Source organism: Odontesthes bonariensis, chromosome 13 (genome assembly GCF_027942865.1).
Source record: "Odontesthes bonariensis isolate fOdoBon6 chromosome 13, fOdoBon6.hap1, whole genome shotgun sequence".
Taxonomy (NCBI): Eukaryota; Metazoa; Chordata; class Actinopteri; order Atheriniformes; family Atherinopsidae; genus Odontesthes; species Odontesthes bonariensis.
Window position 1 is genome coordinate 26,872,028 of NC_134518.1, and position 63,740 is coordinate 26,935,767.

A 63,740-nucleotide genomic window follows, 5' to 3' on the forward strand; every position below is an offset into this window, starting at 1 on the left:
CAGAGATATCGTCTTAAAATTTCATTTATTTGTGATCTATCGTCAATAGAGTTTAAATTTGTAATGGTCATTATTGATTAACCTGCTGATTGTTCCGTTAGATATTCATTTTTTTCTTCCTTGCTCTAGAAAAATGTGAAAATGAGGAGCTCTGAAATACCAGTGTATGATTTTCTTTTGCTGCTTTTTTTTAACCAACCAGCAAAGAGACAAAGAAAAGCCCCCGATCTTAACATCTCTGAGGCTGGAACAAATGTTTTTGGCAGTTTTGCTTGGGAAAAAAATGGAAAAAGATCCAGTGCTTTTCACATTTGTTGTCAATTTTCTGTTGATTAATGATCGGGCTCCATTTCAGGCTTTTTGACCTGTGACTCCTCAAAATAAAGCTGCCATCATGTGTTGCATATGTCTGTCAGTTCAACCAGAGAGGGATGTTTCCTTCTCAGATTATTTTTGTTTCATAAAATCATTTTCAATGAAAAAATGTGTGCTAATTTACTGAGAGGGGATGGAAAAAGCCTCTAAAACACCTGCACGGATGTCATCATTGTGGATATTTGATAAAAATACAGATGATCTCAAACAGCTGCACTGATGCTGCAGCTACACAGAGTTTGAGTGTACAGTATTCAGAGCAGAAAAATCTGTGCATTAAATTATATCTTTCAGCGTTTTCTACAAACAGTTTGTTGGCTACAGTAGCTTTAGTTACTCAATAGGTACTGATGGCCAGATGTCTTTTATAAAACTACTGTTAGTATAAGCCTGCTGATTGGCTGCTTATTTCAGGCTGCTTTCTCCTCCCCATTCACCATGTGTATGCTACTGTTAAAAGAAAAACCTCTTTGCAACAGGAAACAACCTCTGAGGTGCCGACCTGCACACTGAGAATAGCAAGTTGTGATGAAGACTTAGGATGAAGAATCGTGCAATAAGGCAGGCCCTTTTGTTTTTTTGTTATTGTTTTTTTTACTATTAACTACTTTTAACTATTTATGTCTTTGCCCACTTGTTCAACAAAGAACAAGTTCTTCCAGACAATACTTTTCAGGGGTAACATCATCGGGACACACTTTCAATTTATTTACACCAACCGCTCTAATTGTTTTTGGTTTGCATAAACACAATCAAGCCATTTCTTTCCCATCATACCAAAAAACCATGATGGTTAAGAACCTCAACATTCTCTTGTACTGTAACTGAAGCTTCGATTATGATTTGTTCAATCTTCAAATATCTTTTTAATAAAACCGACCCATAAAGACTGACCCACAGGAAACCAGATAAATCCACCACGTTTCCTGAGGTCTCCAAACCCAAACATGTTATTACCCTTTTTGTTGCGTGTGTGATTATGAATAATTAGAAGGAAAACTTAATTCATAAGCCATTAAGTGTTATGAATAGCAATTTCTGTGACCCTCTCAGTGGCTCTTTAAGGCCACTCTGAATGCAGCGCACAGAGCCGGCTCAGTTCTCCCCCTTTCTGGCAGCTGTAATTGAGCCTAATAGCTGCAGCACAGACACAGGGAACCTCTTTGACACCTAGACCAAATTTTCTAATGAAACGATCAAATAAGCATCATCCAGCCCAGCATATCAAAGCCACCGGCAGCTGGCAGCTTGTCATGCCCTGACATTTGGGTTTTTTAAGCGCTGCCAGGCCTGTTTCCCTGCATGTCCTCTGGCCTTGTAGTAACACTAATAATAGAGAAAGGTCTACAAGACGAAGGGATGCCGTGATGAATGTAGGAGACTTTGCCAGCTACTGAGCTAAGTTGGGTGATTGCATCTTTAATGGAGGTTGACAAGTCATAGAGCTGATGGTGTGTATACATGTGAGTTTGTGCGATACAGACGGGTGAAAAAGTACAACATCTGCATCTTTCCTGCAGCTGGTTTTATATATGTTTGGGATGAATTGTGTTTTAGAGCTGAAATTATTCATCAAGAGTTTACAATTTTGTCACTTTATATTCTTGACCAGATTCTTGTTTGTTTGTGCATTGTATGTATGTATTTTGTCTTGTGTGAATATAAAGTTAAGTATCTTTACATTTAGAACTGCTGTTTGGACAGATCATCTTCTTTTTTTGTGATTATTATTTTCTTTCTTTTTTTTTACTTTAGGACAGTGACTTTGACTACTTTTTCACAAAATCGGACACCAATAAATAGCCTAAGACAAACAATTTGGGTAGCCTGAATATGTAATCCAGTATGTGCTTTTCTTTGCTCCTCTGTTAAGTGTGGATGGATTAAACTACTTAATCATGCTCCGATTGGCATCCAAGAATTTAGCTAAACTAAGCTAAAAGGTGGATTTAGTGCTGTCTTTTTTCCAAACTTTTTCTGAGGGGAAACTAACTGTCTCAGACTTTGCTTTAGAACATTTAGTAGATGTGTCATTTTAGGAGCTATTTTCAGCCGATGCGTTATACACATTTTGGACATGTGCAGTTATGTTAATCTCTGATGTGCTTTTACAGACTTTGGACATTAATGTATGTTTATGGTACAGAGGCATACAGAGTAAACTGTAAACTGTTACTTGAGTACATTCAAGAACAAAAACAATGATAATTACAAGATATCCATTTCGAAATGTAGCCTAAATGTAGTCGTCATTTGTTCTTTCTATTTGCGACATTATTTTGGCTACATCATGTACTGAAGTGAGCATTAAACTGTCTTGACCAGCACATAAAGTAGTACATTAGCATTTCTAAAACAAGAAACTGATTAAGGGGGGAAAAAAATCAACAGATGAATCAGTAAAGAAAATTATAATAAGTTGCTGTCTTGTTTTATTCCCAAACATCTTTCCCATTTAGCTGGATTAGTATTTTTTTAAATAAAAAAGAAAATACAAATCATTATTTAAAAAAAAAAAAAGAGAGAAATGTATTAAAGTGTATTAAAGTATAGATGGTGGAAAAAGCCACATTAATGCTACTGCTTTTTTTGAAGAAGAAGAAAAAAAAGAAGAATGAAAACGATTTGTTGAAGCTTTTCTTCCTAAGTTTGACTCCGCTGCCCCAGCAGGAGAGGTTAGACCTTTTCAGGAATCCCCCATGGAGCTGTGGATGTCGTCAGTCCACCGCCTGCTTATTTTTCATGCTTCTATTGGGACTGAACACGTGCAGACCGGTGCCTACTTTTTTCCCTGCACTTGTTTGGTTACATTTGTCGTTCTGCAAGATAAGAACCAGATTAAACTCGTAGAGCTCCCAGAAGCATCTGGGCGAGAGGACGCTGGCAGAAAGAGCTGCTGCAAAACATCTTACTGGGGCCACGACTGTGTAGTCTGCTCTATCTCTACAAGCTCACCCTTATTATGTTACCTTTCAAGTGCTTTGTCTCAGCAGAGAGGGCGAGCTATTCTGGTTTACTTCTCCTGAGGGCCTCAGTGTCTGAAGGGGCCTTTTTTTTTAACAAGCGTGACTGTATGGAGAATGTTTCCAGTTAGCCTCACACTGTTTATTTATGCAATATTTTCTGACACCTACTTACACCATTATCGTCCCCTTTCTTGCAAAGTCCCTGAGTGTGTCTTCTGAAGGTTCCACTCAGAGCAGAAGAGCTGAAAATAAAATGGAAAATGTACCTCTTAAACCAAAGGGATGTTCCACGATGACTGCTGTTAGATTGGTTCTCAGATGTTTTTCACTAAATGTGGGCAACAGAAGTAATGAAGTCATGTGGTGATACTGGGTAGTTAAATTTTCCTGTCATGTTTTGTACTAAAATTAGTCACAACAGGCAATTATTCTTACCTAATAACTCACTCGTATTGTGTTATTTATGAGAAACCTTCAACATATTACAAAAGAGGATTTTTAATGAAAATATTTCTAATCAAGTGCATTTGACTTAATAAAGACATTCGATAGTTTATTCATAATTCAGGATCCTGTTCATTGAGCAGTCTTGTGACGTGTGTACACAGCCCCTTCCACGGGTTTGTGGACAGTTGAGTATACTTAAGATCAATTCATGGCTGAAAGTTAAAGGTAGAGATTTGCCTCTGTTTTCACGCCACTTATGCAAATTTTGCATACATTTTATACATATTTTATACAGAACTACTGTATGTAGCACTGTGGAAAAATCAGTATACTTTGTAATACTTTTGGAAACCACTGGATATGTGCATCCAGTTACATGGTGTTTGTATATTGTTAATCTTGTAATATCACAAATCATTTTAAAGATGTCAGCAGTCCTTCTCACTCCTATATGTATCAAAGACGTCTCCACCTAATAAGATCATATTTAACCCTTATCTGTTTGTCGGTCTTGGCATATTTTAAATCCTGAGAACAAATTAAACGGCTACTACTAAAACACAGCATAGAGGAATACATTTGACACAGTCACTGCCTAATAACTGCTTCTCAGATCAAACTGATAAGTGATTCATTTTCAGCTTCCTGCTTATCTTTTAAAGGTAATTTATGAAAACAGAACGAACATATAAGCGTGAGAGTGCCATATATTTTAAAAACCTCTTGTTGTTTAGTCTCAGGGACGGTCTGACCAGAGCTCCCACGTCTAAAGACAACAAACAACTCCCTGTGCCCATCTTTCATCCATCTCTTTATCACTCTTATTTGTCTTGACTTCTGTTCTTCCAAAGTTGCCAAGTATAGTTGTTTTATTCTTCTCTGTTTGGATAAGGCCTCCCCTCTAAAACCCCCTGATTTGCCAAAGGCTCTACACAATTAGGAGTTCAAACGTTTCAGTAACAGGTAGGGATTTTTCCAGCCCTTCACTCAGCCGCTGCTGCTGACTTTTACAGCCTGAGGGTATCAGCTTGTTGTCTTGAGGCAGTGAACACTAAAGCCATCTCAAAAGGCAGGGAAATAACTCTAATTCTCTTTTTGACATTGACATGAGTCTTCTCTCTTCTCGTTTTTTTTTTTTTTTTATCCCCCCATGTCTTTCTTTCACTTTTCTCTCTTCACCATCTGGCACAGCTGCTCGGAGAGGGCTCAGCGCTGACCCCGTTGTCAAGGACACAGATGGGAATTAGGAAAAGTGGACTTGTTTAAAACAATTATGGAAATTACTTTAATATCTTAAAACAAAAAGACGGAGCAATATATTTATTTGAGATGTTGACTGTCAGCTTAAATTTCCACTCAGTGTGTGAGCACCGGTGTTTTTGTGTGACGGACAGTCTCCAGTAAAGGATGATGTGGAGACTGTGTCCCCAGGTGTGTTTGGTATGGGACGCAATCTTTCCTTTTTGGTCTTTCTTTTTTAAATTTGGAGTCTAACACAAGCACCTGCCTGAGGAGTGGGTCGTGACCTCGTGCCTCCAACCCTGAAATGAACACCAACTAATAGAGACCCGTCTGTTAAATTGTAATTGAATGTTACATGGTACTCTGACTCAGAATAGTCCTTTTTTTCCATAAGCATGCAGGATTTAGGCAGATGCTCCAATGACAACTTAATTTCATCACAGAGAAGCAGAGGCGAGTGTTTTAGTTTGAGCGTTTCCCTCGAAATACGACTCTTATTAATGATAATTGTTAAAATGAAAAAAAGTGACACATGTCTGATTCTTGTTTATCTTCCATTTTAGATAATTTGAGGCACACTTTTTTTCTGAAGGACAAATTAAAATGGGAAAACCTCAGGCACAACGTCTTTTTTCATGCAAAAAATAACTAGAGCTTTGTTGCATTCACACTCGGCCTGATTTTGTTTTACTCTTAAGGCAGTTGGTGTGTCAGTTTTGACCTAAAAAAATACTCAATACAAAAGACATTTGATTTTAAAGTCCCTTGAAAAAGTGTTTGCCTTATTACTCTCTTTTTTTCAAATGTTTAAACTTTACTGCAATAATAGATGCAGTGTTTGATATGATAAGACTCCTTTAACAACCCCAAATACAAAAAAAGTCGGGATGCTGTGTGAAATGTAATATGGAATGCAAAGATATGTTTATCTCATAAAGAAAATTTTTATTCACAATAGAACAAAGAAAATTTTTTAACACATTTTAATATTTAATTAAAAAAATTCTGTCATCTTGAATTTGATTGTGGCAATCAATTTCAAATTAATTGACAACAGTTTGTGGACCGATTGGTAGAGGAATATTGTCCCATTCTTGTCTGATATAGGATTGTAGCTGCTCAACAGTCCTGGGTTTTCTTTGCTGATTTAGTGTTTCATCCTACAAAAGTTTTCAGGAGGTGAAAGGACTGGACTGTAGGCAGGTCAGTCCAGCCCCGAGACTCTTCTACTATGAAGCCATGCTGTTGGAACACATGCAGTATGTGGTTTAACATTGTCTTGCTGAAATATGCAAGGCCTTCCCTGAAAAAAGACATCATCTAAATGGGAGCATATGTTTGCACAACATTTAGAATTGACAAGCATTCCTATACTTAGAAAAAATCAAGTACAGTATTAGGGGGTGCTCTGACAAATTCTGTAAAACTTGGAATCCCATTCTTTCTTTGATTGATTCCATTCCATCTCTAGATGATTAATGTTTAGGATGGTTGGTGCTAATTAAGATATTGGTGTGTACCCTGTCGGAGTTCTGTAAGAAGCCAGTGTGTCTATGATTCAATGTAGTGGTGGTAATAGTGTATTTGTGCTGTTTGTACTCCTCTGAATGTTCCCTTTTATTATTATTATTTTTTTTTTCCTTTGGGGTGGGGATAGAGTTGTGTTTGCTTAGTAGCATTATTACCCATTGTTATGTGACTAAGTCAAGTAAATGTGACTCTACGTTGGGGGAGTTCTAAAAGGGGAAAAAATAGGTGAAATGTATCCTTTCAGATTGATCTTGGATTGTATATTGACAACCTAATAAAGATATATATGTAAAAAAAAAAAAAGAATTGACAAGCATCATATACTGAGAGTGCACACCCTAACAACATCACTTACTAGTCTTGATTTACATTTTTCATCTCAAGTCAGTTACAGTAAGTTTGATTTAAAGCTTTTAAATGTAAATCTATCAGCCTTACAAAATAGGTCTACAGTAACTTTAACTAGTTACTTTAAGAGTTTGATATTGGATTGGATTGAACGTGTTAACAATGCAGTCAGCCATCTGTTTGTACAATTAGATGAAAAAACAGCCAGGGGGAGCTGTGTTTACAGAGGAGAGCAGGAAAAAACACTGTCAGTGGGGAATTGTGTGTGTGGTCCAGATACTGTTCATGTTGTTAGGACTTAAATCTGAGGATTTAAAGTAAGTCCTTGTAATGTAATTGACATTATTTATAAAGTTACAGAGGTGTCTGGGGAGCGTGGCGGATCAGGGAGAAAATATACAAACATGAGTTTGTGGAGGCTATTTCTGTGACAATTATTTCCATCACAATCATCTGGGTCCTTTTGTATTGGCTGCTTTCCTCATCACTGACCAACTGTAACTGACACTGAAGTAGAAAAGTGAAAAGTTTTTGGAAATAAATGGGTCAGATGCGGCTCAAACTTGGTCATCCCCTCCTACCACCTTACATTCATTTTGGAACATAAAATAGTTGTGCAATATCACGTTTCTGTTAAGTTTCACATAAGCATGTTACAATTAGTTGATAAAAACATGATTGTGTAAAATATTTTCAACCTGTAATTATTTTAATCAGCAGGTCATGTCTTTAGAACACAAAAAGTGCAGTGATTTTGCTGTTCTTTCTGCCTTTTTGTGTAAAACCACTATGTTTTACACTGTCAACCAATGTAGGTATCACACTTTCTTGTGTGAGACTGCATTTCTCCATAAGCATTACATTTCATGAGTAGGATGAGTAAATGGAAACTAAAATGAGTCTTGGGAGTATAAAGAGGGATGGAATGGGGATAATCTAAGTTAACTATTTTGAGTGGTAATGATTCTGACTTACTCTTTCGTAAATCCTTTTTGTGCGCTACGACTGGGAGAAAAAAGAACAAGATACATTCCTAAAAACAGCAACTTTGAGTTTTCCTGATTTCAAAGCCAGAGTCATGCACAAGAGCAGCAAAGGGCAAACCTGGGATTGAACTTGTCTAATGTTTCCAAAACGGACAACTGTGAAAGGCCCCATAATTGATACGCAGGACCCCAGAGGGCACGACTCCTGTCAGGTCTGCTGCAGACAAGAGCTGCCAGAGCCATACACTGCAGGGAATACTGGCTAATTAGAACAGTTTAAACATTTCCTGGTTTGAAGAACTTAAAGACCGGGGGCCACAATCACACGAACAATAGCCTCGCACTTAGTAAACCCCACCCTACAAGAGTGATTCATACAGTTGGTAACATTTAAAAGAAATCTGGACAGTGCAGCTTACCAAACTTGAACCAGATGACCTGGTCATCTAGCTCCCCAACTGGCCACCAACGCCCCAGTTGTAGATTAGGGCTACTTGTTGATCCCTTAAAAAAATAAGGTGCATCTCACCTCTGCAAAATGTAGGGGTAAGTAGTAAGGTAAGGGGTGGAAATTTAGCCTTAAATTTGAAAGAAAATAAAAAATAACCTACACGTCTCATATGAAGCATAATGTGTATGAACAGTACACGCAACATACATTCAGTGTAGCATGAAGATGTGAAAGTCTGGGACTAAATCATACCTACAGGTGAGCACTTTAGTGGGCCACTTTAATTAGCCATTTTTGTATTATTATTTATTTCCCATTTTTCTGTCCATTGCTGACTTTTAGTTGTTTATTATGTTACAAAAAAATACACTTACATATACTTTGGCTTGCTTTTCAGGTAATTATTATGATCTCTTAACCTTTATACATGTAGGCTGTTAATTTTTTTTCTGAAATCACACATGATCCTCTTTTGAGACATTGAGCAGGGATTTAGGGCATGGCTCCCATGTTACGGACAGAAGGTGAAAACCTCCAAAGGTGTCAAAATTACTTTATTATTACTGCAGCTTGCCTGTATGATGTGAGAGGCTCATTGAAAACACACATGAATCATATACAGCATAAAATATCTTGAAATCAAGAAGTCCCAAACATAAAACCAGAGATTAAACTCTCTCTAAATCGCCATAAATCTCTTCTAGGTCTACCAGTTATTTTAAAAAGGAGATAAAGTTATGAGTAGGCAGAAAAAAACAGGAAGAAAAAAGATGAATCAGTACATTATGTAGTTAAAACAAGTCAGTGGTGTATATACAAATAAGAGAGTTGTGTGTTATATTGTAATATGCTGCTTGTTGGTCATGATACTATCTTCTCTGTGTTTTGTAGACGATTTTAGCACCAAATGGAACGTCTCGCACTTTCATGGGATTATCTGCAGGTCCCCTGATGAAAACCTGCCCGCCTGGAGCCTGAATACTTAAAATAACAAACCACCTGAAGCTGTTTGCACCTAATATTTGATGCAGGTGTACATGTCTAAGTGTTTAATAAGTGGAGACTGGACCAGCTGGTTTGTTGAGTTGATTACTTCCATTGTGTAAACGAACCAAATCCAAAGCCATAAATAGACTCATTTTCCATAAATCATCAAACAGAAGTACTATAACCTTTTCATGTCCACACTGACAAAAAAAAGCAAAGGAAAAATATTTCTTTGCATTTTTTAGTTTCCTTTGGGCAATAATAATCTAAATCAGTATTTTTTTCACAAATGGTTGGGGTGACACTTCATGGAAATATGATGGCCGAATGACAGAATATACTTCCTTTTAGCATTACCTGTCTAAACCGAGTCATAGAGATGGTTTAGGTTGGTTTGGGTTGGATAGTAACTGAAAATTTTTTCTCTACCAAATGCTAGAGCAGGACATTAACAGGCTTTTAGAAAAAAAAAGGGTACAAGTTAGGGTGCAGGTTAACACGTTTTAATGTGGATAATCTCCCTGTCGGTCCACACACACTCACAGTTTCACTGTCAGACAGCCTGGCAGAACCAGACTAAAGTGTCCCCTTCTCACTTGCACAGTGTGTGTTTCCATTCTCAGCCCACAGCACAAAGACATCGTGAATGCGCATCAATAAATAATAGACAGCTGAATGCCAGCTCTGCATAACGTTCACTCACTGAAGAGCACCTCCTCACCCTTCAGCCGTCTGTCACAGATCATCATTAACGTCGTCTCCCCTTGTTCATTGGCTTAGAGAAACACACACTCCACTAAAACAAATAAGTCTTTTATTTATCTGCCGCAGCCAGATTCTCAGTCACTAGCATGTGAGTGTAGGATGCTGCACAACTAGTGTCACCATTTGGTCATCTGCAGTCTAATTAGAATGGTCCTGTCTGGGTCTGTTTGTTCAGATGATCGCATGTCACCAACGCTGCAGATTAGTGCAGCGATGCCACATTTAACCTTTACGTGTAATGCCTGAATGCTGCTCGGAGAACATCATGTGCAGGGAAACCAGAGAGAGACACGACAGGAAGTGTTCTGCAAACATTTACTGCACTTTGACTCTTATTTGGTCTATTACTTCTCATTGATTATCATTACTCAAACTCATTAATTATTTGTTTTAAGTTTGGAAAGAACAATAAAATAAAAATTATACAGTTGACATGATAAACCTTCACAACCCAAAACATTCTTTTCTGACATACAACTTTAAATTTACATGCACTAGATATAGAAATAATAACAAATAAACTACAGAAAATCAGAAGAAAAAGTAACAAAAGAATCAAAAGAAGTTACACTTTTTGAATAATAATATTTAATCAGTATGTTTAACTGTTGGTGGATTTAAATGTTCAAGGTGCGTGTTTTCATTTTCATGAACATGCATGCAACAAAATTCAGGTCACTGCTGCTAAATATATCAAAAACCTAAATCTTTTACACACTTGCACACTCAGATTTAACTGTAGTTTTATATTTCTGCAACACATGCTGGTTATCCCTTTAATATGTATTTAATAATTCACAAATATTTTCACTGTCAAACTGTTGATTATTTGTTCTGATTAGTCTTTTTGTGGAACAAGAACATCCATTACACCTTACCAAAGGACAAGGTGGTGTGTTCAGTCTTTATGGATCCAGACAGTCAGAGGACCATTCTGGACCTTTAAAGTGAAATTACTGGTTACTCTGTGTGAGAATAAAAGCAAAGTTTACGGGCATAATCATAAGTTTCACTTTGATTTAATGGAGACTTTGTTGTTTAATTCATTCATTCCCAGTATAAAGTTTGGACTTCCTCTAAAAGGTCACATTAAAACCTGAATTTTCTAACAAGTATAAAGGAAAAGTCAGTCTTTGTATAGCATTTTCTAAGGTCATTGTACTGTCATATATACAGATGGTTAACCTGAAAGTTAGAAATAATAGCTCAAAGTACTCAATAGTAGATTGTCTTGCCTTTCTTTGCAAACAACATCTTCATTTGAAATCATAAAACACAGGGAAAGATCAGCTTTCCATGTTTATTGAAGTTTTCAGCTTAGAAAACTCCAGTACTTAAGATATTAAGGATTTTTTTTTTGTTGTTGTTGTTGTTGATTAGCTCATCATCTCTGCACTCCAGACTATTATTAATAAAACCTTTCATCATATCAGGTTTGTCTCCTGTGATCTCCATCCTGTTTGGTGGATCATGTAGTAAAGCCGGGTGCTTTGTGTTCCCACCTGGCCCCAGGTTAGCAGGTCGCCAGGTAAGCATTTAACAAGCTCTACATTGGCTTGTCTGCTCCACTTAACACCTGACATACCCCCTCCGTGCCGACCTCTGACCTCTGACCCCAAACTGACAATCTTGGAGGCATCTTTGGAAACTTTCCTTTCTCCCGACACTCCCCTTTTCTTCTCAGCCTCTGACTGAGTGCTGCAGAGTGAGACGAGGTGAAAGGTATCCTGAGAGGGGGGCCGCGCAGGTGTTCATGCCTCCACACCTCTCAAGTTCAAACGCCATTGAGTCCTTAGCAACCAGGTAACATTCAAACAATGTGTCACCCACCCCCACCCTGAGGGGACGCTGTCAGAGCGCTGGGCTTTAAGGAGCTGAATCCAAACACCTCTCATTCATGCCCCCTTCCACACGCTGACAATAATAATATACATGCTAACCCAACTGCCAGCACCCATGTATGTATGACATCATCTTATTTTACCCAGTCATACCAGCGTGACAAAAACACAGCCAAGGCACAAACATCTGTGAAGCAGGAAAATAAAAACACGACAGGCATGTGCTTATCTACCAAAACACCCCCTGCATCACATCTAAATCTGTCATCTTTTTCTCTTCAAACACGTCCAGTATTTCCCAGTTCCTGCAGCTTTATGGGTTTGAAAATGGGAGCCGGTCCAAGCATTACTAGTAACATTAGTGTCAGTAATTTAATGCGCAGGTGTGAATGGATTCTCAAACAAGCCGGGGAGGCCCCCGGCGAGGCCTGCGCAGGACAGCCAGGGCCAGCGGCAGGTTTAAATAAATACGCCGCTGAGCAGACATGTCGGCAGCTGGGGCTCGACATGGCTGCTGCTGTTTATGTTGTGGCTTTGTGAGGTCGCTGAGGAGAAAGCAGCAGGACGGCAGTGTGTTTCCTGGGAGAAGAGGATGGAAATAAAGTCATGAGAAAAATAAGTGGCAGCTGAAGATGTGTTGTGAGTGTCATTTGTGTAGATGTTACAGACTCTCCACCCTCAGGTCGTAGTATTGATTGTAACTGTTGTTTTGTTGTTGAAGTTTCTAATTACAATAAAAGCTTTTTTTACACACTAAAAGCCCTTAAAGGAGAGGTATAAGTGGGACAAAAGTGACAAATCGTCTGGTGCTACTTTTACTGTCATCAGGTCAAATTCAGGTCAGACTTTTCATAACCAGAATTTTTATGATCTTATTTGATTTTATGGAACTTGCCTACACTTATAAGATAAGTGGATAATTCAATTTTTCATATATAACACCTCCACACACTGAGCACATTTATATGATTTTAGAAAACACCATGTTATTGTGTTAGTCTGATCAAAGCCAGACTTCAAAAACCATGTGAACATGTTAGTCTGACCAAAATCGTTCAAAACCAAAGCTCGAACATACCCAGATAATGCAGTTGGGATCCAAATCCCTCTGCATATATATGCTGAATTAGACTCAAATGGGCTTGGGCCCAGTTTTATAACCTTAGCAGCATCTGACAAAATCACCATCCAGGTAACTTAAAGACAACGTCTGCACAGAGAATGAAGCTAGACTTATACTGTAGGTATGTTTGTAAAGTAGGAAGCACCGAAATATCTAGTGTCAGACATACTTTAGTCAGTGACTTAGTTCCCGTCTTGTGCATGTTTCCTGGGACAAACACAGGGGTACAGTGACTCAACTTGTAACCTTACTGAGTGGTTCATTTATCTATTTATTCATCTAATACAGCTTTTAATTGTGCAAACAGCCTTGTGTTTCGACAGTACTGGGTCTTCATCTGAGTAAAATAAAATTCCAGTTTTCAATTAGATTTCTGACAATTTTAGTGTTATTTCCATTTTAGCGTTTAAAAAATTATATTGGTTTTGGTCTTATAATAGTTTTGTGCATTGTTTTTATAGTAAGATTCTTGTTATGAATTCACAAGTCCATCTAATTTACCTGAAGAGTTGGACTATTTGGTCAGATATTAAAATCTATCTCCACCTGGATAGTTGTACCATTCACTAATAGAGGTATTTTTACATATTTTGCAGAACATGGCAACCATGAATAACTCGATTAATCTTTTGGGCTTGTTACTTCTCCAAAGGGTGACGGTCTGATTAAGAACTGGATTTTTTTTTTATGAACTGAGGGCTGAAACAAACAATTATTTTATCTATTTGTCAACAAGAAATTCCTGGTGTGGTCTATGATAGTTAAAATTATTTTTTTTATCTGATATGATAAAGAAAAGGACGCCGTGAACTTGACTGTTGAAATAGCTGCCAGTTCATCTTCTGTCAACTTACTAATCGTTGCAGCTCAGGGTGAGCTGTTATAGGAATCACCATTAACTTTAAACAAACTCATTATTTAACCAGCATGCCTGGATGTCAATGTGACAGAAATGAGGAGAAAACAGAGATGAGGAAATAACACTGAAAGATGGATGTGAAAAGCGAAATCACAGGCACGTAGAGCATAAGAACCGCTGCTTTCTGAAGGCAGGAGAGGAGCAGTCGATTAGGAGGCGGTCAGATGGGTCTGTTCAGGGATGGTTTATGGATTAAGAAGTGACCAGAAAAAGGCAAAAAAGTGCAGGCTCAATTTCAGTGTTTCTTTCCAAGCTGCCAAAACTCTCTCAGATGTTGCTGACAGTCGTTAAAACAGCCGGAGCAGTTGATTCCATCAGGCATGCCGCCAAAGGTGGTATGAAGAAAGTGCCCCTCTAAGTCCTGCAGTAAATCCCACGGATTCACGCTGAGCCACAGAGAAGACACCTGCAGGATATATGATACTGTATATTTCATCTTAGTCTTGGAGTTCAGGTACATCAGCATCACTGCTTTAACTCTGAGAGCAGCTTTATCATCACAAAACGTGCCTCATGACGGTGTACATACGTGCAATGAAACCATCTAAGACACTTTGTACAATTTACAATTCTTGGTTATCTCAGTGTATAGTTTTCTGAAAAATCTAAAAAAAAAAAAAATCTTGTGTAATTATGAATTGATCAGTTCATTACGTTGTTTTAAAATGACGGAAAAAAATTGAAATACTGTTTTATTTCCAAAATCTGTCTTCAAACATTAAACTAAATTTAGCAAGCGTTCTAGCAATACATATAAGGTTGTCTTCTTTCCTTTTACTTAATACTAAACACACTACCTGAAACAATTTCTGTATTATTCAATATCAAATACTTAAAATATTTATTTGAATAGCAGGTTTCATTTCAGCAGGTTTTCATGCTGTCACATTCTTGTTAGTGCGTCTAACTAATAAAGAAAATGTTTATGTTTTTGGTTGGCCCGTTTTCCAGTAAACATGCCCGATTTTCTGCTGACACAGTTGGCAACTCCTTCTGTTTCCCCTAAATGTTTTTCAGCAGCTTTTAAATCAGAGTGTGAACTTGTTTCCTTGAGCTGTGAGTTATACGTGCGGGGCAGGGAGTAATACTCATATTGTTAGCAGCCGTGTCAGAGGTCAGGGCTCCTTGAAGTTAAAGGAGGATGAAGTGGGGCAACAAATCTAAAACTATGAAGACAAGAAAGAAAAAACAAATAATCCTTTTTTATTAACAACCTAAAATCAAATTAGCCTGATTCATTATTGTGCCACCCTAAAACACATGAATTGATGTTGCTTTTGGTGCTCTTATTGAAAAGCAGAGAAGAATTTAAACTTACTTTAGCAGATTTAAAAACGTGTGAAAAAGATCTCCAGCCTTCAAACATTAATGTTTTTTGCACAAAACTGCAGGTTTGCTTCAAACAAGCCAAATGAAAATCTAACTAAATTGTGCTTTTTATGGGTCAAGATACTTACTATTGTCCATCACATCTTACAGCTGTGATATTTATTTCTGTGCTTAGGGTGCGTGCTCATATCTATGATCCAGCATTGCTGGTGCTCTTTTCTCTTGTTTTTTTTTCTTAAATATACTGATTTGATGTTGATGACTGTTTGTGCACTTATTTACATACAATATGTTAATATATTGCACAAAACATAAATTAAGTGATTCTAGATGGAGTTTCAAAGAGAGAGAAAGGACTTTCACTGCTCTTTATGTTTTATCTGAACCTTTCATCTAAATTTGGCCTCATGACACTTGATTGTCTGTAGATTGCCATAATCTTAACATGCAGGGATAAAATGTACAAAATAAACTTAAAATCTGCTTCTGAAATTCTTTTTTGGGATATAAAAAGCAAGGTGTAAGCATTTTAATCCAGTGCAGGTGTCATCTAAAACTTAAAGTCCTCTATTCAAACCATCTGTCACTTAGCAGAACCACAACACACAAGCTCCCCTTATATTGATGAGAAGGGTACAGTGATCTTTGTTATCCTGACTTCATTGTGTTTCTCTCCTCAGTGAAACTCTCAGACTGGGAGTGCAGAACCCTATCCTCCACTCTATGAATAGCAGGGCAGCACCAGAGCGATAACAATAGCAGAGGGTTTGGGTGTTCCCTGCATCACACACTCTGAGACTCTCGCCTTTGGTTCATCCCCAGTCGCTCATCAAAAATTAAACCCGCTGTCAGTCAGCAGCAGCAGCTCAGCCGCTGGTGGGGTAACACTTTTCACAGCTGGTGGGTTGCCGCAGTTGGATCGGCTGACTGCAGAGGCCTTAAACTCTGCTGTGGTTGGTGGTGTCACAATACGTGGCTGCAACTGTGAATGCACCATATGAGAATATGTTTCCATCAGGTTTCAAATAGTTTTCCAGATATCGCACCACCCACAATTAAAAAAAAAAAAGTTTTTTAAAAAAGAATAATGGTCCAATTATGGTTTCATGTCAGCAAAGTTATCTAAAATCCAGTCCAGTTTCGTCTAAGCAGAAATACCCCAAGAAATAAATAGTCATGAAAATAGTCATTACAATTCAGTTATTTAATTTCCAGGGATGTACCCTTTTGGATTTTATTCTGGATTTTACACATGTCGGCACTGCACATGGTCAAGTTGCAGAAACGCATCTAAAAAAAGATAGATGACGGGGACGGATGAGTTTTTCAATTTGTTTACGGGTTAAAAATTCTATCACAGTCACAATTTCACTGGTTCAATTCCAGGTGGAGAACTGGCAGTGTCTGAGTTTCCCTTAAATGGCAACTGAACTGAAACCAAGATCAAAAATAAAAAAAGTTTCTTAAACAGCCTCTTGAGGCAGACTCCAAAGTTGAGTCAATAGATTTACACTCGGATGTTAAAGCTCTTTATAGCAGAAATAAACTTGTTCACATCCGAGGACAAAAACTTGTTTTGGCATTTAAATCAGTTTTCCATCTTCGTAGCAATTGTACAGAACAAATTGCCCATATAAATTGTATTGAGGCTTAAAGGGGAACTCCGGGGTATTTGAAGCGCAATCCGATTGCTAGAGGTTGTCAAATACTGACGGTAGGACACAGACAGGTGCAAATCTGCGCTCCCTGTGCGGAGATTGCGCTGTTCGCTCAGCCTGTCATGCGAGGCTAATACGTGGTGGCTAAGGGGCAAGTGCTAACCCTTCCACATAAAACAACAACTTGCACACTGCAGAAACGTCACACCACTTTATAAACCATCCGACAATAAAGTCACAAGCCTTACCATCAAAACCATATGCATGGTTCTCACATTACTGGCATGGGGACGTCAAAAACTGTGTTCAAGTATTTAAAACATTACAACAATACATGCCCAGTTATATTGTTGTAATGTTTTAAATACTTGAACGCAGTTTTTCTAGAGAGGATAATTGCTTTGTATATGGGATTATCGTCCATCGACTCTTTTGGGCTTTCACATGCGCGAGCGTACAACTAACCGGTAAGTGACATGCTGTTTATAAAGTTGTTTTGTAACGTCCCCATGCCAGTAATGTAAGAACCATGCATATGGTTTTGATGGTAAGGCTTGTGACTTTTTTGTCGGATGGTTTATAAAGTGGTGTGACGTTTCTGCAGTGTGCAAGTTGTTGTTTTACGTGGAAGGGTTAGCTCTTGCCCCTTGGCCACCACGTATTAGCCTCGCATGACAGGCTGAGCGAACAGCGCTATCTCCGCACAGGGAGCGCAGATTTGCACCTGTCTGTGTCCTACTATCAGTATTTGACAACCTCTAGCAATGGAAATGCGCTTCAAATGCCCCGGAGTTCCCCTTTAAAATCTGTGGCTGCTGTGAGCGGGAGGTGAATGCTGTGACGTTGAGTCAATGGAATTACACACAGTCAGATCCATTGTTTGATCTGGCCGCTGTTCCATTGGCTTCTTTCCATCATTTAGTGTTTCTATCATAAGTTTGTCTGACGACATAGTGTTTACGTTCCTTTTTTTTTAAAAAGCAGATTCACTACACTTCATATTAGAAATCAAGCTAAATTTGTTTTTTTAACTAAAAAAAATTACAGCATGCAAGAAACACTAATTCTTTTCTCACATAAACTGGTTTCAGCCTTAATCGTAAAAAATAAAAAAAAAACAAGGCACACTTCAAGCTAGAACACAAAGAAAAGGGGCATTCAGTGTAATTTGGTGAAATAAACCAAAACATCTATCAAAATTATTCAGACCACATGAACAGAAAGCTTTAATTAACAATCGTTTTAGACTGTTAACCTTATTTAGATATACATAACATTATTATAAGAAAAAAATTATCTGATCTTAGGTAACTAAGAGTAAGCCTTTGTCTCTGCCACTGTCACGCTGTATTTGAAATAGATATGATTATTATCACTAGCGGTTGAAGTGCTACAGCAGAGGTGAAAATCATCCACGAGAGCACACAGTTTTCAGTGATGATAAATCAAAGCTTGTCTTCCTAAACAAAAGTCGATGAAAGGCTTTTTATTTTTTTACACGACTAAACCTGTCAGATTTTATTTGTCAATGACAACAGTGAACTTGTTTTTCTGGATCTTCCCAGTGGATTAATTTCTTTCAGAGGGCTCTCCTGTGAGTTTAATCTGATGAAGAGGAAGGGGACGATGAGACAGATACAGAAAACTCCTCTCACAGCTCCCCTCCACCCTGCTTCTTTGTGCCAGTTTTGGGATTAGTCACAGGATACCACAGATATTAATGACTCCTGTTAAAATGAATATTACGTGTCATCAAATCCCCTGTTGCACAATTTGATTTCCACACCCCGGAACATAATGGTGGAAAATAAAACTCCTGGACCTGTCAGAGAGGCTGTAAGTGGTGTTAAGTCCTGTCAAACGAACAAAAAGGAAGAAAATGTTTTTTCACAGGGTCCATCACGGCGATACTGTTTCAGCTGACATTCTCCCATGATACACCTGAGACAGGTGACTTTTGCGCTGAGAGGATTATCTGTTATGGAGTTTGAAGAGGTTTCTATTGTCTGAAGCCGGGAATATTAATAACCAAAGAGCTGGCGTCGCTAACGGGGGAAGACGTTGGCAGCAATCTGACACGAAGAGAAAGATTAGCTCATCAAAATATATGAATTAGTAACACGTTTGATGGAGCTCTGCAGCTTCTTCATCAGCGCCACCATTGAAATTGAAACACTGCTATTGGCCCGATTATGAACGAGGCAACTGAGTTTCTAAATTTGACTCAATAATTCAGTAGATAACTGGCTCAGCTTAATTGACAGTGGCGCATAAAAGATTCAAGGTGCCTCTTAAGTGCAACACATCAGGTGCCACTTATGATGATGACAGATGGCTGTTTGTTGGGTTGGGTGTCATATAGGAGGGCTTTGTCATATTCACACTTCCCCTTGTTAGGAGAGAGATCAGGTTTTTCTTCTCAGAGCGCTGCACAGTTTCTCTTTTTCATACGCCAACTGTGACTGTGGTGAATTATTGAGACAGAAAACTGATGAAGTGTCACCCAGGGCTCGTCTGTCTGCCTGCGTCAAATGTTTTGTTGGTCTCTTTGAACTAAATCAGCTTAATGAAGTACTTCATGGAAAATGTCTCGGGTTACCTACGGAACTTTTTCACGACTGCATTTGGGGTTACATCAAATGTCATCGGCTTGAATTTCAGCCATTGGTTGCACTGGAGGAAACCAAACGATTTATTTTTAGATCGATATTGTAGGAAATTATCATATTAAACCACAAAGTTGTAATCATTGCAATATCCTGTGTGGGTTCAGTGGCCACTGACAAATAGCAGCGTTGTTCCTTAACCTTCACCCTACAAATTACCACAACTCTGAATGAGAGCAACCACCAGCTTATTTACCCATTCATTGGTTTCACATTGGGCGGCTTAATTAACATAAATGAAGCTGTGGCCATTTTTAAAATGAGAAAACATCATTTTCAACTTTGCCATTTTTTAAAAATCACTTAATTTAGCACTGAAGATACACACATAAAAGGTTTGCTGATTTTCTCGTGAATAACACAAGAAAACTCCACATTGCACAAGCAGTGCGCGCACACACCTAATGTCTTCCTGTGTTCACTGTTCTATACATTTCTCATACTTGGCTAATAATTTTAAAACACTCAAACACTCACTAGCTGTGTATGAAGACTTAAGGCAGGGAAATACCTGTTAATTTACTCAATGAGCTGCAAAAAACACTAAAATAAACCATGACATAGCATAGTGGTCTCAAGACATACAAGCCTTCACTGGGCCTGCAGCAGTAAAAAGTAAATATCAGCACTTCTGCTTTTGTTAATCTACCTGCAGAGACAGGCCGGAGCAGTTTTCTGGGGCTGTAAATCAAGTGTTTCCTCCCTTTGGCCTCCCACTGGAAAAATAATGAAGGCATTCGTGAGGCCTGGGGCAAATATAAAGGAATAAAGTAAATATCCAAAAGAAACCATTTGGATTGTATAAATGATACTTCTGTGGACACGCACGTGTCTCTGAAGACACAGAGCTGCTGGGAAAAATGAATGAGAAGCAAAAAGGAGGAGGACATTTTTCTTTTAGAAACCCCTAATTTTGCTGCATTTACACTTTGTGTCCACACAGCTCGGACGGTTTTGAACCCCTAAGACTGAGACTTTTGGAAATGCTGCTGAGCTTCTTTTTTAATTAAAAACGCCTCAATGGTTTTCTGTCCATACAGACAGAAAAAGTGGATAAAATTTAAAAGCAAAACAAATCTTCCTACTTGTTTCTCTAAACATCTGTCCTTGGCCTTGATAGAAAGAACAGGAAAGAACACCAATGAGGTTAAAGGAAAGATTAGTTAGGAAGATGCTGTGATGAGAATCCAGTGAATACAACTATCTGAAGATAACTGAGTGGAATTCACCCCCTTTCCTTTCATAAAGGCAGCTCCAGTCTTTCCTTTGCTAAAGAAGATAATAGTGGAAGCATTTTTTTTTACTTTGAGATCCACCTGTGATAGTCACTGTATCAGAGGGTACATCCCCATCTGATTCTGTATTACATACTGTCTAAAACCATAGAACACAAGGCTTTGTCTCAGGAAAGTAAACCACCTATTGCCTTTTTTTATGTTCATAGCTTTTCCAAGTGTGAGTATCCAGTCTCACTTTATTTATTTCCACTAACTTCCTGATTGGATCTTATAAGTCACAGTGTGGCCTTGCTTAATTCTTCCTGCTTCCATCCCATTATCCTTTTCAAGAAGGAAACCAAGAAATCAGCGTTGACTACCTGTGGTTAACCTAACTTGACGTAACATAATGTGACTTCCAGACCTTGCACTTAACTTCTGCATGTCATCATCCTACTGCTTGCCTATATGTGCAAGATTATTTGACGATTTGCTGTGGTAACATCGCTCTAGAACTGTCAAATTTAAAAATAAGCATTTATTTCTGACTTGTTATATCAGTTTCCACTGCCCTCAGTTATAATCAGTTTTGAACAGTTTTGAACAATGCTTACTGAGGAATATTTCCACAGTTTGAAAAACTTGATCAAACCACTACCTTAATCTTATAGCCTTGCTGATCTGTATCAGACATAAGTTGTCAGTTTAAATAAGAGATATTTTAAAATCTATTGCACTGGATGATGGTTTGGCTTACAGCTCTGATGCTCAACTAAGATGATGGTGAACATAGGACCATATGACATAGTAAAATAACTGTGGCTTGGCCGTGGTTTGATGAAGGAAATGAAAATAGCATTGTTTGTACCCAAGTGGGTGTTAATTTACAAGAAAAGAATGCAGCTGAAAAGAACCTGAACCTCACTCAAGTTGTGATCCGCTGTACCCAACTTTTAATATATATATATATAATGCATTCAAGTGTGACATTACTTTTCTGTCCACTTGTCAACTGGTCTTAATATATTTTTGTCCTTTATTAACCAATCAATCAATCCTCAGGAACAGCCTCCAAAATAGTTTCCAGCTTTTTAAGTGAATCGTGACTGAAAAATTGCCAAAATGTTGACAAGTGTGAATAAAACTGACCAACAAGTTGTTTTGAATTGACATGTAGAAATAAGAACTCTTGAAACAGTTGTGTCTCTTCAACTGCCAGGATTGAAAGTGACACAGACACATGTGATTGAGAATGTGTTGGTGTTAGGGCAAAATGCCATCCTAAAACAGAAATGGAAATTCAGTCTGATTTCCAGGCAACATGATTATCCTTTTCTTGGTTCTTACGTGCGTGTTGTAACAGTCTGAGAGTGTGACGGCATGTTTTTTTTTTACATGGGACTCTCAGCTCCTGTCACCGGTGATCGATGTGGCGACTTTAAGATGGACTTGGCCCGTGCAGCGTCACCCCTGCCATCTTCCAGCACCCTTTGCTCACAGCTCTCTGTGCAGGAAACCCAAGACCACAGGCTACAAAGGGTTGTGTAAAGCATCTCACCCTTCCCTCTCAGTATAGTAATTAACCTGCCTCTCACCTCCCTGTCCAGCAGCGTCTTCAGAACAGCCTGGCAATCACCAGACACTTCACACAACAGCCTGCACTCGGGAACTTGACCCCCATGGGTCCTTTTCTTCTTTTGTGACACTTTTCTCTGCGGCACTTCTCTTCCCAAATTATGTCAGCCTGCCATACCTCGCACACATGCAATGTCATCACATTCTGTAATGACTCCGTGTCTTGATAAAGACTGGCAGATCACAGTGAATTAGTAGCTCCTTATAAGTGATTTCATATGTTATAAAACGAGGGGGAAAAAAGAACAAACTTTTTGATGTGCAGCTCAAGCGACAGAAGTCAGTAAATCACAGGCTCCACTCTGTCCGTAGGCAATTCTCAAAGTAAGAAAACATTAAAGACTTATTAACTTTTAGTGGACGTTCAGTGCAGGTCAAGAAATGGAAATAGACTAAACAGCCAATAAAAGCATGAGTCCTTCTTTGGCGCGACTCATGACAAAAGCAGCCCTTAAATCAGATGTGAACAACTCTGCCTTGTTCATACTGCAGCCCTCATAGAACTCCACATTAAGCGTGTTTGTAAGGGTGAGCCTCTGGGGCAGTCCAGCACCTTCATGTCCATCAATAATTTCCTCTTTTTGGCTGATGACTGTCGAGCCCCCAGAGCAGGCTGGTTTTGATTAACAGTGCTGTGTACAATAAGTGAGACCTGCGGCGTTCGTGATGCTGTGATGGATACTCTGAAAAAAATCACACCATCCAGGTTTTCCACACTGGCAACATTGTGTTGGACAGAGCGAGGAATTGTAACGTCATCTCACATTATATCAGCACTTTACTTTTGCCAACATGCAACTTTGCTTTTTAGCAATCAAATGGAAGAACATTGTCTGTAACCAGTAAGAAATGGCCCACGCGCTGTCGCTGCACATTTCTCTCAAACACTGCAAGAAAAATCCCTTGATTTAAACATTTCGGAGCTGCCCTGTGTCGTGCCATTCGCCCATTAAGCTATATATTGTTGTTGGCTGGACCAGCGGGGTGGTGTTGTGAGTGGTGTCATGGTGCTTTAGCCAGACAGCCTGGGCTCAATTCCCCTTGACAGCCAAAGTCCACCCTGCTGAGGTGCCCTTCAGCAAGATATGCAATTCTTTCCAGCTGCAGGGATGAAGCTCTGAAGTGGCCTTCACCTGCATTCAGACTGACATCGGCCCAGCGAGAGAAAAAACACAGCCGTCTCATGCGTTTGAACGGGGCCGTTTGACTGTTGGTAAAAAAGTGCAAACTTTCTCATCTAGAAAAGAGCTAGTTGGCCCTTTAAAGCCAATCCAGGTGTTGAATATTTCTACTTTACCTAACAAAAATCAAGATAAAAATGATAATTGTCCAGAGTTGTATATTCTGCTATCAAAGTGTTGTGATGTCTAGAATCTGGATCAGTTTACACTGTCTTATTGAAATCCTTATTGAAATTTAGGGTTGTTTTCAGGCGGAGTATCCTGCTGAGATCAAGCTGCACAATATCAGTCTGACAGGAAATGAGCTTGAGGTGCCATTTCATGTGTTGCAATGGAAAACAGAAAATTACCACAATGTCTGAGATACCCTCAACGTGTATACATTTAGGCTAAAATTTTAGAATGGGGCCCTGCGATAGACTGGTGATCTGACCAGTGTGTGCGCCGCCTCTCACCCAGTGGCAGTAAGGATAGATTCCAACCCCCCCCCCGCGACTCTGAATCGTGGTAAAGCAGATGGATGGATGGATTTTAGAATGACTCAGAGCGCTCACACAAACACAAATCTGTATAAACAGCGCAATCAAATTAAGGTGATAGTTTGTAACCGTTTGATGGTCACTCTCTAGATCCGGAGCACATTAAGCACACTTGTCACTGCAGTCTCACCCTCTGCACACATGTGGTGCCCCACACACACCTGCACCCTGTCCACCACCTGAGAAGGTAAAAGTGAGGGCCAGCATCACCAAGTGATGAAGAATGTTTCCAGACTCATAAAACTTTTACACGTTAAATGTTTCCCTTCATTTATCAACCGCTGCATAGAATCTCATCACCTTCCAGTTCAATTCAGATAAATATGGGGCTGTGTTTATTGTTCTTCTTTGGGCTCAAAATAGAAAACATTTCGAATCCTTTTGGATAACATCAGAAATCCATTCCCTTCAAGCTCAAAATAAGTCATTTATCTTGATTGCAGAAAAGTTGACTTTGTGGAGGTTCACTGGTGATATGTACCCTCTGTACACATCATGAGGCACAACATTTCCACAGGCACCTGGTGGAAAAATTCATATTCCTTCACCTTTTGTTCTCTGGAAAGAGACAGGTTAGACAGACTGGATCATTTCAACACAGCCTGAACAGATTTTCCCAGTTTGAGCAGTCGTCCCTGTAGAGAAATGAACACCTGAAGCAGTCGCTCATGGATGTCAATAAACATAGACTTGTGCTGTGTTTCATGCCATCATCTTCAAACACCATTGTTTCTCCACTGAGGCCTGAACAAGAGTCTTATTTTTGAGGCTCTGTGCTGAATGAATTTTCCAGTCAAATATGGAGAGAAAGTTCCACTCAGTCGCACATTAAATGGGACATCAATTGTGGTAGAGATCACCATGGAATTATCATATTTCCACATATCCAGAGGGATATGCCCTCTGTAATTAGCAATAATACTCAATTCATTTTGTCTATGACTCTTCTTGCTCCACAAAATCACAAAGCCATACTTTTCCACCTTAAAGAAAAAAACACCACAGTGGAACATTTACACGTGTATACTCACTTTCAAGTACATCAAAGTACAGCAGCAACTCTTAAGTAGCTTTTTAAAAAGCCCGTTAAGTGTTTTCATGGGATGAATGCTATTTTCAGTTGACTGTAATGAATAACACTTAAAAGACTGAATAGCTCTCGTATCAGGTTTTGTTTCCAAAGTATTTTGGGGAACAATGAGGGAGGACTCAGAAAGCAAAAGAGACGGAGAGAAGCAATGTTGAGTAATGATCCTGTAATCCACCTCCCTCTTTCTATTTTCACTGTGCTTATTAACTCTTTTATGTGTATTTATCTGCCAATAGATGCGGTCAGAAGTGACACCCAACTCTGGTCCCACCCAGTAACTGTGTCTTTGTTGAAGGACGGGCACAGGCCGGATTGAGGTGCGAAGAAGAGGGTAAGTGCTCAGGTGCTGGATCATTACTGTCATTTTTTACATGACGACATCATTGTGCTTTCTTCAAACAGAGCAGATCCTTTATCAAACATGATCTGTGTCAGCCTGCAAGTCAGACGAGGTCTTAGTTATCAGCTCTGAAAAGGCCACGTTCATTCATCATGTTCTCCTCTGGCAAGAGACAGCCCTGACGTTTTGTTATGATGTGCACACTTGTAGCATGTTGAACGGTCTTACAGTATCTCAGCTTCATTAGTCTGTGATTAGATGACATGATTGGGATCTTTTATTACTCACACAGAAGAAGCCTAGTTGATTTGCTCCGAAATAGCAAATTTGTTTAAAACTAATTTAAAATGGTTGTCTCGCAGATTGCAAAATATTGTATTTGTTTGTACTTTTTTTCAAAATGTCCTTAAAAATGTCTCAAAAATTTCAAATGGTCAGCGACAGCATTAATTAGCTAGCAGCATTTACAGTTGGTGTCCAACACAAACATCCTCACCCAGGTTGCATGTCTCACTTACCTGCAAGATATCTTTCAAAATTTCAAGTTAAATTTTATTACGTACAAATATGACATGTTTATTAGAAGTTGTAATGAAATTAGAGTGAGTGGACCACACGAGGCTTTTTATGAAGAATAAATGAGAAAAAAATCCAATAAAGGATTTTAGTACAGGTACATCATATAGTACAGGTACAGATGTGCGATCCAATGCATGTCTGTACAAGCGTATTAGGTGTAAGAACGATGTGGCATTTAGGACCGAACAGTTAATCAAATATTATACTTGGCACATCAGTTATCACTTTCACAACAGCTTTACAGTATTGACCCTTCTTGTAGAGTTGAAACAGAGGGAATGCACGTGACAGTACTTGGGTTACGCCACCTCGGAGGAAAAACAAACAATTGACTCGATGACCACAGACGGATTTTCACAGGATCACAGAAAAGACGCCTAAAATGTGAAAGATCTGTTGTGCAATCAACCATACTATAAGATTAAACAGGGAGTCAGGGTTGCAAACTGCCAAAAAGTAAAGTGAGGAGATCCAAATTGATTGCTGCAATTCAGGAAGACAGCTGGAATCCAGGCACAGAAAATATACAACAACCTTTCACTATATACACATATATATCTATAGTTAAAGGTTGTTTCGTTTTAAAAACCAGACGACCGCTACTGAATGTTTGGGTTTTGGAGAGGAAAAAGTATCACATTTACTATCACACATGGACATTTTTTTTCTTTTATTGCTCTTATTGCACAGACTCTGCTTCACATCTAAAATCTGCTAAAGGAGCTGCTCAGTTTTTAATGCTAATAGGACTGAGAAAAGGCACTTATGCACGCCGTCTGAGGAGAGTCGGACTTTTCAGTTTTCTGTCCCATGCCTCCCTTTCAGAATCTCTGTTTTTACTGGCAGGTCTTCTCACCAGACCAGAGGACTATAAATATGACCCCTCTGAATGCCCACATCCTTACCCCTAAAATAAATTGTGCGCCTCTCGGCTGGAACAGACAGACGGCACCCACCGGGACAGTCCCGTCTGTCTATACAAGCAGCAAACGAAACAAGAAGGGTTCTCAGTTCATGATCCACCAACGGACTCTCAGGGACACCAACAGACAGCAGAAGAATCATCTGACGATCCCCGAGAGCTAACCAGTTTCTGCTGTGTGACAGAGAATAGACGGCAGTGTGGGGACTGGAGCTCATCAGAGGGGTTGACTCAGTCCTGCCTATTCCCTCAGAACTGTGGGTCTGGCACTCAGCACAGGTGGAAAACGGAAGAGGGTGAGTGGGTAATCATGAGGGTGTTGGCCCCGTCCTACCCACACAAAAAAAAGAGCTCAACCCACAACTATGGCCCTCTTACCAGCTTGTCGTGTGTGGTTTTTTGAGACTGTCATCGCAGAGTTTCAGCTACGAGAAACACAGACAAGAAGGAAGAGGAAAGAGAAACACAAAAATAACAGGACTTGTGCCCAATGAATTCAAACAAGAAGACCTCGAGAATGGGGGGAAAAAAGTGTTCTGGTTTTATGGAGGATCAAAACTAAGTCCGAGACTATGAGGTGCAGCGTAAACTCAAAGTGTCAAAAGTAAATACTAACAAACAGATTTTGTCTGTTTACATCTGCATCTTTGCTGGGATGTGTACCCAAATGGAGAGTGAGCAAACACCAAAACCAACCAACACACAAAATTATTCACATGGACCAACTGAGGAAACAAGCAGACAAATTCATTCTGACGCAAATCCCTCTTGACTTCTGCCAATCTGTCAAAACCTCACCCTTCTCCGGCATTATCCTCACACTGATATTCTTTCCTTCCGTCTTCAGGGGATGTTGTGAGCGTCTAAGCTGGAAACGGGCTGCAGTTGTTTTCTTTGCAAAAACACCTGTCTAAACAGCAGCAAAGCCAAGGGCAAGTCTCGCCTGTCAGCGCTGGTGACAGCTCTTGACAAAAATTCAGCAGAGACGACTCCTAAGACGTCCACTCAAGCGAAACAATGCACGTGTGCTGGAATGACCCCAGCTGGTCCGCTTCACTCGCCATTAAGACTCAGAACTGTTTGTTGTAGCACTGCAACAGACAGTCACATTCAACAACACCTGGGAGAGGATAAAATGAAATATGCCTGTAAAGATACAGTGTTTGTTTTGTTTGTCCTAGTGGTTTAGAATACATTTAATCCTCTAAATACGTCAGCAGTCTCAGTGACGTTGACTAAGCTTAAAAAAAAAAAAAAAGCTAAACTCAACCCCTCTTATAGGTGTGCGACAGAAACAAAAGGCTGGACTATGTTGGTGATTAATTAATACAGCTTACAACCATTTATAAAGCTGTTTGTATCATCTGTCCCGAGTGGATTTGGCTGCCGTTTCACTGAAGATTTACTGAACAAAGACCAGGTGGCTCATTAGCTACCAGCGACTTTGCTTGGTTTGTGTAGAGGAGGATCTCTGGGGTGGTCAGGTTTCTGTCCTTATGCTTAAATTTCAACGCATGGATCTTTAATCTGCAATGTCCTCCTCAGCAACAGTCTAGTTCGCAACATCTGCTGCTCACATGACCACCTCCAGGGCCTCTCCCTTTTGGTTTGTGTTCGCAGCATGGAGTGAAAAATTGCATTGACACCAACGCCCGAGTGTGGCAGCAAGATAACAAAGGTTGAGTAATGGGAAAGTCTGCACACATTCACCATGGCTCGTATTGAGGTAAACTTATACTTTTCGAACTTCACACATTTGCTAACTGAGGGTATCTGCAGAGTTTAACAAACTTCATTTTAATACTAGGTTCAATACAGTAAATATCACAGTGAAATGAACCTATTAAATGACAGATAGAAAAAACAGTGGGCAAAATATAAATTTGGAATTTTATATTTTTCAGTGGCAGACAATAGATGAACAAATGATCAAATATCCTTAGCAGCAACACACTGAAATGTATTTAAATATTGTCTTAATTTTCTGTGAAGAGAAGAAAACATCAAATATATGCTGCCAATACTCCTAACCAATCAACATCCACTTTAACAGTGCTGAATGATAAATCCCACAATGTAAGTTGCTAACTTTTGTTTTACATAGTCACTACCCTTCCTAACATTGTATTAGGGCACATATTAAAGGATTGAAGACTTAAGGACTACCTTTAAAGGTAAACTGAGTTTTGTAGAGTGTCAGCTCTGCTTTAACAGAAACATCCAAAGCCCAATAATGGCAGTGCTTGTGCGATGTTATAAATACAACGTGAGCAAAGGGCTGCTCAAACTCTCTGTGATGGCACTTGAAGTAGAGTGCGATGTGGCAGCAGAACAAAGAAATAAGTCGAGAGGTGGAACATACAGATGTCCTGTCAGATGATGCATCTTCAGGTGAATATTTCTGAAGCCCCCAACAGAGACAGTAAAACCCTGTCGGGGCCTCAAATCTCCAGCACCGATTCCCTTACACCGAATTACACACAAAACACAGTTGCTGAAGGCCCATTTTGCATGTTTGTGCTGAATATTTATTGTATAAACTGTTATTAAGCATTGTGGGATCAACAGTATTTCTTTAGATCAGTTTAAGTTTAATAATCTAGTCATTATATATCTACTGTGCTGCTCTACATTGCCTTCGTGACCATCATGATAAAGGTCCACACATTTCCTCTGTATTTTCCACCCCATGTATTTGGCTGCCTTTGAAGTGCCTTGAGATGACATTCTTGTTCTTCAAATGTAAAACTTAACTTTCCTTGTGTTGACACAGAAAACTTTTTTTCTTTTATCTCAATATGTTCACTCCACCACTCTTAAGAGAGGAGCAAAAATACAAAAACATTAGGGAACCTCAAAAATAAACAGGTCACTAACAATAAAAAGTACTAAGGTCATATATACACGTGTAGACCTGTGACTGTGGGGGCCTGGTCAGCAATAATCTTAAGGTATGTGGCAAGAATCACTCTGCAGCTGTTTTAGTTTTCCATGTAGCATATTTTATTTAGAAACACAAATCTGTGTTGCTTTGTAACATCAAGTATCACTGTACATTCATAAAGATCAAAATTTACAGGATGCTACCGATGATTTTTAATCATTTAAATGAGTTTTGAAAATGCTTTGCTTCAATTTTACAAATACACAGTTTACACATAAAGCGGCTTTTTAGTTTGGTGGACAACACATTACATCCCATCATGCCAACGTGTACTATCACATAGAAGCTGTTACCAACACAAAATCTAAAGAACAGGTCATTAAGACGGGCAAAATGAAGATCTTAATCATCATAGCCATGCTCTAATACAAAACCTCTGTTCTATAACGGACAGCTGAATAAGGCTATGAAGAGAAATCTAATCAAATGATCAGAGTCATTTTCATCTAGCTTCATCAACACTTTATCAAGACAGTATCTGATGTTTCCTCTAACAGAAGGAACCTGGGAATTTAAAAATGAATAAAGCTAAATAATAATAATTTAAAAAAAATGCGTTGCAGATTCTACAAGGAACACCTGGACAAGAGAGATACTACCTGAAAGGTGTATATCACCTTTTGGATGTAGCCTGAAGATTAAGCATAAAAAAAGTAAATCTTGATTTGAAACTAAAAATTTGAATATTTCTAAGTAAAATAACAGAACATAGTTTACATCACACCATTGCCACTGCAAGCCCCCTAATTGGCAAAAAGAAAGCCGAGATTCATCTCAGTCCACTACGGCATTTTAACACCCATTTCCCCTCTGTAGTACGAGAGGGCTTTTGGTTTCACTTCCATGTCTATGTCCCACAAACTCCTACCATAACGCCACTTTGCAGACTAAATTATTAGACATGGATTACACAAGTTTTAATGCTTATGTCTTTAGAAATATACTGACTCACTGAAAAATAGCTATGAAAGGAGAAAATATGCTTCTATATAAAAATGTGCTCAATACCAGATAGATTACAGTGATTCTCCTTTAAACAACCAGCTTTATACGAATGGATCATTTAAATCGCTTTAAGAGTGTCATAGAAATAATAGCTGCGCGTCAATTTGTAAAAACTCAGGTCCCGTTTCCTTTTTAGTAAATCACCCAAACAGTCGTGCTAAATATCCCATCTACAGACCAAGGCATCGAAGCCAGGCAGTCTATTTTTTTTCATCTCGCCCACTCAACTGAGACACAGGGACCACGTGACGAACACTTTTCATCCAGTCACCCAACAAACCTAAAACACGAATACTGACTGAAAACAATTTTATATCTTTAAGCGTGTGTGGGTTTGCGTTGGAGGGGATCACTGCAACACACACATGGAGCTGCGAGGGGGGTTGACTGTCCTGGCCATGGTGTCCTGACTGTAGTTCACGATGTCCGCCTTCACCACACGCTGCAAAGGTGGAGAGACATACATGGAATTAGAAAAGGAAGCAGTCATCACCTCCAGCCCCACAGAGGTCTAGAGGCTGATGAAGTCCTATGAAGGCGTATGTCCACATAGTGTTTTTTTTGTTTTGTTTTCTGTTGTTTCCAATGAGTTAACAAGCGTATGCAGATGCCTTGATGAAAAGCGCTGCTTTTTCTCACTGTGTATCCTACTACATGACATGTTAGACAGAGATGATCAGCAGTAATATTATAAATAATGTGATGGCGACAATGTTAAACAGTGTGTTTAAATGAAAATGACCCATAGTTTGTCACACAGATGACATCGGATCACACAGAAGCTCTGAGGAGAGGACTTGTGTGACACAGCTGACAAACTGGATCACTGACTACATGAGAGCGTCCTCCTTTTCCGGCTCACGGCAGAAAAATAATGTTAAACAAATAGGAGACTGACAGATAATACGAGGCCAAAAGAGGGAAAGCTGGTTCATCATAAAATTGAGGTAACAGGAGATGTTGTGTTGTGCAGAAATTGTTGTTGTAGGAAAAAAAGAAGCGCTACATCAGAGCTTTTTAAAAACGCCAGTAGAGCGCTCACTTTTCTGCCAGAGAAAAGCTCTATGTGGACAGGGGCCCTAAATAAGCTGAACACACTGCATCACAAGCTAAAACAGGGCGAACACAGGCCTATCCCAAGGTAATAAAATCTGTAAACACCCCTAATACTCACTCATTTTTACAGTATGTTTTGTTTATTTAACATATACAGAAACTGGACTGTTTCCTGAAGGGGCTTGGTGGTTTATCATCAGGACTTGTCTGCTACCGGGATGGGTCTTCCCTCACTCACAGTAATACCGTTTCTCACAAAGCCAATATTATGAGCCAATCTTTAATATTTTCTTGGTACATGTGTCAAACTTTGTGCTGTGATGTCAGACTTTAAATGAGGTCTGAATGTTTGCCTGTCCAATCATCAAGAGAATGTCAAGAAAGTTGAGCAAAATACTGTTGAGTTTATGGTAGCGTTTGGACAGACAAAGGCGGTGTAGTGAGTTTCTATAATTATCCTTTTTCTACAGCTCAGATAAGCACTAATGGGATCAACTTACATTACAGCAATTCCAGTGTTTTGCTATAACTACAAAGCATTCTAAAAGGTTTATGGCAGTTCTACTGAGACATACTTCCAGCTATTGAACCGAGCATATTTTGCTTTGCTGACTTCTCTCGTGTCTAAAAGGGCCTTCATCTTGTGGGTAGTCCACCAGCTCAGCCTTCACAATCCTCTGAGCAGTGGACAAAATGGAGGACAGGAAAGATTGGGAAAAAAAAAAACAGAAACAAGACAATGACAGAAAAGAGAATGATAAAGGTGAGAAGAGTGACATTAACAACGATAAAGACAGTGGATGCAAAAGGAGGAAAGATGGAGTTATAAAAAATGAACAACACAAAGTGTAACACAGTTACTCATCCTTTACCTTGTAATTAACAATAACCTAACAGCTTGAAACATTTTAAACCACGGCTGCTTACATTTGATAATTATTGATATTAATAAGTGTTCTGATTGCTTTTATCCAATACTGAAAATACTTAGATAAACAGATAAAAAAACAGAAACAAACACAAACCTCTCATTGAAAACTGATGGGATCCATTAGATGTATGACATACAGCATCTACTTAATAAATATGTCTTCTTATCCATAAATTCCCAACACTTTACACGATGCCTGTGACATTTCTATCCATGAATAATTGAAGATAATGCCAGGGAAGGGAGGGAAAGAAACATCTCTGTCAGCGATCTGATTTAATGTTGTGTAAATACAGTAAATCTGACTTTTATTTGTTCCTCTTGGTCTGTGAGCTACTTTATTTTTGATTTATTTTTTCTGATCAACGCACAGTTCTCACAGCTGTTTGATGGAGAACTCAGTAACACATTTTGAACTTGGAGCCATGTTGAAGCGCTTATTTTAAGATTATCTATGTGAATGTTAAATTCAATCATTAGCCCACATGTGATTATAGTTGTGCAAAAATAAGTCTAACCTTACTCTGGATAACCATCAGAGAGCAACTTACATGGTTGGACATTCTGGTTGGCTGTCTGATTGAAGAGCTGCCGAAGCCTGGTGTCGGAGTCACTGAGTGATCCGCGGCCTCGCTATCTGATCCAGCAGACAGAGGACCACGGCTACCCGGCAGATATAATAATGTCGGGGGTTGTGACCCTCATGTTCAGCCCTCTAAACGTGACAGCTGATAATGAGACTTTGCTTGCCCCGCAGCTACACTCAGAGCTGTGACCTGCTCAAAGCTTCATCTCAGTGTCTGAGAAACAAACTTTATACTCCTCGAGAATAAGTACATTTCTTTCTTTTTCTTAGATGATAAATGCAAACAATTCTAAGTTGATGCTTTCTGAATATTGAGATTTATTCATTTTCTTCAAGTTTAAGATGGCTTCATGGACAAAAAACATTGGAAAATGTCACTTTGGGCTTATGGATGGGATTGTAATTGGCTGTTTTAACACATTTTTCATGTAGAACTGTCGGATTGATTGGGAAAATAAATTTCAGATTAGTGGATGATAGAAAAAAAACTTTAATGTACCTGTAGTTCAAAGCTCTTCACATTCAGAGACATTGTTTGGTTTATAGAGTGGAATATGTTAAAAAATCAAATCCAGATATTTTTAAATGCCCTAGTATCTGTGTGAATTTTGAGATTTCTAGAAACATTTTTCTTGCAGAACTACTGCGGTAAGTGTAATGATTAGAATACCAAAGAATTTCACACAACCATCTAAAACTGTCAGCAGATTATATAAAAATGTTTTGGTCGCATATCCTCACTGTAAGAGTTCTTTTCTACATGAGTAACTGTAGCTGATTTAAGTTATATGTCTTCTTTATTCTCCTACTCTTTGTGTGTGCCTGTCACAGTTGTAATCTTTTTCCTTGAGGTGTAAACTGGATTGAGCCACTCACCAAGCCTGATTACTCTGGATTAAAGCACTTTGCTTTACTGACAGAGCTATCAAGGGAGTGGTGGAAGGAGAAAGTAGATGGACAGCTCCATTAGTCTGTGGTCATTTTCAGTTAGTCAGCAGCCATGTTGGTGATGGGAGTGGAGCTTGAGAATTTGCCCAGTCCTACTCTTATGTGCTCTCCCTTTACTGGGGGTTCTGACCTCTCTGTAGCCCCCAGGCTCATCAACCACTGCCCAGCCAGTGTGGCTCCAGCCGCCCATATCAGGCCCAGGATTAATGCTTCTGGGGGAGGTGACCTTGTAAATCCTACAGCTGCCACCATCGGGCACCTTGGTCTGACTGGCAAGCTGAGACCTTATTTCATCCAAAAAACGGTGGGAGATAAACGAAATAAATCAGACAGCCAATCCTGACCTCCTCACCCTTACAACTGCCTACCTTTGACCCCCTGACTTCACGCATTAATGTGGTCAGTGTGGGTCTATTTACAGATGGGCGGTGTCAGTGGCAGGTATAACATCACGGGAGGCAGACGTAACAAACTCATGTTTATACAAGAAAAGTCCTTTACGGTGTGGTAACCTCCAATGACCTAACACACTCCCTGTGACCTCACTTAAGTTCAAGCATGATATTTCTTTAAAATGATATTACAAGTAATGTAATGTTAATAAAGTTGCTACTTAAGTGTGGGGTTGAAGAAGAAATTTTGTAAAAATAAATAAAAGGCATTTTAAATGTGGCTCAAACAGCTGCTGCATCGACCTTGTGGTGAAATTTGAGAGAAAATCCTTGATCCCATTACGGCTCACCTGGGACTGCTCTATTTCTGCTTTGTTTAGCTTTATACCAAGAATTTCAGCAGCCACTCGCTGGAAACAAAGGTAGACCTGGAGAAAGATGACAAGAAAAATACGAATCTAAATATCACAAATAAGCAATGCACATTTTTATTGTGACTAATTGAATCGCCTGGTTACTAACCGAATCCCCCGTCTTGGCTGATACAAACTGACTGATGAGGCTGTTCTCTTGGCAGAAGCGCTGGTGTTTGTCAGCCTTCACTGTCCTCATGTGCTCCATGTCGACTGCGAACAAAACACAGCGTGACGTGAGAAAACTCAGAGAAGATGGATAGATAGATTTATATGGTGGGTACACAGCACTCTCCCGGGGTTAACCGTTACATATCAGAGCATAAACAGAAAAGATAACTGTTTACACTTGAGTTAAGATGGAAGGCGTCTGCCTAGCATACAGAGATGGTGCACATAAAGGCATGTGAAAACAAAGCATATTTCAACTGTTATGTTGCTTTCAAACCAAGCTGTAAATTACAATTATTGTTGCTTTTTTTTTTTTTTTTTTTTATTAATTTATGGAGGGGATTTAAGCGAGGGAATGATCAATTCCATAGCCCTGAGCTGTCATGCCCATCTGGTATTAAAGCTGGATGCGACACATTCTTCAGTGTAAGCCTAGTACAGTTGTACCCTGAAGCTACGAACCTCTGTTTGACCTGAAACAGAAAAAGAAGCCCAGCTGTGGAGAAAAGCTTATGAAACAATGCATGAATGACCAAAGACTCGAGGCTACACTCACTGGGAGCATAGATGGAAAAAACAATTTGACTTATGAGTGCCGGGCCTTTAAGGTTGGTGCAAGGACTCAAGATCTGGGACCATCACCTACACGCTGATTTAGTGTGAACACACAATGGCAACACCTTCCTTTTTAGCTATTGTAAAGATGTCTCTGTGCATTCAATTCCTGTGCAGTGATACGGGGAGCTTTGCTCCTCATCTTCCTCACTATGGGGTCATGCTGGGGTCAATAAGGAAGGTCACCTGGGGGTCTTGTTGCTGAAAGCAATAGCTGCGTTCTTTATTTCTGGCTTTGTGCAGGAAGGTGGCTACGCCCGGTATCTGGTGCATATATGTCTGTGTTAGCTTGAGGAGGTCAGGCTACTGTACGGTGTTGCATTTCTCTCGCCCCCCTTGAGTTTTAGTCTTTGTGTGAGGTTTCATTGAAGTTGTCAAGAATTTACCCTGTTCTCATGCCCCTTAGTGTGTGTGTGTGTGCGTGTGTGTGTGTGTGTAGGAGGTGGAATAAAGCCAAAGGCGGAGAAAGACAGACGCATTGCAAAGAAGTAATGTAAACACTGTAATAGTCTTACATTATTAATATTTCAGTTAAATGACTCAAAGTGCTATGTGCCCCCACCCTGCCAAAAAATGCACACACACACACATTTAAAAAGAATAATTTTAGATTAACATGAATATTATTGTCATTCTAAGTGACATATAAACACAAACCTCTCTGGTTAACAGCAGACACTTTTACAACTCAATGTGCAGGGCAGACTGTCATGTCTGTGCCTGTAGATAAACAGAGCTGTCTCATGGGCGTCAGCAGGTTATTAATTCAAGTCATTAACAGCGGAGGTACCCAGCATGCTACTAGAAGCAAACTCTGCTAATCCTTTGGATCCTGCACACTTGGGAAAGGTTATCAATCATCTGTCAAAGTCAGATTAACCAACATTAACATTGCGGCTTGAGAGCTGAGGGCGGCACGTTATTGTAAAGAGAAAAGGTGTGTAAGTGAGTGAGGTTTCTGAAAGCAGCCTGAGGCCGCATGCATCAATTGGGGGAAGTACACCACAAATAAAAATCAGATGCTAGTCCATGGTCTGCTCCTACACAGTGCCTTTTGAGCTTAGGTACGTCACAGTGTGTTTCTCATTCACCCTTAACACACATGCGAGGTGAATAAGTGACATCAGAAGCAACTTGAGGTTTGGTTTTTATCCCAGTGACACTTCAGCATCTGGACGGCTGGAGATCAAACCTCCATGCTTTGGCTGGTTCCTCCAATCTTCTGAATGAAACATATGAGCTGTCAGACCGTGTCTTTCTGAGACTGTAGCGGCGCTCTGCATGTTCAAAGCAGAAATCTACAGCCACTGCATCATATTGACATGTTAACAAGGTTAAAAACTTGATTATTTATGAGGGGTGGGCTTTAAGTTGATGCACTGAGAGACTACATTTTAAAAGCAGCTGAAATTTTAGTTTAAAGTTTAGGGCAGTAGATCAATTCCAATGTTACCTGAACTAAAAGATGAAGAAATTTCACTTGCAAAGCCTCAGAAATTGTATGAAAGAGTTTTGTCATGTTAGCTGATGTGTAGTAGCGGCAGATTTGGTCATTTGTTGCTTGATGCTTGCAGTCCCTTTACACATTTTATCCTGTTGTTGTATAAAAGTGTAGAAACTTTAGGTTTTCATTTCTCTACAGCTCTATTACAGCTAAGGAACTGTAAGATTACTCTAAGATCACGGATGACTGAAAGCCACTGGACACCTACTGAATGCACCTTGCGGTGAGATTACTTTGTCAGCAAGAGAATATTTACTCTTAGGTAAGTAAAGAAGACCATCCTCAGTTTTGTCCAAAACCTCAGTGGTTTGTGAACAACTATGTGGCTCCTTTAAGTCACTGAATAATACTGTAGGTGCGCCTACTTTTTCCACACAAAAGGATTTCTCAGGCTATGGCATCTCTGTGTAAACCTAATACAAGACTAATCCCAAAGTTTTAGTCCTTTGCTCCATTTTTCTCCCTAATGTACCCATTTCTACTTATCAGGTCAAAACAATCTTCCTCCAATGATCTGGTTTCCCTCCATTTCTGTCAAACTGTACATCAGCTTAACAACCCCTAGGAAGTGACTGCAAACACGAAATAAACTGTTTAGGCCTCTGAGCACATAGAGATAGTAGAGGGGATCATCACTCGTCAAGAGCGATGGACCTCCCTCGCTCTGGTCGCCATCAGTGTTTATTTAAAAGGTCTGCCTGTCATTGCGCTAAATTACTAGACAACATTTAAGAGATTAATATCTGGTCAATGAATTAGGTTTTTACCGTAAGTAATTGGTTTGTTATTACAAAACCAAATGAGAAGAAAATATGTATGTTCCTTCTGCAAGAAAGTGCCTGTGCGAATGTCAGCTTAGCTTCTTCATGGAAAGAATCCTTTTCACTGGCAGAGCTGATTATCCTGAAACCAGACAGACCTGGAAACGGTTTTAATGTCACTTAAATGCTTGAGATTAGTAACAAGGTTGAATTCAGGATGAATGGATCCAACTAGAGCATGCTTTTAGAGAAATAACCAAAGAGAGCAGATTACTAAGTAACGTTATCATTATTGGGCTAGGTAACGGGGACTGTGGGTGTGTTTAGATGCACTAGCATCCTGGTTCTGATTAGGTTTTTTATGTATCCTTGTGACATGTCAACACCTAAACCAGGTTTCTACACATTCTCTGAATGTAGAGAAGTTACTTCAGGATTAGAGACACACCGTCATACATGTTTGCATCATTTCCAATTTTTTTTTATTTGGTAAAACCAGGATACGAAAATAATGAAAAGTTCTCAGTAAATTTTAATAGAGGAAAATATTCTTCCCCTTAATTGCTTAAATGCACAATTTGTGAAAACATTTTTACAGAACACGATGCAGAAAAAGATGATGAAGGTGATTTAAAAATTGTAAAATTAAAGTTTGTCCAGCAAAGTGACTCCAACTTGATTGTTTACGACAACTTCAACTTTTGTCACTTCACAGCCAAGAGCTCGGAGAGTATCCTCCACTAAGGCCAATGCTGGACTTCACATTTTAAAGAGCACAACTTACAAAACCTTTTGACTGTTCTGTGCTTTACAGGATTTATTAGTGTGTCTTAAAAGACTACCAATGAAAAAAACCCACAGAAGAGAGGAATGAAGTCAAGTTGCTCGATCGGCTGAATAAAACAGAGTTGTAAAGACACAGTTCTGAGACGAGAGTTGTGCTTCTCTAATTCTGTGTCATTTTCACCAAAGCATGTCAAACACTTAAGTAAAAAAAAATCCCCCTCCTTTTAAAAAAAGGTGACCCCATATCCACGCCAAAAGTAACTGGGTTCCTCTCCAGCAAGTTTTAAGAAATTAAACTTGCAAACGAAAAGACTAAAAAAAGCAGCAACGAATCAGACACATTTCCAGTTACTGTTTTTTTAGCGAATGAACCAAGCTTTTGAACCTCGTCAGAGGGTGGCAGTATGGAGTATGTTATGCATGGCGGTGATAAACAGAGCAATGGTCCTGAAGCATCAAGCATAATCTCATGGAAGAAAACACAAGCAAAGCTTGTTGTCTTGGCTGCATATAAAAGAAGAACGAGGAGAGATCTTCATGAATTTGTTTCAGCTGGGTGTTTTACACCTGTTGTTGTGGCTGCCCACTTCAGATCGCAGAGGGCGGATTCTAGCTCCAGGCGTAAACAGCCTCACTGAAAAAGTAACGAGCCAAATGTGGACAGTGTCATCATTAATAAAGGATTCTTAGAATATAGGAGTTGACGGAAATGTGATGCTACGGCAAAACAAGTTAATGGGTCCATACTGGCTAGCCAAGCTGAAATCCTACACTGCACTGTTTAATCCTCAGAGGGCTTTTTAAAAGTGTGCTGTGATAACAGAGACATGTACTTACTGCTCTGCTCAGTCTGCTGCTGGGGACCAATTGGAACAGTTTATCCAGCGAGCAACAGCCAGAGAATAAGCTTGACAAAACACAGTTAATTGCCGGCAGTCTAGTTTTAAACTAAACAGCAGTTGGTGCGTTGGGGAGTGTGACGCTGTGGGTGGAATGTGTGAACTATGTGTGCGTCTATGTATTTGTGTGTGCTAATAATGGTCGGTCGTGTGTGAGCAGTCAGAGACTTGGGGCTCTATGGGGTCATATCCCATTAAGTGAAAGTTACAGGGTTGAGCTAATCAACCCCAGGGGAGAACCTATCACTTCCAACATTACCTCACACTATGCCTTAAAGACCTTGTTAAGCGGTTTTGCCTCAGTTTCCCCAAAATGACGACCATGACTCTATTAAGACTACAGTGAAGGCAAGGACAATCAAATCCAATCCAGCTCCTAATGAAATGACTTGTCCGAGCCAATTCTCGATGCAACTCTCCAGGCACCACTGAGTTTTAAAAACTTCTCAGCTCTGGCATTTAATGGCACTTACTATTACAAGATCATAATATTAAGCCTCAACTGTTGCTTTAACTTTCAAATGGTAAAAGTAAGATTCTGTTCTTGTAAAGACATTTTCACATGTGAGCATTGGGGAATGTACGGAGAATTTAATCCATACTTTCTCCACAATGCTGTTCACATTCACTTTGCAGCGGGGGATTTTTTGCTAAAGATACGTTCCCAAAACAAGAAATACTACTCAGAGGCACCTAAGTAGAACCAACAGGAGGCAGGACATGATGCAAAAGTACCCCTACCTATCTGTAATTATGACTGTTTTGTGTTGATATCAATGCCACATGTACCTGGATGTTTCCACAGTAACAATAAGTTAGTGCAAATCAGCATGCACATCAACAACTAAAGATACAAAAAAAGATGTAAAGGTACAACATCTGTATCTTTACAGCAATTACAACATGATATAAGTTTTTCCTTGCTTACAACATTTGCAAAACAATCATAATTAAATAGTTTGGCGTCACGGAGCATGCAATACTCCTCATCATGTGTGTGTTGCACAAGCAATACAACTACCTGTGCAGCAGAACAATAATCACAAGAGCATTAGTCAGGAGCACTGCTCACAGAATCCTCCAAATATCTTTACCACAATCTTTACTACAATAAAGCACTCAGTCACAAATGCCATAAAACACATTTTTTCTCACCACCAACTTCCAACATCTGAAAAAAAAGCCACAAAACATAACAGTGAGTAGATGGAGACTTATGGTTTGAAACATCTATTTTCATATTAAACTGCGGGAGTCTGGAAAAGAAGCAAAGTACTTTATCTCCGAGTCTGATAGTGAGAAAGTAAGATTAATTGCAAATGGCATTTTATTTACCCATATATTTTCTGGTACAAGATACAGGGAAATGCTTAGAAGTGTAAAAAGTCCAGTAAAAGTAGAATAAATCATTCTGTGTGATGTCTGATTCAATTAGACGTTGATTTAACTTTCACAGCACAAGTGGCTAATAAAACAAAATGAGTAGTGAATTTTATGTGAACCATTTAAATGATTGAGTCCAACTGGTTGACATGACTAGAAGAGAACTCTTAAAAAGAAATATGAAGGGCATAATTATCTTGAATTTGTACTAAATACAGAATATGCAGCATAATTCAAACAATAAATATTTTTTTCTGAAATAGTTATTTTTTCCTCCTCAGACAGTGAGCCGTTATTCACAACTCAAATAACTGCATTTCATTAGACCTTAACAGTGAAAATATTGTTTATAGATGGCAACGATTTTTTTTTCTAATGGCTGGAACATTTCTTTTACTGCAGAAATACTTGAATCTAAAATTTGTTGTCATACCTCAACATCCCCTTACTGGAAAACAAAATTAGAGCATCTGTGTAGCTGTACAATATCCAGCTTATATATAGGAGTTTGGGCTTTGTATAGCCAAATCTAAACCTGCGGTAGAAACATTTAAAATAATAATCAGCAAATTAAAGCTTGAAGGTAAGTTAATAATATTATCTTGACTCTTCTGAGTGCGTACAGACAGATGAAGTGCTGTTAGTTAGCTGGTTGTTGTCGAGGTGAACAGGGCCCGTGCAGGAGTCCTAGGGGGGTTCCTGACAGAGACAGAGCGCTCTTTGTGCAGCGGCGCCCCTGCCCCGGTGGCCTGAAACGGGCCAGGACCGTCAGGGGACTCGCTTTCCACTAGGTCAGAAGTGTTCTGTCGACAGCTCATTGATCACAGCTCATCTTGTCATTTGATCGTTCCTCATGAAACGATGTGCAGACACAAACACGAGTGCAGACGAACACATTCACACACACACACGCGCGCATTCACACTTTAAAACATAATCAGATACTCCACAGCGGCTAGTAAAACAATGTGGTCTTCCTCCTCGGTCAGGGAATGTAAAAGAGAGAGTGTCCAGCAGTAGCTCTGCAGGCAGGGAGCGAGCTGGAGTGCCGGGCTGTCACTGGCATAGTAAAACATGGGGCCGCGGGCCTTGCAGGCTGGGTTAACGGGCTCTCAGGACTCATGAAAAGTGAACAAAAGGCCCAGTTCTGAGCCGACCGCACAAGACGCTGCCCGGGGTTTCACTGGCCATGTCCTCTACGCTCTCCTGTTGCTGTTAAACTAAGTGGACTTTTATGGGAGAGCAGTAATACTTGCCTCTGTGAGCCGGCTGCGTAACTATAATAATTATACCAAGCACGAGGGAGCCTTCATAATTGTATGTGTCGCGTTGCTATAAGTCTATTCATAATTATAAAGTCTTCCTATCTGAAATGATGCGTTTGACTGGGCTGCATACACGGGCGATAGAAGCCATAGCACTGAACCATAACATGGAAAGAGAGTTCAGCTCTCAACTGCCTGAACAAACATCTTCCAAGTTAAAATCTGAGGAAGAATCACAGTGCAGAGATGTGATGCAATATTTCACACCATAAAAAGTAGATATAGCAAAACAAAAAATAGGGAAAAACTCTGTTGATATTTCACATACATTTATAATATATGCCTGTGGATCTACATCAATCAGTTATTTACCCAATCCTGTGTCAGCAAGGCCCCTTCCAGGAATTCCTCCATATCAATGTTGTGGAGCAGCGAAGAAATAAAGTATAGCCTGAGTGTGATGAGGGTTCCAGGCTGCGCTCGGGTCAGGTGGCTAAGCTGTGCTGTGCAACTCAAATGGCCCATGACTTACCACACAAGAAGGTATTCGAAGACTGATCATCTACTGCATGTGCAACAATATTTGCTTTATGGATGGCTAAAATGAATGAGGACTTTCCATGTTTCAACAGGCAAGAGAATCAAGAGAGATGAGTGCAGAGACCAGAGCTGGGTCAAAAGTTGTTACAATTCAATCTTAGTATTAGCATTTATTTTATTTAGCAAGACGTGCTCTGCATTATGAGGGAAAGGTCACCAGAACAGAAAAATAAAGACTCCAAAGATTTTCTAAATCAAATATGAATGCAGATCCCTGCAGTTGGGATTTTCACTGACTTATCGGCACGGTGCAATACAGCTGTATTTCTTCGCTCATCTCTCTTCATCTTGTAACTTGAATATCCATTTCCTATCTTCTTTTTTTGGGGCTTAAAGACAGACAGAAGGCTACAGTTAGTGCGGTTACTGAGACAATCAGATAGTCTTGTCTGACCCTTTACCTTAAATAAAATGTGAAGAGAAACAGGAAAGATTGGATTTGCTGTAAACTGTAAACATTCCAGGTCTCTACCCAACCATACACCATGCCTTACTGGGTCTATATACTGTATATATAATGTTTTACAGCGTTTAACTTGTGGTCGTGCTACCCACACTGCAAAACAGACACTGCTGACGTGTTCATCCCTCCTATCTGGGGAGGGGTGAGGGTGCCCGGTAAGAGTACTGGGCTTTTGTCCCACCACATGTCTATTGTGGCTAAACCTTTCCCTTGGGGGCAATTAGGACCTTTTAGTTTGTTGTAAGAGGACCTAAGTACGAGTGAGTTGAGCCAGGAAAAACATTTTTGAGCTAAACCAAAAACAGAAGTGCATTGAGCTCCTCTGCACTCCTGGACTTCTGAGCATCTCTCTATTAAGAAATGTGCAGGCCTACACTGAACAGACAGGAACTGTGGCAGCTTTACAGGGGCAGAGAGGTGACAGGGCTGAGAGAGATGAGGAGGGGGAGCCTTCAACTCCACCCAACCCAAAGCCAAGAGGGCAAACAACTCAAGACTAACAATGTTGTTGGGCAAGGGCATGCTTCATGAGAATTCTAGAGTTAGGGGATATCCATGTTTCACTTGAACTTTCACATGGCTGGATGGAAATCTGGGGAGAGAGAAATGCAACAGGTAACAGTATGCAGCAAGATCTGCCCTAGCATGTAGAAAGCAAACACAGGCATGTTGTTTAACACAACAGGGACACAGAGCCAATGAAAAGCCATTACTGTAAGCAAAGGCAGCAACAGCAGAGGTGTTAGTCTACACGTGTGAGAGAAAAGTACAAAGAGTAGGTTTAAGTGTGTGATTGAAAGAGTCTGTGTTTGCACAAGATGAAAATACATGCACAAGTATGTTTGAGAGATGGCCAATGATATGGGCTTAGCGAAGAAAGAAGGCAGGTAAGCCATAAATGAGTGTACAAGGTCTCTGCAGAGACCTTATCTCAGTGAAGAAGAGAACGTTTCCCATGGCAGGCCTGAGTGGATCACCAGTGATAGAGGTAGAACCACTGAGCAGAAACCCATGAGTGATGAGGAGGGGTTAAGAGAACTGAACCCATTTAAGTCACCCAAATAAGGGCTGTACAAGCCAGTGATGAATGCTCTCGAGTTCCTGAGGGAAAGAGCACTGGCAGTGGGAAGGGTGGTGGGCTGAAAGTGAGCAGGAGTCCTGCCATCGCAACTAAATGAAAACAAATTGGTTTGATAAACCGCACAGGCTTAATGTCTAAAAAAGAGACATGCGCTGATTTTGAACGGTCACATAAACCATTTTAAAACAACGACAGTTGTTGGCATAACATGTATGCCACAGGACTTAAAAAAGGTTTCAGAGATAAGGCAAATAGTCATCAACAGGCCAAATGTTGCTGAAGCAAAGAGCAACAGAATTTATCATTTGGAGCCATTTCAAAACACACCGTGCTTTTTACTCCACTAAAAATGCAACTCAAGTAGTCAAGGGAATGACTGCACAACTGGCCAACATTTCTCTTGAGAGGTTCTTGTGTGCCATAAGGTATTACATGAAGCTGCACTGTAAGCACAGTTGTAGTATGTTTAGACAGACCAAGAGCTTAGCATTCTTCCATTACCCATGTGTTTCCAGAAACTTCAAAAGTGTGTCATTTTACCTAAGTGCATGTTTCTATGTGAGAAAGTGCATATGTGCCTGCAACTGCATAAATAATTGTGTGCACACATATGTGCCCTCAATAAAACATTTCATTGGCTTTCTCTCTGAATTGTTACAAGTTGTGCCATTATTCAACACAAGGTTTCAGGCAGCAGTGAAGAGGGCAAATGTGTACAGCATACTGGTGCTTAACAAGCACACTTAACTCCAGCCAGCCATGCTAAGCCAAAGAAAGGAAAGGCTGTTCCCCAGCAATGACATGGCACAGGAGGGCAGGCAGGCCAAGGAGAGGAGGGAGAAGAGGGGACAGCATCATTAATGAACCCGTAGGGTCCAATGGCTCAATTACCGTACACTGACTAAAGAAGACATGCTTCGAATTAAACTAGCAGGCGGGAACAAAGTAACTCTGGAAATTCAGGCTCTATATCTGATAATAAACCAGAGTAATATTTGGATTTAGCTTCTGTGCCCCCCATATTTTAAAGACATAATATTATAATTTAACAGTTCTTTTAGCAAATCAAAAACACTTGCAAGAAAACTCTTAGGTACATACATGTAAGTGTATGACCTCTAAATCCAGCGTTCCCCTTAAGTTTAACTCAATGGAAACACTAAAAATGTCTGAGTGGTAAAACACCACAATCTCCCTTAAGACGAGACCTCACAGAGACATAAATCTGTAGTGTTTTTGTAAGCTCCTTGTTATGTCTGTACTTCTATTTCGGTTGTCACAAACATGTTACTTCTCTCAGTGCAACATCATGGGAACTATTTGAAGATCGAAACTCCACTCTCCAAAGAATGCTGTGTATTCATTCACTCAACTTGTGCCAAATTCTTTTACTTTGAGGGAAAAACAGCTACAATACTGCAGTGACAGAAATGTAAAACAGAATGTAGGTGTGGACATTTATTGCTAGAAATCTTGACTTACTTTATTTAAGCATAGACTGTACATAAAAGATGGACATAGCCAACTTGGTCTTTCTCGTTGGTTTGTCAGAGTGAAGTAAGAATCTGGCTCCCAATGTCTTATTCTTTTTGGAGGCGTAAGTGACCATATTTGGACAAGACAGTAAAACCAGAAAGTGATTCTTGAAACTAATATCTATTAAAAGAGATATTTCATGTTTTTTTTACGTGGGATTGGGTCTTGTTCAGTGACTTATCTGCAGGAGACAGTGGTCAGAGCGCTCAGTTTGGAGTTGCAGAGGGGATTTGTGATTGGCGACATAGGCTAAATGTGGCTCAAAACAGGAACAGAAGAAGAGTGAATTTCTGCCATCTTAAACAACTTAAACCTCAAACTTAGAGCTGTTCCAGCTGATGCTATATTGTGCAGCCACTGTACAAGCATTTATTGATCGATGGCTGTGCACTACCGGTGCAAGATAAGATAAGATAAAAACGCAAGTAAACACGTTTGTCTAACCAAATTCAAGCTTCTCAAAACAGGACTAACTCACGCAGATTATGCTATTAGGATTCAAATCACTACTGTATGCATACACTCGGCTGTTCTGCACATGCTCCAAAGCTCCATCTTTTTGTAAAAACAGTAAAGGGTAAGTTTATATGGATACAGCCAAATTCCTATTAAAGCTGCTCTCATTCACATATTTTTCTGTTTCCTTTGTCATACAGCTAAATGTGTCAGAAACTGTGACTGTAAATCAGTCCATTAAGATGAATTCAGCTATACTTTACACGTATGCTGATTTTCCACATAGAAAGTTAGAAAAGGAAGAATGTCTTGAACATTTACTCTCACAGCCCACAGCATTGCAGTTGCAAGATAAATTGTAGGCAATAATTTTGATTTTGCTCCCGTGCATGTATACTGGGACAAGGATGGTGGTCCTGGAGTCCGGCTGTAACCGTAGCTCGCCTCAACTGTGCATGTAAGCTTACTGACTGATGATGCTGGACTGAGAAAATGTAGCGCCAAAAAAAATAAAAACACCATCGGATGCAAACGTTAACTAGTTTAAAAATTCAGAGTAAAGGATTCACATGAAAATGCTACAAGTTGATGAGGTTTGAGTTGTTTTAGATGGCGGGGAAAAAAGATTATCAGTTTGATTACGGAATTTTAAGTCTAATGAAGAGAGTGTGCAGCCACCCACAGTATTTCTGTTTAAGATATTTCCTCATTTGTTCACTTTCTACAGCGACTGAATAGGTCCAGCTCTATACACTGCCGATTACTTCAAGCACCCTGAAAAATGAAGTCAATGAAAGGGTTAAGGGATTCATAAAGTCTTGTAACATAATTGATTGCTCCTTGAGGGACAATCTGTGTGGGACTTTGTTTTTCTTTTTTCAGCCTGTAGGAACAGGAAAAACACACATGGAACATGCTCTGCAATAGAGTCATTAGAGGGAGAGCGACTATGCGAGTGCTGCGGGGGTGAGGAGCCTGAAAGCGGGATGTACACTACTTATATATTACAGTACACACACTCTGACCCACACACCCAAAACCTAGCCTAAATACAGAGGCGCCCGCAGTTTAAGCCATAGCATTAGAAGATGCAACGGATGTGAAGACAAGCGAATCCTCTCTAGACAGCCGAATTAAAGCATGACCTATGGTCCCCGTTGAGTAACATTAGTGAGAGCTTCCTGTGTGCAGGCACCATTCTGTTGACCGTTCATCATCGCTAAGAAAGGTGGACAGTCACCATTACATACACACTGACGCCTCACTTTACAATAACACAACGGCAGCCATGACTCCACATCTGTCAAGGGGATGTTTAAAAAGAGTCATCATTATTGGTCTGTATTTTGGAGATGGGGGATGGGTGCGGGCTGATAGGAGGACAGTCGTCTGGTTAACGTCGAGATCCTTACCTTAACCAACTACGTGGGATTGGAGAGCAGACTCAGACTGGGGGGTGGGGGGCAGACGGGTTCTGACTGGGAGGGAGAGGGCTGCAGATAAGCGGTAACCTGGGCCCGTTGGCCCAGGGATATTAAATCATCGTCAGTCACTCCCAAGAGTTCACAAACATCAGCATTCCCATCGCTTTAAAACTCTCTTATCACACCAATCAGTTATCTGGTGCCCTAACAAACATGTCTGCTACCATCAAACACTCACTCCTCCACATACAAACACACACACGCAAAATGAAAAATGCTTCAAATGAAATTCACCCATAAATGCTCAATCCAGCAAATAATAAAGTAATCACATTTCAATCGCAGCTACTTCATAGGGCCTGAAAGAAAACTATTTACAAACTTTACAAAACAAAAGAATATTTTATATGATACTCACTTTTATTGCCGACCAAGAATATCACTGGCTGAATATCAGATTCCTCATTGGTCTTCTTGACCATGCTGAACCAATCCTCTAGATTCTCAAAGCTCTGGTAGTTGGTGATATCATATACCAGGAGAACGCCCTGCATTGGAAAAACATCAGAGAAGACGTTAATATAATATTATCAGACACTAATTTGAGGACCCAACATAAACATTTGTCTATGAACATTTGAGTGTACACAACATGTTTTAAACCTCATCGTGATTCGAATTAATGAGTAATAATGAATTAGAGAGGGAACAGTAGGTGGCACTGGTTCTCTTCTTACGGTCAGGGACGGAATCACCTTGATGGGGACACACTCTCACAGATAAACATTGGTAGTTTTGGTACAGTTATACATTGTGTAATAATGTGGATCCCTTTTAAAATTAAAAGAGTAGTTGGCACATAAATAATTACCAGTTTTGCATCCATACTCCAAATTCACTGCAGACCAGAGGTCAAGTTTGGTTATCTACTGTCTGAGCTAATGAATGAAGCCCCTCTTCTTAGAGACAGTTTTTCTCCTCCCTCAGTAATCCTTAACCCTGCAGAAACAGTCATGAAACAATTCCAGAGCCCTGTCTGAGCAAACACTCAGGTCAGAAGGAGTTGTTTACATGAACACATAAATTAATCAAAAAGTAAACCGATACAACAACTGTTGTCATAAATCAAGTGAAATCACAATCGCATAGTTCAGCTATCTGCTATCAGCACTCCAGATTTTACCAATTCTGTACAAGACTTGAAATGAACAGGAGCCAAAGCAAACGTCTTCACTTCTACTGCATGATGCAACATGACTTAAAGGTTTCCATTGCTTTTTGTTTAAGACACACGCACTGTCACAACATGCAAGGTTGGTGACGACAGTTCACGCCTCTGACAATTACTGTGAGCCTCTCTGAACAGCCATGATTGATTACATGCCGCCCAGCGTCAAACAATAGGTGTTAAAGTTTTATGCAACAGTGACGAAAAGATTCCCTAAGCAAAGTGTCGTAATTTGGCAGTGATGTATGACAGAAAGAAGAGGAAAGGAAGGGTCACATGTATGATTAATTAACCTACTGTTAGTGCGCAACTTAAAACAGGCTTTGGAAAATGCCAATAAAGTGCCACTTTAACATGGTCAAGTACATTCATGGAATGGAAAAGAACTACCACCAAACGTGTTTTTCTAGCTTCTGTTGATAAACGACAAAAGTGTAAGTTCATAAGGCAAGTAAACGGCGACAGATTTAGCTTCTCTTGCCCATATATTTAATCATGTGTTGCTCTGTCGGTTGAGTTCGATTTTACGTAGGCCTCCTCAACCAAGAGGAGGTGACGGGGATTCATTTTTAGCCACACAGCTACCTGTGGACACTTATGCTGCCGCAATTTGTTCGACCTCATACGGGCTTCATAAGCGAGTGTTCTCACAAGCTTTAGTTGTCCTTTCAATCAACACATTGTAAAGTTTTCCAACTGACACGAGAAATATGAGGGTAAAGCAATAATGCAGTAGATTTTTTTCCACATATGAACCAAACTTTTTATAATTTTCATTCATAAAATGATCACAAATTCTGGTCCAAATGTACCAGTAACTCTAGTAATTTTGTTAAATATTTCATTACTTGCAGTATTCTTAAATATTCCATATATATTTATAATATAATGAAAATAAATTCCCATTTGGGGATTGATCAAATAATATTTAAATCAATATTGTCATTTGTTCAGTTTGAAACAAACTATTTAAGTTCAAGAACTCCATAAAAGGGAGAAATCCAATGATTTTTAAATTTCCAAAAATGTGCTTCACTCACAGTGAATCTAAACATTGATTTATTATGTTGTGACCTGACAACAGAAAAGGGGAGTGGTAGACTCTGAATAAAGGCTGTAATAACAAGTATGAACAGAAACACAAATACATGATTATGAGAGAATTCAAACTCATATTTCTTGTTCTTACTACAATATATTTACAATTTTTACAGTTTTTTACATTTTTAGATTCCCTTTCCTTCCTGTGGTTGATGAAGTCAGTTAGTCTTTTTTTTCTACTGAAGTTCTCTGTTTTTGTTTCATGTTGAAAGCCTGAAGTTAAGAGAGTGGAAGCTGCAGCAAAAAACAGAGAGCCACGCAGCACGCTGTACGCTTACATGGCAGAAAGAAATAAGTAGCAACAGATAACTGAGTGTGAACTCGCATGCATGCATGTGTGTGTCCTTACATGAGCTCCATATGCATATTTATCCAGCATTTTCCCCCCTAATGTTTGGCCTCCGATGTCCCACACCTGCAGGGTCACGTTCAAATTACCTAAAGGTGGAGAAAACAGACAGAAAGAATAACTGACAGTACTAAGTAAACTATTACGTGGGCATATTGCTTTAATATAGGTTTCCATTTTTCTTTCTTAGAAATGCTTTTGTCTGCTTAACAGTTGGAAAGATAAAAATCTAAACAAAACAAATGTGGGTTTTTATTTTCACGATGCACAAAATCCTGTGGAAATAGTGGATCGGCTCTAACTGGCGCTTGTATTTTGGATTAGAGATGTCAGTAATAAAAGTCAAGATAGTTGATACAAATGAAGGAAATAATAAATGAGCGATAAATCTTTCATGCTAAGGGGCTCTTGAACTGGCAAATCACCTATAGCTCAAATCCAAGAATATCCAGCCGAGAGATCAAGGGATTAATACGTGCGCTTACCCTCTAATTTAAACATTCTCAACACGCTGAAGAAAATTACTTCTTATTAGCCCGGGAAGAGCAGTTTGCATTGCGCCATGTCCCGGCAAGTAGGGAAAGTGAAGAGAATTATGTGCTGTTAAGGATAATTGCAATAATTAAATGAAAAATAACAGAAAAACAAGACTGTTGTCCTCATCTTTGTGGAAAAACAAAGGAAGAGTCAATGAAAGGGAGGAAGAGGAAAAAAGGGCACAAAAAACAAATGAAAATGCAAATAAATGTTTTCCTCCTTTGGAAAATGAAAGAGTTGGTAAGCCCACCCCCCTCTCAAAAAATAAAAAGGAAGAGCAGACAGCAGGGAGTTTCTGTCTGTGTGATGAAGGCCCTGTGCTGAGCTCCAGCAGCGATGGGGAGCAGAGCGTACTCTGTGGACATGGCTGGACGACTCAACCCCTTCACGAGTCCCCTTTTGAAAGCAAGAAGAGGAAACGCTGAGGTTCACAGTCACTACATCTAGACTATACACCGTCAATGTAAAGTTACACTGGAGATTTCAATGAATAATGGCTCCTTGGTGTCATAAAGAGTCATCCCCACCCATCCACTGTGCTCAGCCACCAGCTTTATTTGTGTTTCAAAGATTTGGGCTGACCCAACAGTGCCAGAATATTTATCCACTGCAGTAACACAATTGTGACACAGATGGACCAACAGTAAGACTGATAACAAGGCCTGATACGACACATTGACAACATCATTTTCCTCTTAGGGTGACCTGATGTTGTTGTGTACAAAAAAGCTTCCTAAAGTCAGACTTTGGCTAAATTTATCACGTAAATTTCACCTCTAGTCAATCCATTGCCTGTACCTCACTGGTTTGGCAGGGACATCTGGAAGAGGTATTGTTATAAAAAGCACACACAGAGGAGGCTGTTGTGTGCCAGTCGGCCTTGCCTCACCTCTGCCTGCATTGGAAAATGTACATTAAGTTTGACAAGCTGGGCCTTCATGGTGAGAGGGGCCAGCACTGGCTATAGGCTACTCTCCCTCCTGCTGCAAAGACCCTTACAGCCCCATAGAGACCCACACAACCTATCCAATGCAAGGCAGGGTGGGGGTCCTAACGAAGTTTGGGACCACCCAGCTTGCAGAGCCACCCTCCTCTTCATCAGCTCATCAACACCCAATTCCCCAGAAAATGGCCCATTTAACCACTCGGGTGTTGAATCCAGCTTTGTTGCTGCCCCAGTGACACAGACATATGTGCTCTATATTTAAACAAAGTGTACAGTTTAACGCAGAAAAGATCGCCGCTTATTTCAGGAGGGAAAGTTACTGGAAAGAGAGGTCACACGATTAACAGCATTTGTTCAGGTTCATATTAAGACGCTGAGCAAAGCCTGTGCTTATGGTTGGCTCTTTTCATCCGAAGTCCACCACAACATTTTTGGGGGTTTAGTTCTCCTAAGTCTCATAAGCTGAAACTGACACAAAATCAAAATAGAATCCTTCAGCCAGCTCACAAATCAGCATAACTTTTACTTTTAGCACTTAATTTGCCCTTGCTTAATGTTGTTTTATTAGTAATGAAAGAATGGAGCCACTTTGCAGATTTCTTGAGCTTAGGCTTTGGCAGAGTTTGAAAAATGCCGTTTAAAATGCCGAAAATCCCCATTTCACATGGTAGGAAGTTAAAATGGAGTACTTTCGTCTAAATATAGCATTGTGCAGAAAATATTTATTTTATATCTGTAAAATGGATACATAGTGTGGCTATATTTCTGTGGGTTACATATAAACAAGTAACAACATCAGTGTTTTATGTAGTGCAGGACAAAGACCAGCTGAACATGTGGATCAGCGATATGAATATGAAATTTTAATGTATTTACTCTGTACTGTGTCCACAGAATTATGAGCAAGGCCTGCCTGTTTTGGGCATAATCTGACCATTGGCCTTGTGGAGTCCCAAAAAAAAAAAGGGGGCGAAAAAAATTGCTGTGTGCTCTGCAGAGAACTTTCAGATTGAATAAGCCTGAGAAGTGGCAGACACGCTACAATAAGGAGCTACCAGAAAAGACACATTCAGCTGCTGGGTTAACCTGAGGGATAAACTCTGCCTGGAAATGGCACGACAAGAAAATATGAGAAATAAAAACACGACAGAGAGTGATGGTGAACAACAAGCCCCTTTCTGAGTTTCAGCCGACTTTTCTGTTAATATTCAAAAGATATTAGGTAAACACAAAGTCCACAATATAAAGTTTACATACACAGAAATGCTAACAGTTCAGACGGTCTGTCTAAGTGATTTTTCTGTGATTACATAACCTCAACATTTCACTGAACTCACAAGTATGCAGTGTGTTGTTGTGTGCTTGTGCAACACACATCTGTGCTGTGTCTCAGAACATGCGAGCGCTCCCAAAAGATTATGAAGGTGTCTCACCTGGAAGGCTTATTCTCTTCAGAAAGAAATCCAGGCCGATGGTTTGTTTGTACTGCTTCCCAAAGGCCTCCTGTGCAAACCTGGTGGCGAGTGATGTCTGAAGCAGAGAGACAAAAGGAGAGACATGGAGAATGAGTGCCAGACATCTCTGTGGCAATGAACAGAGCTAAAAATATGCCATTTACAGCGGTTAAGTGTTTTTAAAAAAGGGTAAAGGAAAAGTCTTCGCTCAGTGCATATTATTTGTCTAATATAACATCTACACATCACAGCATGGCCCAGTGCAAAATGCAAGATGCTGCAAAACTCCTTCCAGAAAAAATATACAGAATATTAAAGAACTTCCTGAGAGGGTGATATTTTGGTGGTGAGCAGAGGCAGAAAAGAACTGATTCCATTCACACTGACAAAATGCCAAACAAAGCTTTTTACATAATTTCATTTTCTAATATCTCCAAGAATACTCGGCTTCAATTTATCTTATGACAACAATTCTCAGGGATTTTTTTTCCCACAATAGCACATGGCCATAATTAATAGGAAATGTACCCTTGAAGTATGTGCTGCAAAACATTAGTTTCATCATTCAAATCCTTCAAAAACTCCATGATTGACAAGAGGGTCACTGCTGTAATTGAAACTGCCTCGTCTGGTGTTTCAGCGCTCGACCACAGGAGTGACAGTGAAAATCTACGTGAAATACAAAAACAGGTGTCGAGTATGCGTCACATCTCCAGACTACAGACCTGATAATTGCCACAAATTATAAAATCTCCATCAATGTCACTCTTGTATTTGAGAGGGGAGCGGGGCGACAAGTTAGGGTCTCTCCTGAAATCTGTGGGAATTCATAGTTTCGGCTTGACGTGCCAACTTTAATTCATTTTGATGGATGAGGGTAAGAGAGAAAAAAAGATGTGCTGAATGTCTATTAGTTATCTTTAGAGCAGTGTGCTTACATAAACACATGAGAGAAGTGAAGCAATGGAATTCCCTCAGAGTTCATGTGTGGCAGTAAATGCATTTTAATGTGGCGCTTGACAGTCACTGCAGGTTTAAGGTTTTTAAAATAAATTCTGTCTTTCGATCCACTAAGCCCACGTCCTTGTCTGCCTCCATTCAATCTCAGAGGGGTTTAGTCAAATGATGCCTTAAATATGACAGAAATAACACAGTTATATTAAATAACAGTGTTGTTTAATATAACAGGTCTATATCTCAAATCTTTTTGAAGTGAACAAAACTTAACACTCTCAGTTTTCCAGTTTATTTGTAAATTTAATATCCTGATACTAATTTACTGACTTGGAAAAAGAAGGGGGGGGGGGGTTATTTAGTTATTTAAATCTCAGCCTGCGGAGCATGTCACAGCTTCAAGAGTGACTAAAAAATTACCAAAGGTGACTGACGCAACAAGGAGAAAATCGTCCATTTAAGTAGCCCAAACAATCACTGACAACACAGGAATAACAAGCTTGGACAGCAAAAATGTATTCCACATGCTCACGTTGGCCTCGTCGGCCATTTGTCTTGGCATTCCAGTAGCTTGGCTCTCCTCCCTCAGGGTAGTTCTTTTTTTTTTTCCACCGTACAACTGGAACTAACCAGCGAATGTAATAGCTGGCGTAATCCTGACACTCCAACAGTGAACAGCACAGGGTCACCAATGATACCAGTGCCGGGAAATGGGGGAAGTTCTACTGAAACAAGAAACTTTGAGAGAGGGGAAAAAATATGGCACGCTGACTATGACCATGTGATGCAACTCATAAGAGGCAGTGAATTTTTAGTGGCTTCTTATTGTCCTTAAGCAGTGAAGACAGACATAAATGTTGTCTGATAAGGACTTCGACTGGAATTTAGTTTTCATTAATGCACGTGGACTCCACCTAAAAGCTCCTTTTTAGCCTGTGGGTCACAAAAAAAGCAAATGTTGAGGAAAAACTGAGAGGCTCATAACTCAGGCTGAAAAATAGACTAGTGTGTAAGTTCAGCCCAGCGTCTTAAGAGCCTGGCTAAAAGTGAGACTCCATATTTTAAAAACATCTCGCTCAGGTGGACAAGCCTCCACACATCTCCATATATTTCTGAATGGACAACCAACCGCAAGCTAAAATACCACTGAAAAAGCTGTCCAAGAAAAACTGATCCGATTGCAATTTGCTGAGCAAATTGACATTAATAAGGGGGGGAAACAGCATTCAAGATGTCAGTCAGTGGTGCCGAGTCAAAATGGAGGGCAGGGCTCCTGTTTTCCACCAAAAACAGACAAGCAGGTAAGTCATTCAGACAGTGACGAGCTGACACCTGGCAGCTGTGTGAGAAGGGTTATTAATGTAGCGTATCTACAGGGAACTGAGTTATGTGTGTCCTCCGAACACACACACACACACACACACAAACACCCCACCTCCCAAAAGAAAATGTCGACTTTCCAGAAAGAGAACATTCATTTTTCTCATTGGGTCTCGCCATTTCAGGTACATTCATTTTCGTTCTCCCAGAGGAAGGAGATTGGTTTCGAAAGGGGATGTGTAGCTGAAAAGTACTTGACATCCCTGTCTTACAATCATATTCATTCAGGGATTCAAGATGCAGTGAAGAAGAAACCTGGCTGAGTTGTCATAACAACCTCCTTGCTTTACTGCAAATGATTGTTGGTGTGACTCAGAAAATTCCCTTGATGTTGATGTATGTTGGGCTTTAGTTAGACTAATTTTAGTAGTTTTGAAAGTGAACAGGAAATAACAATGGTGGTAAAAGCTTGTGGAGATTTAGCAAGAGACACAACATACTGAAAAAGAAAACATTTGTTCACAACTAAGACATTCAAGAGTCTGTAACTCTCTTCCAGGTGGTATTGTATGTTATTAATTGACAAAACAGCATCATTTTTCACATGTGCAAACCAGATGCAATTTTCTTAAAAGGGGCCGCCCTCTGGAGCCGAACACACATGGGGTCCTTTTGCCAGGAGATTCACTGACGGAAAACAATCACCAGCTGCAAGAGCCAGACTGGGCAAACTGTAACCTTTATCAACTGTCATACTTTGCATTGTACTGCATGCTTTAAGTGTAACACAACTGTAGGGGGAAAAGAAATATATATAATTCCATTTAGTGAGACGTGTGACTTTTGTGTTCTACTCAATGTATGTTTAATTTGAGCAGTCAAGACCTTAAGCCTGCATGGATTTCTAACCAATAAATTTAAGGCAACAGTTTCCTCACAGCACAAGCAGATGATGTCGGTCATAATAAACACATCACGGCAGGTGCATAGCCTACATATGCTCAATTATAAATGCTACGTGGATTAATGGCTGGATAGACCGAATAGGTTTAGAATAAAGGATTTGTGTCAGATTTAAAACCATTATGCTGTCTTTGAGATAAATTCCAAACTAAATTTGTCGATCAACTCTGTAATAAACAGCAGCTGGATTTCCAGTAGTGACTCGAAGCTGATAAACTGCTGTTTTTCCAAAGTTACTATTTTCTACAGTCAACACAGCTGAATTACTTTTGGGGGGGGAAGCACACATTTTAGTTTGCCGATTGTCTCATATTGGTCATGATGTTTTGAATATAGAGAGTTTTAGTGTTGCCTTTTAAAAAATATTCATCTTGTAAGTCTACATCTCGTCAAAGAATAAAGAGCATACAATTTGATTACATAGCACAAGTTTTAAAAGGATGTATCGGTAGCTTTGGCTTCTCGTGAGAAATCATGGTCATCACTGAATGTAACCGCTTCAGTTATTCAAGCTAAAAATTAATAGTGTCATGTATACTAGTTTAGCAGTTATCAAGCAGTTATGCAAAGTTACTCAGCTGGATTAATGGTTAGATTATACAATAAAAGGTCTAATACAAAGTTAGCTGCCAGTCGTTAGCATCTCTACATGTTCATTTCTTACTGCAAACTGCCCTAATATCAAATGAGCTGCAGCATCTCAACTGTAATCTTCTCAACTTCTCTCTTAGAGACGTTTATCTCAGCAAGTCTTCTTGAATGTGGCATGAAACAACTACGCAACCTATTGAGGAACAGGCACATATTTCATACCATCTGTAAAGAGCATTTAAGCATTTAATTACACTAATTATTATTTTCTGGTCAATTTGACAGAAAAGTTAGCTAAAAATCACAATAATGGGCAAAGTTAGTTAAAATTAGCCAAAAACCTCTGCAATGTGGCATTTAGTAATGTTAAAATACTGCCATCCTTTTTCTGCCAAGCCAGCTGAAATTAAGATTAGTATTAGGCTACTTCACATGTTTTACCGTTCAAGTGAGCAATAAAGACGGACAGTGTCTCTCTTTTTACAGACATTCTGTGAATGACTATGAATATAATTGTTTTTTCTGTCTGCAGGTCAAACATACATATATGAAGATGTCACCTTGAATCTTGAATTTTCTTCACTGATTAGTTACATGATTGACAGATTGATAAGCGACTTAATAAAAGTCAATAAAAACAAATTGATAGAAGTGCACAGCAGTACATGGATGCTCCTCTCTGCTTACTTTATGTTTTGGAAAGAGGGTAGAATTGATCTTATATAAGTGAGGATTTTTCCTTCAAACGTCTGCAGTACAAAGCAAAGAAAACCAGTTACGCAGTGGCTTAGAAGCTAAGCGATAACGGAAGTGTTTAACTGACCATGCTTTTCTCCCAAATAAAAACTCAGGCGTTCATTTCCCTGTTTTGTTGCTGTGATTGCTAGCCGTGTTGTTTTAGCTAATAGCCAACTTAGCTACATTAGCGTCGGTCGCCATGGTGACCAGGAGAACTGTGCAGCGTCAGCAGGAGCACGATCTGGACACTGAAGATTAACCCGTCGTGTAACTGACAAAAACACTCTATTTACGTGCAAATAAGACACTCGAAACTCTGTTTCCTTCTGTTATGCAGCATGTGTGTAAGTTTTATGTGTCTGCGACAGTTTCACCTTCCCACACGCGCCGTCTCCAATCACCACAATTTTCAGCTGCTTGTCCTGGCTGTCCTCCTCCGAGTCCGACATGACGCTAACTGCTCCGACTATATCAGTGTTCGAAATCCAAACGCCACAAACCAGCCACAGGTTGCTGAGTCCAGATATGGTGGTAAATCACAGATGGATTAAAGCAGTGTTGAGTGGGCGAGCAGACGCCATTTTGAGTCCACTAACTGTCTACAGCAAAACGACTCGGCATGATCCACTCGCGTTGCTGCCCCGGACGGTTTTTCTGTTGCAGCGAGGATAACGGCTATATGAGAGACAAGCTGGCGGCTGCGACCTGGCACTTTAGTGTAAATATTTTCAGTATCTTCACCAAGGGCTTTGTGTTCACGGGAAGTGATTAGGAGCGGAAACCGAATCCCCGGCGTGTACGTGGTTGAGTCCTGTGTCTGACGCGCTGTAGTTACCATGGTAACATGGGTCAAAGTGCAGAAGTAAAAACCTAAAAAGAATAAAAACAGATGAGAAAGTGCAAATGTTAACTCTCGTAACACTATGCCGAGGTTCACTTTTGAGTAATCTACTTTTTTAATTTCCATTTTCTAATCATTTGTTTCATTTTGACACTATTGTATTGTATGGTTTATGAAATATGATTTAATTATATACCGTAAACATTAAACACATCAATTGTAATAATCCAGTAATATACGCCCTGACAACAGCTCCACCAGTATTTTTAACCATTCATACTTACATTTTACTGACATTATTCATTCCCCACTTACTTAGAAATTGAATGGTGTGTTTTTACTGTGTCCTTTTATTCATCGGGCATTACCTGGAAACCTCACTTATATATTTCTACCAGATACAAAACTATTATCACAAGTTTTGTTTTATTGGTTTCTGTTAAGTACAACAAGTATTAGACATAACCTGGAAGCAAATTAGTCAAATCTTGAATATCTATGTCTTGAATTTATCCTATTTGATCCCCAAACCATTTGTCAAAGTGTGAAAGGCAATTCTTTGGGGTGCTGATTATGATGGCTTTGTATTGCTTCACCTAAAAATAATCTTATAGGCCTAAACAATCAAAAATCAGCTGTTCAAGTCTGAAAAGAGCCAGCACACAAATGAAAATTTTAAAGAATTTAAGTTCTCTGAAGTTAACTGTCCACAGGTTGATGTTTTTGTCTGTAAATTAGCATGCTGCTAGACACATTTGTGCACTATAGTCAGTTAACAGATGAAAATCTAATCAGTCTCGAGAAATTTCTCATCGTTAGATCCTGTATGATCCTGCAGGATCATTCACTCATAGTCAATTTTACCCCAATCTTAAACAAAATAGCCTACATCATTCTTGTTCTGGCATTTTTTTAAATAAATTATTTAAGAATCAATTTAAAATATATATATATATATATATTGATCATTATCAACACCGACATAATCAGGATTCAACTGGAATTAGTCTGATTCTGTGTTGCAAAGCTTTATTCCTCCACTATTTCAATCATTGCGCATTAAAACCTTTTTACCATATTCACAAGGAATTGCAAGGATAACCTTTTGTGTTAACAGTAAAAGGCCATTAAACGCTGTAAAAAAAAATAGGATTAGGACACAACAACGATATACAGAAGTTAACTTACAGTAACTTTTTTTTTGACGCAATCTAATCTGCAGCTGAAGCGTCGTCTCTAAAATGTCGCTTTATCTCCAAACAAACATGAAAACGTATCTTGGGTTAATATTTTACGCCAAGCTTTTCTGGGCTCCATACAGTCCAGAGGTTGAATCACGTTCCACGTCTTTCACGCCTGCTCTTTCACAGCAGTGGGGAGGATGTGGCCGTGAATGTGGGATGAGGAGGAATCCGCACCTGGGCCACTATGAAGCAAGTGGCAGCTTTGCTGAGATGCTCATAAGGGTGTGACTGACAGCTTCCCAAGAGGACAGAAAGCTCAAGTCCAAATGAGACACGTTTGTAAATAAAGAAGAATTTGACTAGTTCAGCGTGGAGCATTTCATTTGAATTTCTCTTGAAATAACATGCCTTGGTATGTATTCAGTCTGCAGCTTTGTGATCTATAGAGAATATTTTTCATCCCTTCAGGGACACGACGTTTGAAAAATAAAGAGCCAAAATATTGTGACAGGGACCAATAATCAACAGTTTCATGTCATGATTACTTTTTTGGATTTTTTTTACATTACTGGGGGGGGGGGGGCTCTATATTTTGATAAACCACATGTACCTTTTGTTTCAGCGCGCATTAGTGTCCTTAAGCACCGTTGCTAAGTCTATGCACACAACATTCAGTTCCGTTCAGAGTTACATTCATGTTCCGCCAACTGGATTTTGTATCGATGAAAGAAGAGTCAGGGCGCTGCGTAAAGTTTTCTCCAGCACATCCCAGATACTCAGTTAGGTTAAGGTCTGAACTCTGCGGGGGCCAATCCACGTGTGTGAAAATGATGTCTCATGCTCCCCGAACCACTTTCATAATTTGATCCTGGTATTGTCATAGTGGAATATACTCCTGCCATATGGGAAGAAAACGATCTATTAATGGAAAAACCTGTATTTCGGTATTTTCGAATAGCCAGGCCTTTTTTGTTGTTCTTCTTCTTCTTTTTGCACCTTGCACAAACTAGACCTGAGAAACTAAAGCAATCCCGAATTATTTGATTAGTTAAATCCGAGTGGAGAGTTTTCTTTGTCCAGGCAGTGTAAGTTGAATCTTTATTGTTCAGGTGAATTCACCGAGGCTGGAAAGAAATCCAAAAATCATCAATGGTCTCTCATTTAAGATTTCTTAGTCGTGTGTGATCATTATTTGGCAAAACTATCAATATTTCGCCGAGCTGAGGTGTTTAGTAGACCAGTTATGTGTTATCTCTCTTAGTTTGCAGCGTTAGTAATTGAAATGTGACTTTGAATAATAATTTGATGTAAACAGAGACAAAAAGGTTTCGGTGAATTTAACCCGCAGAAATCTGTGACTGAACAAGAGGCCTGTCTTCAAAGCATGAAATATGTCGTGGTAAAAATAAGGATAATGACAATGATGGTTTGTCCAGACTAATCCGATCTGGGCTCAAAGAGTCTATTTCTCAGAGTTAAAGCTATGTAATGCTGTGTGAGTCGCACACAGCAGGATGATGAACGTTTATCGACTTAGAAATAAGAAAGAAAAATGTAGTTCACCGCCATTCATTATGGCGCCAGTTCACAACGACATCCCGAGGCACAATTCAGATAAAGATGAATTTGGGGTCCTAATTTATTATTAAGCTTCTTATAGGCTGCTTTTAACGACGTTTTCATGTATTTTTCAGCTTGTGCTGTGTGATGAGCGCCCAGGCTGTTGTTCTTTCTAAGCGCATAAAGTTTTCTTCTCTTTCCACTTAAATTAAAGGAATAGCATTGGAAAATGTTACTACTGTTTTCTTAGAGATTATTGTGACTTTAAACAAGATATTTTGACATAATTCTCTTTGCGTCTTCTTTCTGTTTTTCTGTGAAAAACTGCGCTCATGCGACAAAATGGTTCAGATTTCTGAGCAAGGTACACTGCATTAAGCAGTGTCTGTTCATGATAAACAAAATCGTACTTTGATTTTTATTTTTTTTATTTTTTTTTTAACTTTAAGTTGTCTGGTTTGAAGTTGTTTTTTTGTCGGTTTACTCCAGGCTCAATGCACAAACTAAATTATTTTCTGTCTGTGATTCAGCATAAAGCGGAGCTTTCCGGTATAAATGACAATAATTACCAGCAGTTTGAATCATATCTTGTTTACGAGAAGACCAGAAAAAAAATCACTAACAAGACAGATAAAGAAGATAAAAAAAATATTTTTAAAAGCAGCTTGTCTGCAGTCCTGATTTGGCTCAACATTAACAACTCCCCATCACCTTAAAGACCAAAACGTGTTTTTTTATTTCTCTTTAAGAAAAATATGTTACTTGTGCAAATATCGAAATGCAAATAAGCGCAACTCTTTTCGTTTGGGTCGTGATTGTACCGCACATCTATATTCCCACGAACGAAGCGTATGAGGAAATGGGGGAACAGGAATGGGGTTGATGCACTCCAATGGGGGTGTTTGCATTTCAAGTAGGCAAGGTTGAAAGGAAGAGCAGCCGCGATATGTCCCTCTATATCAGATATCTCCTCATGCAGGTTTGGGAGGAAGCTATGTGGGGCGGTCAACTCCTCAGTATCCCCCTCTGTCCTTCAGGCTCCGGAGCATCCAATGAGGAGCATCACTGCCGCTGCTGATGGCCTCCTGTTGCGCTTCTACCTGCATCAGGCAGATCAGATTTTAGGACATATCGGCGCCTTTTATGAAGACTTATTGTATAGGGTTAAAGACAACTGAGAGGCTTGATTATCAGCCGCGACCCTTACGACTGCTTGTTTGTGCGTGAAAAAACCCAGAGACATCGACACTGTCACCTCTTAAATACATGTCCATCACAATAATGGGCATTTCCGGAGTTCCAGGTAATCAAAGTGGCATCTGTGCTGTGGTGAGATGTGCGCATATCCCGGGTAAGCAGGAGTGTCTGTGAGGGTTGGAAGTATTTTATAAGGGCACAGATGGATGGCTAGTGTGCAGTAGCTCCCTGCTGACCCCGACTTAACATTCAGGTGCAAAGACACAGCTCACACTACTCCCGTAATATCTCAGTCCCAGTTAAAGGTAGAAAATGCGGAAAAAAATAAGCTTAAAATATTCCCATTTGGGGGGAGGAAAAAAGGTGCCAGGCAGCTAACAGTGCGAAATGAGAATTCCCCTTCTTCCTTCTTAGATTTAGGT

At 39.6% G+C, this 63,740-nt stretch overlaps 1 protein-coding gene across 2 annotated transcripts; it reads right to left on the reverse strand.

Moving 5' to 3' along the window:
• Nucleotides 1-30,115: 30,115 nt before the first annotated feature.
• Nucleotides 30,116-59,343, reverse strand: rab28 (RAB28, member RAS oncogene family). Of its 2 annotated transcripts, XM_075481810.1 has the most exons (8): nucleotides 58,911-59,343; nucleotides 53,950-54,046; nucleotides 51,034-51,122; nucleotides 48,774-48,903; nucleotides 35,521-35,624; nucleotides 35,349-35,426; nucleotides 32,717-32,818; nucleotides 31,437-31,527 (listed from the first exon to the last, which is right to left on the reverse strand). In XM_075481810.1, exons 1-7 carry the CDS (start codon nucleotides 58,983-58,985, stop codon nucleotides 32,723-32,725), a joined length of 669 nt encoding a protein of 222 aa, XP_075337925.1. In that variant the 5' UTR covers nucleotides 58,986-59,343; the 3' UTR covers nucleotides 31,437-31,527; nucleotides 32,717-32,722. The 2 variants fall into 2 exon arrangements, with proteins under 2 accessions (XP_075337926.1, XP_075337925.1); XM_075481811.1 differs by lacking the exon at nucleotides 32,717-32,818 and having other exon boundaries at nucleotides 30,116-31,527.
• Nucleotides 59,344-63,740: the final 4,397 nt, after the last annotated feature.

Coding starts and splice junctions, on each gene's coding strand:
- rab28 (XM_075481810.1), bottom strand. CDS start 58,985: ATGTCGGACTCGGAGGAGGACAGCCAGGACAAGCAGCTGAAAATTGTG. Junction 54,047..58,910: donor GAGACGGCGCGTGTGGGAAG/GTGAAACTGTCG, acceptor TCTCTGCTTCAG/ACATCACTCGCCACCAGGTT. Junction 48,904..51,033: donor AATATGCATATGGAGCTCAT/GTAAGGACACAC, acceptor TTTCCAATGCAG/GGCGTTCTCCTGGTATATGA.